General features: G+C 32.4%; 3 protein-coding genes across 3 annotated transcripts; 2 read left to right on the top strand and 1 right to left on the bottom strand.

Moving 5' to 3' along the window:
- Positions 1 to 30,026: 30,026 nt before the first annotated feature.
- On the top strand, positions 30,027 to 35,755 carry LOC139904310 (hexokinase-1-like). Its single transcript, XM_071886245.1, has 9 exons — positions 30,027 to 30,504; positions 32,329 to 32,473; positions 32,573 to 32,755; positions 33,349 to 33,423; positions 33,577 to 33,732; positions 33,845 to 33,943; positions 34,563 to 34,693; positions 35,022 to 35,103; positions 35,189 to 35,755. The coding sequence occupies exons 1-9, from the start codon at positions 30,233 to 30,235 to the stop codon at positions 35,537 to 35,539; spliced, it is 1,494 nt and encodes a 497-aa protein (XP_071742346.1). The 5' UTR covers positions 30,027 to 30,232; the 3' UTR covers positions 35,540 to 35,755.
- A 16,072-nt stretch (positions 35,756 to 51,827) lies between these two features.
- Positions 51,828 to 52,436, bottom strand: LOC139904309 (mitochondrial import inner membrane translocase subunit TIM17-2-like). The gene has a single exon (XM_071886244.1). It carries the CDS (start codon positions 52,434 to 52,436, stop codon positions 51,828 to 51,830), a length of 609 nt encoding a protein of 202 aa, XP_071742345.1.
- Positions 52,437 to 63,832: 11,396 nt separating this feature from the next.
- Positions 63,833 to 67,352, top strand: LOC139904308 (protein phosphatase 1 regulatory inhibitor subunit PPP1R7 homolog). Its single transcript, XM_071886243.1, has 6 exons — positions 63,833 to 64,156; positions 65,075 to 65,305; positions 65,755 to 65,901; positions 65,979 to 66,121; positions 66,204 to 66,318; positions 66,896 to 67,352. Exons 1-6 carry the CDS (start codon positions 63,881 to 63,883, stop codon positions 66,974 to 66,976), a joined length of 993 nt encoding a protein of 330 aa, XP_071742344.1. The 5' UTR covers positions 63,833 to 63,880; the 3' UTR covers positions 66,977 to 67,352.
- The last annotated feature ends 4,737 nt before the right edge of the window (positions 67,353 to 72,089 follow it).

Here is a 72,089-nt window from a genome sequence, read left to right as displayed (position 1 = left end):
GCATGGATTGTTGATGGTACTGGTGTCGATGTTGGTGGTACTGTTGGTGCCGGTGGTGTTGTTGAAGCTGGTAAGTTTTGCACCATATTCTCCAAATTTATTACTCGAGCGCGAATCTCATTGACTTCTTCCATTACTCCAGGATTATTGTCGGTCGGAACGAGCGGATGAATAAGGTTTTGAATTTGAGATAGTATATAATCATGACGAGATATTCGGGAAATGAGGGTAAAAATGGTATTTCGGACTGGTTCACCGATAAGTGCTTCAGGTTCTTCGCCAAGAGATGAATTTGGTTGATGAAAAGGGTCGCCTTCTTTTTGTCTCCAATGATTAAGTAGGCTATGAACCCATCAGATGAATTGGTTGATTCATTCTGGTGACACTGCTTTCGGAGCTTAGGTGAAACTCCATATCGGAATAGCTGTCAGAATCCGAGGAATTTGAACTGGTTGAAGGATTCATCTCGTACGATCAGATGAAGGATTTTCGATAAGAAATAGATTATAGGATGTAGATTAGTACCCTGCAATACAAAATTTAGATATGCATATATAATACTAAAATCCCATAAGTTACGGAGGAATCTAGGGAAGCTGTCAGGAAAAGGTAACAATAACAGATACGCTAAGATATGAATTTATCTATACACTGTCTATGCAGTAGAGGCAGTAAGACGTGTCTAGACTTTAAGGATGATAAGCAAATCATTTTTCGACACTAAATGATAAGAAAAACTTTTGACATGCAGACACGGTCGTAGTCCAGACTCACTAATGCATCCTAACGACTTATCAGTTAGACACACTAATGTAGATCTGGTTCGCTAAGATCACCACTCTGATACCACCTATAATGCCCCGTCCTAATCCATCTGGACGAATACATTACAATTGGTTTCATCGCGAGGTACTTGACCTCTATATGATACATTTTACAAACATTGCATTCGTTTTTAAAAAACAAACTTTCATTACATTGAAAGTTAATGGCATGCATACCATTTCATAATATATCCAACTATAATTGACTTAATAATAATCTTGATGAACTCAACGACTCGAATGCAACGTCTTTTGAAATATGTCATGAATGACTCCAAGTAATGTCTCTAAAGTGAGCAAATGCACAGCGTAAGATTTCTTTCATACCTGAGATTAAACATGCTTTAAAGTGTCAACCAAAAGGTTGGTGAGTTCATTAGTTTAACATAAATAATCATTTTCATCATTTTAATAGGCCACAAGATTTTTACTTTCATTTCTCATAAATATACGTCCCATGCATAGAGACAAAAATCATTCATATGGATTGAACACCTGGTCACCGACCTTAACAAGATGCATATAGAATATCCCTATCATTCCGGGACTCCCTTAGAACATGATAAATTTGAAGTACTAAAGCATCCGGTACTTTGGATGGGGCTCGTTGGGCCCAATAGATCTATCTTTAAGATTCGCATCAATTAGGGTGTCTGTTCCCTAATTCTTAGATTACCAGACTAAAAAGGGGCATATTCGGTTTAATAATCCAGCCATAGAATGTAGTTTTAAGTACTTGTGTCTATTTCGTAAAACAGTTATAAAAGCAGCGCATGTATTCTCAGTCCCTGAAATATATATTGCAAAGGCATTTAAAAAGGGATCAAATGAAACTCACTATAGAATATTTTGTAGTAAAAATATTCATACGACGATACTGAAAAATGCAGGGTTGGCCTTGGATTCACGAACCTATATCATTTGTATATATATTAAAACACATACTCGCAATCGAACAATTTCATATATTATAACTTTATTTATTATATATTTAATTTGTATATATATTCAAAAATGATTATTATTTGTATAGTTATATATATATTTAAAAAAAATAATTAATTGGTTATATATATGAATATTTATATAGAGCTTGTTAATATAATTAATTCATACTTATATGTAATATTACTTATAAGTATATTTTTATATACATAATAATATATAACATTAATAATAGTAATAAAAGTTGCATTCGCTTATGATAATAACATTATTTATAATAATAATAATTATAATAAGAATCCTAATAGTATTTATGATACTGGTATTAAAAATGATAATAATAATAATAATAATAATTATGAATTTGTAATGATATCAAAATAACGATTTTTGGTAAAAATGATAATAATTTCTAATATTAACATTACTAATAAAAATAATCATATTAATAATACTTTTGTTACTAATAACAGTAACAGTACTAAAAATGATACAATGCTAATATTTATGAGAGTAATATTAATTTGTAGTATGTTAGTAATAATAATACTTAATCTTAACAATAATAATAATATTTATTTTTGTAATTATAATCGTATTAATAGTAATAAATTATATTTACTACTTGTATTAGTAATATTAATAATAATGATAATAATTATAATACTTATGCAAATGATAATAATAATAATCTTTATAACATTAATAATAACAATAATAATAACAACACTAACAATCATAACAATAATTATAATAACAATAATAATAATAATAATAATAATAATAATAATAATAATAATAATAATAATAATAATAATAATAATAATAATAATAATAATAATTTTTGGTAATGAAAACTACCTCAAAACAAGCTTTTAAAAATAAGATGTCATAGCCTAGGCTCGAACTCACGACCTCTCGCTTAATCATTTCCCTTCCAATCCACTCCTCCACTTATACTTTCTAATTAAACCAATAACTTAAAATCCTTTAACCAGTCATCATTATCATCAATCTTACCCATATTTTTCTAATCATACTTCATGGCCCAACAAACAAATAAGATCTCGGCTCAATTGTATTGGATCCACTCGGCCCAAATGGGTAAGATGTGTACAGCTCATTATCCAAACAAGCATAATCCACGAGAGAAAAAAATAATAAAAAGGATCAAGGTTTTAAATAAATCCTGCTCGTCCCCCTAACTCTACCTTACCTTCCTCAATATTTAATCCCCAAATCAAACATCGTCACTTAACAAACAAAAAAAAAATCCGCATGGATGTAGATGACCCATTTTGGGTCGGCCAATAACCCTTTTGATCCCACATGTATTTAAATATTATGCATCTTCATAATCATGTTGTCAAACCCTCTTTATCAATTAATAACATGAAAGTCACGGTCCCTTTTCTTTATAATCGCACATCCAAATGTCGGCCATAATGTATTATGACTCTCACTAGCACTTAATAAAGAGTCTTGTAATATACTATATATATATTATTACAAGTTGGCGAACTCCAAATGAATGGTGGTTGTATTCGAGTTTAACCAGAAAACAAAACAAAATTATATTATAGCAGTGAGTTGAGATGTTCGTCAATGGTGATGGTGAGGTCGGGTTCAAAACAGAAGAAAGAAAAGGAAAAAAAAATATAATCGTAGTATGAGTTGTGATGGTCTAGTGGCGGTTCATGGTGGTTTAGTTGTACATGATGGAAGAGGGTAGCCGTTGGTGGCTCGAGGTGGTAGGAGGTTCCTAGTGATTTATATGGGTTCAACAAATGAATGGTGTTGGATAGTTGTGATGTAGTGTTCCATGGTGACGGACATGGGTGTCGTGGGAAGGTGATTTAAAGTGGTTGTATATGAATTTTATAGATGACAGGGAACAAACACAGTCTTAAGTCATCGAGTTATAGGTGTGAAGTGGTGTTTGAGTGAGTTTGTCTGATGAACAACGGTTGACCAACAATATGTGAAGAGCAGGGGTACTAACGAGTTTTCTTTAAATTTTTGGTTGATTTTTTTTATGCCTCTTTCTGATTTGTAGTCACGGTTTTATATAGAATGCGAGTACACAATGGATGCAGTAACATTAATTGATTGCTGGTTGTCTTGTATTGAGAATTGATATCGACATGTAACGGAATCAGACACAAAGGACATGAAATATTCGATTAGGAAAATAGCATATAAATTTGATAGAGATGGCTAACAAAATTTGGATACATCTGTGATTGAATTTGATTCTAAAACGGGATTAGAGACAGAAAACAAAGGATTGATCGTGATGTGCACCTAATTTGGATTCATCTGGTGACCGAATTTGTAAATTGTACTAGTTTAGTGATTTAAGGACAAATTAAACACAGTTAGATAGTTACATGTAACATATTTGATTCCAATTCTCTGTATATAATCTTTTATATATTTGTTTAATATTAATAAAATAAAAATACTGAATTTTTATCAATGAGTGTGTGTCGACAGAAAAATCTTGAGCAGGGATCAAACAAAAATAAAGTAGATATGATGAACATATTAATTCAGAAAAATATACAAAAAAGAATAAATTAGAATATAACTGATAGGGAAAAGAAATCTGCTAGTACAATTTTGTGACTTAATATCTTACAGAAAACAAAAATTTTAAATAGCTGATGTTGATCTTCCACAATTGGTATCTGTATGTATGATTTTTCATATTATTTATATTTAATAATTAATAGATATAAATATATTAATGATATTAATATACTAATTAATAATAATAATTTTAATAATAATAATAATAATAATAATAATAATATTAATAATATTAGTAATAATATTAATGATAAAAATTAATAAGTTGTATTATAATGATAATATTTAATAACCATAATAATGATATTAATAAAGATAACACTAAAAATTTGATATAACAGATTATGCTTAACAAATCTCATATCTATAAATAATACTAATTATAATAATACTAATATTATTAATGATAATAATAATATTAGTAGTAGCAATACTATAACAATTTATATATATCAAATTCACATTTATAGATTTTATATATATATTTAAAATAATATTAAAAAATACTAGTATTGACATTAATATAACAATACTATTATAACAACTAAAGTTATACTTGTATTACATATATGTATTATTACTTATGTATTATTTATTATTCATATAGTATATCATATAATAACTTTTATTGATTATTTATTATTTCTAAGATATATATATATATATATATATATATATATATATATATATATATATATATATATATATATATATATATATATATATATATATATATATATATAATACAATATATTAGAAATCACATATATTTATGTATAGATTCACTTTTAATAATTACTTAATGATTATGTTTTATTATTTTACATTTTTTTTAACTCAAATGATTACATTATATTTTATTAATTCAAAATATTATATATACACACACACACACACACACACACACATATATATATATATATATATATATATATATATATATATACATTTTTATTTATACACAACTGTTCGTGAATCGTCGAGGATGGTCAAAGGTTTAAATGTATCCATGTGAATAGTTCAGAAAATTTTGAGACTCAACATTACAGACTTTGCTTATCATGTCGGAAACATATAAAGATCAAGCTTAAATTTAGTCAGAAATTTCCGGGTCGTCACACAAGGAGTGTCTCGCAATCATCCTGACACTGCGTTATCTTAAATCATAGTGAACCACGTCTTCTCTGTCCTTAGCTGTTGCATGCTAGCTAGCTTATTTTAAATATATTGCTTTAATATTTTAAATACAATTATAAATCAAATCAACCCAACTATTACCTTTACACAAATTGATATTCCGGATAAAAGTGGTGTCTAGAATAAACCGGTTGGACTTGGTTGTTGGATTTTCTGAACAGTTGCCAATTTATTGGGACCAAAAGGATCCTGCCTCTCCACACAAGGTGTACCTGGCCACTAGTCTTGGATACTAAATTGTGTACAAGCTCAATCTTAATTACTAAATTATCTGAATTAGCTCCGCTTTAAATTCGATCGCTCAAGGAACGACCCTTGGTAACCTATAGGAAGGAATAATAGATTTAGGCCCAGCATATATAAATTAAACAATCAGCTTCTCCTGTTGATATCCTGAATTAATGTTTTGTGACCTAATGACACTGCATAAATAAATCGTCCGATTTGGGCATATCATAGGAGTAGTTAATTTTTGGCGCCGCTGCCGGGGAGCGGTAGTACGATTTGGAGTCTATTTAGATTAGTTAGTTTTTAAGAGACCCTTTTGACTAAGACTAGCTTTGTCAGAAATCAAGGCTTGATCTGTGGGTGGATAATACTTGCCTTGAAGACATATTAAAAAGGTTTTTTCCACTAGAAGTAAACAAAGATGTTCATGTTAGCGATAGGATAGCCAATCATTCCACCGGGGTTGTTTCCGAATGGAACAAGACCAGAATGCCTTCCGATCGTGCACTTGACGAATTAAACATCCTTAATAATCTCACTAGCTTGATCTCTCTAGTTTACAGGAATGATAGTTGAACGCAGAGGATGGATCATCGAGGCTTCCTCACAACAAAAAAGCTCACCGGGATCATTGGCGACTTTTTTTTATAGTGGATACCAACCCATTTCCTGAAACCACGCGCAACACTGCAGCTTCAAACAAAGTCAAAATTTTCGCTTGGAGAACCAAACTCCATCGATACCTACTCTTGTTGAATTAGATAAAAGGGGCATTGATCTTGACATAATTCTTTGTCCACTCTGCCAATCTCATATAGAATCCATCATGGACATATTCTGGTTCAATGTATGCATTCATCCAACGTTTAGAAATAGATTCTCAAATGGTGGAATCTCGAAGATCATCAAATCTCCAACATCGGGGAAGCATTGGTGATCGACCCAATCTTCATCGATTCTATAATCAGTAATCAAATATGGCTGACTCTAAGGTGGATTTGCGGATTTATCATTTGAAAACAGGGGAATCTCAATCTATTTTGTAGAAAAGTATGGTCCGTCCCATCAATCATAAACGAGATCCAAATCTAAAGCTTCTACTGGAGTCTAAAAGACTCAAAACGATGACTATAGATTGACATAAGTGGCTCATTAATCAAAATCGTATGTTACATCACATTCGAGGTCTGGAGTCGGGTAAAATTGCCCAAATCTTCAAGTAGAAGTTGAGGGGACCAACCATCACTATTCTTCGCTCCAGAGTTATCATATTAGAGCATACGGTGTCCACACCATGGGTTGAAGTCGGTCTCACCGACACCGGCATTGTGGACACCACCCCACAATGCTCTTAGTAACCATATGTAAAATGTTAATATCGTGGGTCGATATTTTTACATTCTAAATTCTTATATAGTTCAATAATACTTCTTGCTTGCTTTTTAAAAAAATATAAAAAAATCGTAAGTGTATTTATCTATTAAAGAATATTATATTATATAAACTTAAATTAAGCATTAAAATGTTATAATGAAATTCAATAGATTTTGATTTCAAACTTAATATATTTATATAAAATTCAAAAAAAAATCATAAGTATTGAAATTAGTTACTTTAAAATAATATAATATAAAATTACTCTGTATTCAAATTACTAACAAAAGACTTTAAATTAAAGACAACCATGAAAGTGAAAATTGTATCCATTTGAGTTAAAAACATTTGTGCTTTAAATCAACTTATCATGAAGAAGATATGTCTAAAAAAGTAACAACTCGCAATTTCTGCAACTCTATAAGCCTTCACTATTTCAGCATATCTCCTTTATAGATATCTGATTTAATTGATTAATTACAAATATTCATAACTAAATTGCTACAATTTGATTTCTCCAAAAATGAAGTTAGTTTTTAGGGGATAAAGCTACAAATATGCCATATATTTTCACTTTTGTCCTATTGTAAGTTATATGCCTAAATAATCTCAGTGTAGGTTATAAACTTTCAAAAAGTGTATTAATATAAATGACTAAACTTTTTAACCTAGAACAAAAACACGCGATGACGTGTCATCCTAATTGGCGATGAGTTATCATTCCAAATATGATTATGGTTGGTATTTAAAACCTCTACATTGGGACAAAGGAAAAAACTATATACATAGGCAATATAAGGTTTAGCCCGTGAGGCTACGAGACACCACTAGTTTAAAATTTTAGAAAATACTCTTTAAAATGTATAGGACACTACTAAATATAACTATAAGGCCTCATATATTTTTCGAATCGATAACTTCCTCATTAAATTGCATAAGATGCCACTAAATTTAACTAGTCGGACCCCATACATATTTTGAATTTGTTATTTTTAAAGGTAAACAACCATTAAAATAACTTTTAAATATAATTGGTATTGGTAAAAAAACTCGGACTCCATTGAGTTTCGTTTCTGGAATCACCACTGACTATATAGTCTACATTGGAATAAAAGATAAACTATATAACGTATTTACAGCTTTAACCCTTCGTATATCTATTTTATCCCCAACTTTCAATCACATTTTACCACATCACTTACCACAAATTTAACACTTAAATTTGACACTCCCCTTTATTTACCTTCACTCCATTACCTTGTCACATCACCCAAAAAGTGCACCACCTGCATATGACATCACATGCATTGTTAGAAGTGGTCTTAATGAATATTATCACATCAAATTAGTCTGCTATTTTTTTTACCTATCATAAATTAATAATTTACTTTTATAACTAAATAAAAATACTTAAAGTTCTTTAATACTCTTATTTTATGCATTTAAACAAAAAGATATATAAAAAATAAGGGATAAGAACCATAAAGTGAATATAAAGTACAATGTGGTATAATATTTCTTAAACTGTATGTTTTATTTTGAGACTATTAAATTGAGACGTAGGAAGTATATAACTAACAATGAAAGGGTTGGTATAACATGTGGTAACTTCGCATTGGCTCGGTATATATGAGATTACAATTATCTTAGGCATGCATGTAATTCTTTTTTTTTATTTGGTGTAGACTTTACTTACTTTAAATTGTCATTTTGTCTTTTCATTCTTTTTGAAATTCTTTGCATTTTTCAAAAGAAGTTTCTACTTTTTAAAAACTCATTCTTTAAAAATTGAAAAAAAACTCTTTATCTTTTTACTTTAAGTTTAAATTGAACTTATTTACATAATTTTATTGTTTCTTATGTGGACTTTTTTGCTCCGTTGTTTCTTCAATTATACACGAAATTGCAATCCGAGTCCCTCAAGTTTTTTTTTTTAATTTTCGAGTCCTTAAAATTGTAAAATTTTTCAATCTGAGTCCCTCCGTCAGTTTGCCGTCTAAATTAGCCATTAACCCTTGACATGTGCCATGCATGTGAGGGTAAAATCGTCTTTTTACTCTTTTCTTCGACTTTTTTGCTCCGTTGGTCCTTCGTTTATAGACAAATTGCAATCCGAGTCCCTGAAGTTGTTTTTTTTAAAGGTCAAGCATAATATATTATATATATGAATTAAAGGTACAAAGAGGACTCATACTTGAGAATAGTATGAGTCAAAATAAACACAAAGGTTACAAAGTACACGGGAAAACTCTGTACTTAATGTTCCCGTGTACTTTGTAACCTTTGTGTCTATTTTGACTCATACTATTCTCAAGTATGAGGCCTCATTGTACCTTTAATTCATATATATAATATATTAAGCTTGGCCTTTCAAAAAAAAATAAAAATAAAGTAAAAATAAAAAAAAAAAACTTGAGGGACTTGTATTGCAATTTTGTCTATAAACGAAGGACCAACAGAGCAAAAAAGTCGAAGAAAAGAGTAAAAAAGATGATTTTACCCTCACATGCATGGCACATGTCAAGGGTTAACGGCTAATTTAGACGGCAAACTGACGGAGGGACTCGGATTGCAAAATTTTACAATTTTAAGGACTCGAAAATCCAAAAAAAAAACTTGAGGGACTCGGATTGCAATTTCGTGTATAATTGAAGGACCAACGGAGCAAAAAAGTCTCTTATGTGCATTTAATAGAAATTTTGTCCCGATCCACAAATAAATATTTTTGAAAAAACATACCCGTAAGCATAACACGCTTCTTTATGTTGCATGTTAGAAGCTCTTTCTAATTCACGAAATCCTATGTTGGGATATGTTGAGTCAAAATAGGTTCTTAACCCGTAGCGTAAAATTGCATTTGGGTTCCCCGCATTTAATGCTTTAAAGAAAACACGGCATAACTTACGGTCTCCCCAGTGTGATATACCCCACCTATCAAAAGAAAGCCTTTTATAAACTAAGGCATTTCTGGAAAGTCTTTCAAATGTTTGACAAGTTAATTTCGCCATAACTAAATGTGCTGATGAATTCTGACCGACTCTAGACAAGATTTCCTCAATCATATCCTCTGGTAGGTCTTCTAAAATATTCGGTTGTCTACCCTTAACGTCCATTTTGTTTTTATACTGTAAAATAGACAAGGATTAGATTTGTAAAAGATAATTAACAAACAATACAAGCAATTTTTACATAGAACATAAAAGTACAAGCACACTACAATACATATAATACACAACATGATTACAACCCTCTAATCTGAATCACTGGTTTCTTCTTCTTCGGACTTGGTTCGTTTTCCGAATTTTCTAGGAATATATGGTGTTCCTCTAATACGAGCCGTCGTTTTTCATAATGGTTTAGAAAAACCTGGTGGTTTAGAGGTTCCCGGGTCATTGTTACATTTTAGGAAATACGGATGTTGTCGATACATATAAAGTTCATCGGGGTTGGAATCGGGTTTCTCTATTTTTATACCTTTTCCCTTATTATTTTCTTTCGCTTTATTAAATTGGGTCGAGGTAATTTCTATAACATCATCGGAATCCTCATCGGGATCCGATTCATCGGAAAATTGGTAATCTTCCCAATATTTTACTTCCTCGGCGGAAACACCATTGACCATTACTAACTTTAATCCGTTGGTTGAGGATTTTCTTTTATTTAATCGATTTACTATAGGTATCAATATTTCTTCCTCCGAAACCTCTTCTTCTTCTGGTTCCTCCTCTTCCGATTCATCCTCTTCTGGTTCCACTTCTTCCGGTTCCTCCTCTTCCGGTTCCTCCTCTTCCGGTTCCTCTTCGAGAATTTGTGAATCTTTCCAAAATATATTCGACTCTTCATTATTATTAGGTGAATCAATGGGATTTGTACTAGAGGTAGACATCTATCACACAATATCAAACACATTAAGAGATTAATATATCACATAATTTTTACATGTTAATAATATATAGTTTCCAACAACAACAAAAATGTTAAGCAATCGTTTTTGAAGAAAAACACGGTCGAAGTCCAGACTCACTAATGCATCCTAACAAACTCGGTAAGACACACTAATGCAATTTTCTGGTTCTCTAAGACCAACGCTCGGATACCAAATGAAATTTCCCGTTCATATTGATTATAAACGTTCCATATTAATTGATTTCGTCGCGAGGTTTTGACCTCTATATGAGACGTTTTTCAAAGACTGCATTCATTTTTAAAACAACCATAACCTTTATTTTATCTATAAAGGTTTAAAAAGCATTACGTAGATTATCAAATAATGATAATCTAAAATATACCGTTTACACACGACCATTACATAATGGTTTACAATAAGAATATATTACATCAAAAATAAGTTTCTTAAATGCAGTTTTTACATAATATCATACAAGCATGGACTCCAAATCTTGTCCTTATTTTAGTATGCAACAACGAAAGCTCTTAATAATCACCTGAGAATAAACATGCTTAAAACGTTAACAAAAATGTTGGTGAGTTATAGGTTTAACCTATATATTATCAAATCATAATAATAGACCACAAGATTTCATATTTCAATATACATCCCATACATAGAGATAAAAATCATTCATATGGTGAACACCTGGTAACCGACATTAACAAGATGCATATAAGAATATCTCCTATCATTCCGTGAAATCCTTCGGACATGATAAAAACGAATTCGAAGTACTAAAGCATCCGGTACTTTGGATGGGGTTCGTTAGGCCCAATAGATCTATCTTTAGGATTCACGTCAATTAGTAGATTGGTTTACTAATTCTTAAGTTACCAAGCAAAAGGGGCATATTCGGCTTCGATCATTCACCCATATAATGTAGTTTCATTTACTTGTGTCTATTTCGTAAAACATTTATAAAACTGCATGTATTCTCATCCCAAAATATGAGATTTTAAAAGTGGGATTATAACTCACTTTCACAGATTATTACTTCGTCGGGAAGTAAGACTTGGCCACTGGTCGATTCACGAACCTATAACAAATATGTACATATATATCAAAGTATGTTCAAAATATATTTACAATATTTTTAATACGTTTTACTATTTTAAGTTTATTAAGTCAGCTGTCCTTGTTAGTAACGTACAACTAGTTGTCCATAATTAGATGTACAGAAATAAATCGATATATATTATCTTGAATCAATCCACGACCCAGTGTATACACGTCTCAGGCTAGATCACAACTCAAACTATATATATTTTTGGAATCAACCTCAACCCTGTGTAGCTAACTCCAACATTACTGCATATAGAGTGTCTATGGTTGTTCCAAATAATATATATAGATGGGTCAATATGATATGTCAAAACATTTGCATACGTGTCTATGGTATCCCAAGATTACATAATATATTAGAATACATGTATAATACAATATAAGTTAGCTAGGATATGATTAATATAGATTTGTTACCAATTTTCACGTAGCTACAACAAGCAAAAATAACCAATCTTGTTTTACCCATAACTTCTTCGTTTTAAATCCGTTTTGAGTGAATCCAATTGCTATGGTTTCATATTGAACTTAAGTTTATGAATCTATACAGAAAAAGTATAAGTTTATAGTCGGAATTACAGGTTACAAGTCGTTTTTGTAAAAGTAGTCATTTTAGTCGAAAGAACGACGTCTAGATGACCATTTTGGAAAACATACTTCCACTTTGAGTTTAACCATGTTTTTTGGATATAGTTTTATGTTCATAAGAAAAATCATTTTCCCAGAATAACAACTTTTAAATCAAAGTTTATCATAGTTTTTAATTAACTAACCCAAAACAGCCCGCGGTGTTACTACAACGCCGTATATCCGGTTTTACGGTGTTTTTCGTGTTTTCCGGTTTTAAATCATTAAGTTAGAATATCATATAGATATAGAACATGTGTTTAGTTGATTTTAAAATTCAAGTTAGAAGGATTAACTTTTGTTTGCGAACAAGTTTAGAATTAACTAAACTATGTTCTAGTGATTTCAAGTTTAAACCTTCGAATAAGGTAGTTTTATATAAATGAATCGAATGATGTTATGAACATCATTACTACCTCAGGTTTTGCGAATAAACCTAATGGAAATGAGAAAGATAGATCTAGCTTCAAAGGATCCTTGGATGGCTTGAAAGTTCTTGAAGCAGAATCATGACACGAAAACAAGTTCAAGTAAGATTTCCACTCAAAATAAGATTGTTATAGTTATAGAAATTGAATCAAAGTTTGAATATGAGTATTACCTTGTATTATAAAGATATCTTACTGTAAATAAGAAATATTTATTGAAGTTGGATGATCACTTTATAAGATTGGAAGTAAGCTAGCAAACTTGGAAGTATTCTTGATTTTATGAAACAAGAACTTATAGAATTTATGAAGAACACTTAGAACTTGAAGATAGAACTTGAGAGAGATCACTTAGATGAAGAAAATTGAAGAATGAAAGTGTTTGTAGGTGTTTTTGGTCGTTGGTATATGGATTAGATATAAAGGATGTGTAATTTTGTTTTCATGTAAATAAGTCATGAATGATTACTCATATTTTTGTAATTTTATGAGATATTTCATGCTAGTTGCCAAATGATGGTTCCCACATGTGTTAGGTGACTCACATGGGCTGCTAAGATCTGATTATTGGAGTGTATATACCAATAGTACATACATCTAAAAGCTGTGTATTGTACAAGTACGAATACGGGTGCATACGAGTAGAATTGTTGATGAAACTGAACGAGGATGTAATTGTAAGCATTTTTGTTAAGTAGAAGTATTTTGATAAGTGTCTTGAAGTCTTTAAAAAGTGTATGAATACATATTAAAACACTACATGTATATACATTTTAACTGAGTCGTTAAGTCATCGTTAGTCCTTACATGTAAATGTTGATTTGAAACCTTTAAGTTAACGATCTTGTTAAATGTTGTTAACCCAATGTTTATTATATCTAATGAGATGTTAAATTATTATATTATCATGATATTATGATATATTACTATATCTTAATATGATATATATATATACATTTAAATGTCGTTACAACGATAATCGTTACATATATGTCTCGTTTCGAAATCCTTAAGTTAGTAGTCTTGTTTTTACATATGTAGTTCATTGTTAATATACATAATGATATGTTTACTTATTATTTATCATGATTAAACATAGTGTAACAATATCTTAATATGATTCATATGTATTTAGTAAGACGTTGTTATAACGATAATCGTTATATATATCGTTTCGAGTTTCTTAATTCAATAAACTCAATTTTATGTATATAACTCATTTTTAAATACCTAATGAGATACTTACTTATCATAATATCATGTTAACTATATATATAATCATATATATGTCATCATATAGTTTTTACAAGTTTTAACGTTCGTGAATCACCGGTCAACTTGGGTGGTCAATTGTCTATATGAACCTATTTCAATTAATCAAGTCTTAACAAGTTTGATTGGTTAACATGTTGGAAACACTTAATCATGTAAATATCAATTTCATTTAATATATATAAACATGGAAAATTTCGGGTCACTACAGTACCTACCCGTTAAATAAATTTCATCTCGAAATTTTAAGCAGTTGGAGGTGTTGACGTATCTTCTGGAAATAAGTGAGGGTATTTCTTCTTCATCTGATCTTCTCATTCCCAGGTGAACTCGGGTCCTCTACGAGCATTCCATTGAACCTTAACAATTGGTATCTTGTTTTGTTTAAGTCTTTTAACCTCACGATCCATTATTTCGACGGGTTCTTCGATGAATTGAAGTTTTTCGTTGATTTGGATTTCGTCTAATGGAATAGTGAGATCATCTTTAGCAAAACATTTCTTCAAATTCGAGATGTGGAAAATGTTATGTACAGCCGCGAGTTGTTGAGGTAACTCAAGTCGGTAAGCTACTGGTCCTACACGATCAATAATCTTGAATGGTCCAATATACCTTGGATTTAATTTCCCTCGTTTACCAAATCGAACAACGCCTTTCCAAGGTGCAACCTTAAGCATGACCATCTCTCCAATTTCAAATTCTATATCTTTTTTTTAATGTCAGCGTAGCTCTTTTGTCGACTTTGGGCGGTTTTCAACCGTTGTTGAATTTGGATGATCTTCTCGGTAATTTCTTGTATTATCTCCGAACCCGTAATCTGTCTATCCCCCACTTCACTCTAACAAATCAGAGACCTGCACTTTCTACCATAAAGTGCTTCAAATGGCGCCATCTCAATGCTTGAATGGTAGCTGTTGTTGTAGGAAAATTCTGCTAACGGTAGATGTCGATCCCAACTGTTTCCGAAATCAATAACACATGTTAGTAGCATGTCTTCAAGCGTTTGTATCGTCCTTTTGCTCTGTCCACCAGTTTGTGGATGATAGGCAGTACTCATGTCTAGACGAGTTCCTAATGCTTGATGTAATGTCTGCCAGAATCTTAAAATAAATCTGCCATCCCTATCAGAGATAATAGAGATTGGTATTCCATGTCTGGAGACGACTTCCTTCAAATACAGTCGTGCTAACTTCTCCATCTTGTCATATTCTCTTATTGGCAGGAAGTGTGCGGATTTGGTGAGACGATCAACTATTACCCAAATAGTATCAAAACCACTTGCAGTCCGTGGCAATTTAGTGATGAAATCCATGGTAATGTTTTCCCATTTCCATTCCGGGATTTCGGGTTGTTGAAGTAGACCTGATGGTTTCTGATGCTCCGCTTTAACCTTAGAACACATCAAACATTCCCCTACGTATTTTGCAACATCGGCTTTCATACCTGGCCACCAAAAATGTTTCTTGAGATCCTTGTACATCTTCCCCGTTCCAGGATGTATTGAGTATCTGGTTTCATGAGCTTCTCTAAGTACCATTTCTCTCATATCTCCCAATTTTGGTACCCAAATTCTTTCAGCCCTATACCGGATTCCATCTTCCCGAATATTAAGATGCTTCTCCAATCCTTTGGGTATTTCATCCTTTAAATTTCCCTCTTTTAAAACTCCTTGTTGCTCCTCCTTTATTTGAGTAGTAAGGTTAGTGTGAATCATTATATTCATAGCTTTTACTGGAATGGGTTCTCTGTCCTTTCTGCTCAAGGCGTCGGCTACCACATTTGCCTTCCCCGGGTGGTAACGAATCTCAAAGTCGTAATCATTCAACAATTCAATCCACCTACGCTGCCTCATATTCAGTTGTTTCTGATTAAATATGTGTTGAAGACTTTTGTGGTCGGTATATATAATACTTTTGACCCCATATAAGTAGTGCCTCCAAGTCTTTAATGCAAAAACAACCGCGCCTAATTCCAAATCATGCGTCGTATAATTCTGTTCGTGAATCTTCAATTATCTAGACGCATAAGCAATTACTTTCATTCGTTGCATTAATACACAACCGAGACCTTGCTTTGAGGCGTCACAATATATCACAAAATCATCATTCCCTTCAGGTAATGACAATATAGGTGCCGTAGTTAACTTTTTCTTTAACAATTAAAACGCTTTCTCTTGTTCATCTTTTCATTCAAATTTCTTCCCTTTATGCGTTAATGCAGTCAAGGGTTTTGGTATTCTGGAAAAGTCTTGGATGAACCTTCTGTAGTAACCAGCTAGTCCTAAAAATTGGCGTATGTGTTTCGGAGTTTTCGAGGTTTCCCACTTTTCAACGGTTTCAATCTTTGCTGGATCCACCTGAATACCTTCTTTGTTCACTATGTGACCGAGGAATTGAACTTCTTCCAACCAAAATGCACACTTTGAAAACTTAGCGTACAGTTTTTCTTTTCTCAGCAACTCTAGCACTTTTCTCAAATGTTCTTCGTGCTCTTGATCAATCTTCGAGTAAATAAGTATGTCATCGATGAAAACAATGACAAACTTGTCAAGATATGGCCCACACACTCGGTTCATGAGGTCCATGAACACAGCTGGTGCGTTAGTTAATCCAAATGGCATAACCATAAACTCGTAATGACCGTAACGCGTCCTAAAAGCAGTCTTTGGAATATCATCCTACTTCACCCTCATTTGATGATATCCAGAACGTAAATCGATCTTCGAATAAACAGACGAGCCTTGTAGTTGATCAAATAAGTCGTCGATTCTCGGTAGTGGGTAGCGGTTCTTGATGGTAAGTTTGTTCAACTCTCGGTAGTCGATACACAACCTGAATGTACCATCTTTTTCTTGACAAACAAAACAGGAGCTCCCCATGGTGATGTGCTTGGTCGAATGAAACCACGCCCTAAAAGTTCCTATAACTGACTTTGTAATTCTTTCATTTCGCTGGGTGCGAGTCTGTATGGAGCACGAGCTATTGGTGCAGCTCCTGGTACAAGGTCTATTTGAAATTCAACGGATCGATGTGGGGGTAATCCCGGTAATTCTTTCGGAAATACATCGGGAAATTCTTTTGCGACGGGAACATCACTGATGTTCTTTTCTTCAGGTTTAACTTCCTCGATGTGTGCTAGAATGACGTAACAACCTTTTCTTATTAGTTTTTGTGCCTTCAAACTACTAATAAGATTTAATTTCGCGTTGTTCTTTTCTCCGTACACCATTAAAGGTTTTCCTTTTTCACGCATAATGCGAATCACATTTTTGTAACAAACGACCTCTGCTCTCACCTTTTTCAACCAGTCCATGCCAATTATAACATCAAAACTCCCTAACTCTACTGGTATCAAGTCAATGTTAAATGTTTCGCTAACCAGTTTAATTTCTCGATTCCGACATATATTATCTGCTGAAATTAATTTACCATTTGCTAATTCGAGTAAAAATTTACTATCCAAAGGCATCAATGGGCAACTTAATTTAGCACAAAATTCTCTACTCATATAGCTTCTATCCGCACCTGAATCAAATAAAACATAAGCAGATTTATCGTCAATAAGAAACGTACCCGTAACAAGCTCCGGGTCTTCCTGTGCTTCTGCCGCATTAATATTGAAAACTCTTCCACGGCCCTGCCCATTAGTATTCCCCTGATTCGGGCAATTTCTAATAATGTGGCCCGGTTTTCCACATTTATAACAAACAGCGTTGGTATTACTTGCTCTGACACTATTTGTTTCGGCATTACTTGTTCCGACATTATTTGTTCCTTTAGTTCTGTTAAACTTTGGTCCGTAGACCTCACACTTGGTCGCGTTATGACCATTTATTTTACACCTGTTGCAAAATGTCGTGCAAAACCCCTGATGATTTTCTTCACACCTATGACATGGCTGTTTTTGGTTTTTGTTGCCGTTGTTGTTATTGAGGTTGTTGTTGGGATTGTTATTGTTGTTGAAACAATTGTTGTAGTTGTTGTTGTTGGGATGTTTGTTGTAGTTATTGTTAGGATTGCGGTTATTGTTGCGATTGTTGTTGCGGTTGTTGGGATAGTTGTTGCGATTGTGGTTGTAATTGTTGTTGTTGTTGTTGTACTGGTGACTCTTGTCACCGTTTTCCTCCCACTTCCTCTTGAGTTGTTTCGTGTTGGCTTCTTCGGCCGCCTGCTCTTTAATTCTTCCCTCAATCTGATTTATGAGTTTATGAGCCATTCGACTTGCCTTCTGTATAGAAGCGGGCTCGTGTGAACTTACATCTTCTTGAATCCTTACTGGTAACCCTTTTATAAACGCGTTGATCTTCTCTTCTTCATCTTCGAATGCTCCCGGACACAATAGGCACAACTCTGTGAATCGTCGTTCATATGTGGTAACGTCGAACCCTTGTGTTCGTAACTCTCTAAGTTCTGCCTTGAGTTTATTGACTTCGTTTCTAGGACGGTACTGCTCGTTCATCAATTGCTTGAATACCGACCACGGTAGTGCGTAAGCAGCATTTTGTCTTACCTGTTCAAGATAGGTGTTCCACCACGTTAACGCAGTACCTGTGAAGGTATGCGTAGCGTACTTAACTTTGTCCTCTTCAGTACACTTACTTATGGCAAACACCGATTTGACTTTCTCGGTCTACCGTTTGAATCCAATTGGTCCTTCGGTTCCATCAAATTCCAAAGGTTTGCAGGCAGTGAATTCTTTGTAGGTGCATCTTACACGATTTCTTGCGCCGTTAGCTGCATTGCTAGATTCAGAGTTATTGTTGGTATGTAGCGCAGCCTGTACTGCAGCTATGTTTGCAGCAAGAAAAGTACGAAATTCCTCTTCGCTCATATTCATGGTGTGTCGAGTAGTCGGTGCCATTTCCTTCAAAATAGCCAACTAAATTGAGTTAATCATACAGAATATTAAGAGTAGTCAATAGTATTTCATAGCATAATATGAACTCATTTAAAAAAGCTTTTTCTTCATATTAGCGTTTTATAAGTTTAAATTCAGGTACTACCTACCCGTTAAGTTCATACTTAGTAGCTAATATACAATTCAACTACTAAAATTTCATATGAAAAACTGATTATAATAATATATCACATACAAATATTCTTCAAACTTACAACTTCGCTATATTACATATAACATGAAATATAGTACACTTTGATACAGGACAGTTTTGAAGATAAATCTAGTTAATAAGCAAGTTGTTCAGCAAAGGAAATAAAGACACGTAATTCATAAGTCCAGAAACAAGTCATGCATTCCGGTTTTACTAAGACGACTTCCCATCCTTGGTCTTGTGGAAAATAACCGTTATGACCATTGGCTAGGCAGCATGTTGTAATGTCGTCAAAAGGACGAGGGTTTCGTAATGTCCAATAGCCCCGTAATAATCTAAAAACCTTGTTTCTCACCCCAACTACTGAATCCGTCACTTGTGGGAAGGTCTTATTTAAAAGTTGCAATCCGATGTTCTTTTTCTCACTTTGGTAAGAAACGAACATCACTAACCCGTAAGCATAACATGCTTCTTTATGTTGCATGTTTGAAGCTCTTTCTAATTCACGAAATCCTATGTTGGGATATGTTGAGTCAAAATAAGTTCTTAACCCGTAGCGTAAAATTGCATTTGGGTTCCCCGCATTTAATGCTTTAAAGAAAACACGGCGTAACTTACGGTCTTCCCAGTGTGATATACCCCACCTATCAAAGGAAAGCCTTTTATAAACTAAGGCATTTCTGGAAAGTCTTTCAAATGTTTGACAAGTTAATTTCGCCATAACTAAATGTGTTCGATGAATTCTGACTGACTCTAGACAAGATTTCCTCAATCATATCCTCTGGTGGGTCTTCTAAAATATTCGGATGTCTACCCTTAACGTCCATTTTGTTTTTATATTGTAAAATAGACAAGGATTAGATTCGTAAAAGATAATTAACAAACAATACAAGCAATTTTTACATAGAATATAAAAGTACAAGCACACTACAATACATATAATACACAACATGATTACAACCCTCTAATCTGAATCACTGGTTTCTTCTTCTTCGGAATTGGTTCGTTTTCCTAATTTTCTAGGAATATATGGTGTTCCTCTAATACGAGCCGTCATTTTCCATAATGGTTTAGAAAAACCTGGTGGTTTAGAGGTTCCCGGGTCATTGTTACATTTTAGGAAATACGGATGTTGTCGATACATATAAAGTTCATCGGGGTTGGAATCGGGTTTCTCTATTTTTATACTTTTTCCCTTATTATTTTCTTTCGCTTTATTAAATTAGGTCGAGGTAATTTCTATAACATCATCAGAATCCTCATCGGGATCCAATTCATCGAAAAATTGGTAATCTTCCCAATATTTACTTCCTCGGCGGAAACACCATTGACCATTATTAACTTTAGTCCGTTGGTTGAGGATTTTCTTTTATTTAATCGATTTACTATAGGTATCAATATTTCTTCCTCCGGAACCTCTTCTTCTTCTGGTTCCTCCTCTTCCGATTCATCCTCTTCTGGTTCCTCTTCTTCCGGTTCCTTCTCTTCCGGTTCCTCCTCTTCCGGTTCCTCTTCGGGAATTTGTGAATCTTCCCAAAATATATTCGACTCTTCATTATTATTAGGTGAATCAATGTGATTTGTACTAGAGGTAGACATCTATCACACAATATCAAATACGTTAAGAGATTAATATATGATAATGCTAAAAACGAACATATATTTCATAGCATTATCCCTCAAGAAAGACAAGCTTTTAGTTGCAATTGTTCTATTTACAAGTGATATTCGTTTAAATAATAAAAGGTGAAGACAAAAGACAGATTCGACGAATTGAAGACGCAAACGACCAAAAAGCTCAAAAGTACAAAGTACAATCAAAATGGTTCAAATTATTGATGAGAAACGTCTCAAAATTACAAAAGTACAAGACGCGAAACGCAAAGTACAAGATATTAAATTGTACGCAAGGACGTTCGAAAATCCGGAACCGGGACCAAAGTCAACTCTCAACGCTCGACGCAACGGACTAAAAATTCCAAGTCAACTATGCACATAAATATAATATAATATTTAAATAATTCTTATAATTATTTATATATTATATTTATTTATAAAAACCGTCGGCAGAATGCAAACAACAACATGTGGGCTGAAAAAAGTGGCCATGCGATCGCATGGCCTGGAAGGCAAAAAGCCATGCGATCGCATGGCAGTAGGTGTGAGGCCACATCTATAAATTTCGCAGTTTTTGAGCAAATCAAACACATCTTTTTCTCTTCTCATTCATCAACGTATATATATATATATATATATATATATATATTTTTTAATTTTAATTTTAATTTTAAATTCTAATAATAAGGGTATGTTAGCGAATGTTGTAAGGGTGTAAGTCGAAATTATGTCCATGTAACGCTACGCTATTTTTAATCACTGTAAGTTATGGTTAATGTTATTTTTAATTTAATGTCTCGTAGCTAAGTTATTATTATGCTTATTTAAGACGAAGTAATCATGATGTTGGGCTAAAATATTAAAATTGGATAATTGGGCTTTGTACCATAATTGGGGTTTGGACAAAAGAACGACACTTGTGGAAATTAGACTATGGGCTATTAATGGGCTTTATATTAACTAAACGATATCTCGTTAATTTAATATATAGACTTATAATTTGACGTATTTATATATAACCACATACGCTTGACTGGGTACGGTGAGCGGGATATCTATAAATACCAATAATTGTTCATTTTACCGGACACGGAACTGGATTAATAGTTAATAGACTTGTTGAAACAGGGGTGGATTACATTCAAGGGTAATTGGTGTAATTGTTAACAAAGTAGTAAAACCTTGGTTTACACGCAGTCGATAACCTGGTGTATTCATTAAACAATGTATTAAGACCTTGTTACAATTCGAATCCCCAATTAGTTGGAATATTTGACTTCGAGAATAAGAATAATTTGACGAAGACTTTCGCACTTTATATTTATGACTGATGGACTATTATGGACAAATCCGTATGGACATATCGAATAATCCAGGACAAAGGACAATTAACCCATGGGAATAAACTAAAAACAACACGTCAAACATCATGATTACGGATGTTTAAATAAGCATAATTTCTTTATTTCATATTTAATTTCCTTTATTTTATATTTAATTGCACTTTTAATTATCGCACTTTTATTTATTGTCATTGTATTTAATTGCACTTTTAATTATCGTACTCTTTAATTGTCATACTTTTTATTTATCGCACTTTTATTTATCACAATTTCATTATCATTATTTACCTTACGCTTTAAAGTTAAGTAATATTTATTTTTAATATTTTACATTAGGTTTTTAATTGCAACTAAAGTTTTAAAATCGACAAACCGGTCATTAAACGGTAAAAACCCCCTTTTATAATAATAATACTACTTATATTTATTTTTGTATTTTTACAAATATAGTTTTAAAAATATAGCGTTAAGCTTGTTTAATTTTCCCTGTGGAACGAACCGGACTTACTAAAAACTACACTACTGTACGATTAGGTACACTGCCTATAAGCGTTGTAGCAAGGTTTAGGTATATCCATTCTATAAATAAATAAATATCTTGTGTAAAATTGTATCGTATTTAATAGTATTTTGTTATAAAAATTAATACTATTTCCTAGTACACCTCGCATACATCAATATATCACATAATATTTACATGTTAATAATATATAGTTTCCAACAAAAAAAAATGTTAAGCAATCGTTTTTGAAGAAAAATACGGTTGAAGTCCAGACTCACTAATGCATCCTAACAAACTCGGTAAGACACACTAATGCAATTTTCTGGTTCTCTAAGACCAACGCTCGGATACCAACTGAAATGTCCCGTTCATATTGATTATAAACGTTCCATATTAATTGATTTCGTCGTGAGGTTTTGACCTCTATATGAGACGTTTTTCAAAGACTGCATTCATTTTTAAAATAACCATAACCTTTATTTTATCTATAAAGGTTTAAAAAGCATTACGTAGATTATCAAAATAATGATAATCTAAAATATACCGTTTAAACACGACCATTACATAATGGTTTACAATAAGAGTATATTACATCAAAAATAAGTTTCTTGAATGCAGTTTTTACATAATATCATACAAGCATGGACTCCAAATCTTGTCCTTATTTTAGTATGCAACAGCGGAAGCTCTTAATAATCACCTGAGAATAAACATGCTTAAAACGTCAACAAAAATGTTGGTGAGTTATAGGTTTAACCTATATATTATCAAATCATAATAATAGACCACAAGATTTCATATTTCAATATATATCCCATACATAGAGATAAAAATCATTCATATGGTGAACACCTGGTAACCGACATTAACAAGATGCATATAAGAATATCCCCTATCATTTCGGGAAATCCTTCGGACATGATAAAAACGAATTCGAAGTACTAAAGCATCCGGTACTTTGGATGGGGTTCGTTAGGCCCAATAGATCTATCTTTAGGATTCACGTCAATTAGTAGATCGGTTTACTAATTCTTAGGTTACCAAGCAAAAGGGGCATATTCGGCTTCGATCATTCACCCATATAATGTAGTTTCATTTACTTGTGTCTATTTCGTAAAACATTTATAAAACTGCATGTATTCTCATCCCAAAATATTAGATTTTAAAAGTGGGACTATAACTCACTTTCACAGATTTTTACTTCGTCGGGAAGTAAGACTTGGCCACTGATCGATTCACGAACCTATAACAAATATGTACATATATATCAAAGTATGTTCAAAATATATTTACAACATTTTTAATACGTTTTACTGTTTTAAGTTTATTAAGTCAGATGTCCTTGTTACTAACCTACAACTAGTTGTCCATAATTATATGTACAGAAATAAATCGATATATATTATCTTGAATCAATCCACGACCCAGTGTATACACGTCTCAGGCTAGATCATAACTCAAACTATATATATTTTTGGAATCAACCTCAACCCTGTATAGCTAACTCCAACATTACTGCATATAGAGTGTCTATGGTTGTTCCAAATAATATATATAGATGGGTCGATATGATATGTCAAAACATTTGCATACGTGTCTATGGTATCCAAAGATTACATAATATATTAGAATACATGTATAATACAATATAAGTTAGCTAGGATATGATTAATATAGATTTGTTACCAATTTTCACGTAGCTACAACAAGCAAAAATAACCAATCTTGTTTTACCTATAACTTCTTCGTTTTAAATCCGTTTTGAGTGAATCCAATTGCTATGGTTTCATATTGAACTTAAGTTTATGAATCTATACAGAAAAAGTATAAGTTTATAGTCATAATTACAGGTTACAAGTTGTTTTTGTAAAAGTAGTCATTTCAGTCGAAAGAACGACGTCTAGATGACCATTTTGGAAAACATACTTCCACTTTGAGTTTAACCATGATTTTTGGATATAGTTTCATGTTCATAAGAAAAATCATTTTCCCAGAAGAACAACTTTTAAATCAAATTTTATCATAGTTTTTAATTAACTAACCCAAAACAGCCCGCAGTGTTACTACAACGGCGTATATCCGATTTTACGGTGTTTTTCGTGTTTTCCGGTTTTAAATCAGTAAGTTAGCATATCATATAGATATAGAACATGTGTTTAGTTGATTTTAAAAGTCAAGTTAGAAGGATTAACTTTTGTTTGCGAACAAGTTTAGAATTAACTAAACTATGTTCTAGTTATTTCAAGTTTAAACCTTCGAATAAGGTTGTTTTATATATATGAATCGAATGATGTTATGAACATCATTACTACCTCAGGTTTTGCGAATAAACCTACTGGAAATGAGAAAAATAGATCTAGCTTCAAAGGATCCTTGGATGGCTTGAAAGTTCTTGAAGCAGAATCATGACACGAAAACAAGTTCAAGTAAGATTTTCACTCAAAATAAGATTGTTATAGTTATAGAAATTGAATCAAAGTTTGAATATGAGTATTACCTTGTATTATAAAGATATCTTACTATAAATAAGAAAGATTTCTTGAAGTTGGATGATCACTTTACAAGATTGGAAGTAAGCTAGCAAACTTGGAAGTATTCTTGATTTTATGAAACTAGAACTTATAGAATTTATGAAGAACACTTAGAACTTGAAGATAGAACTTGAGAGAGATCACTTAGATGAAGAAAATTGAAGAATGAAAGTGTTTGTAGGTGTTTTTGGTCGTTGGTATATGGATTAGATATAAAGGATGTGTAATTTTTTTTCATGTAAATAATTCATGAATGATTACTCATATTTTTGTAATTTTCTGAGATATTTCATGCTAGTTGCCAAATGATGGTTCCCACATGTGTTAGGTGACTTACATGGGCTGCTAAGAGCTGATCATTGGAGTGTATATACTAATAGTACATACATCTAAAAGCTGTGTATTGTACGAGTACGAATACGGGTGCATACGAGTAGAATTGTTGATGAAACTGAATGAGGATGTAATTGTAAGCATTTTTGTTAAGTAGAAGTATTTTGATATGTGTCTTGAAGTCTTTAAAAAGTATAAGAATACATATCAAAACACAACGTGTATATACATTCTAATGGAGTCGTTAAGTCTTCGTTAGTCGTTACATGTAAGTGTTGTTTTGAAACCTTTAAGTTAACGATCTCAATTAATGTTGTTAACCCAATGTTTATTATATCAAATGAGATGTTAAATTATTATATTATCATGATATTATGATATATTACTATATCTTAATATGATATATATACATTTAAATATCGTTACAACGATAATCGTTACATATATGTCTCGTTTCGAAATCCTTAAGTTAGTAGTCTTGTTTTTACATATGTAGTTCATTGTTAATATACATAATGACTTGTTTACTTATCATTTATCATGATTAAACATAGTGTAACAATATCTTAATATGATTCATATGTATTTAGTAAGACGTTGTTATAACGATAATCGATATATATATCGTTTCGAGTTTCTTAATTCAATAAACTCAATTTTATGTATATAACTCATCGTTAAAATACCTAATGAGATACTTACTTATCATAATATCATGTTAACTATATATATAATCATATATATGTCATCATATAGTTTTTACAAGTTTTAACGTTCGTGAATCACCGGTCAACTTGGGTGGTCAATTGTCTATATGAAACCTATTTCAATTAATCAAGTCTTAACAAGTTTGATTGCTTAACATGTTGGAAACACTTAATCATGTAAATATCAATTTCATTTAATATATATAAACATGAAAAAGTTCGGGTCACTACAAATTAACCTCAATTTGACTATCTTTTAGAGAAAATTTTATACAACAACTAATTTTATCAGTCCGTTCGTTAGACGGAAATTGTAGATATTAACGACAATTACAATTGTTATCGATCAAATGTTGACAGGACATGAAAACATAAATAAAATAGAATCCTTACATGATAAACCTCTATGGAAGAGCTCATGTTTCGCATAGTATTTTTAAATTATATAAAAAATAATTATTAAATCATATATTTTATTTGTGATAGTTAGCAGCAACCAGAAAAGGGTTTGGTTTTATCTTCGTTAATTTTTTTCGTAAGTAAACCCAAGCAAAAAGACTATATATATATATATATATATATATATATATATATATATATATATATATATATATATATATATATATATATATATATAATTGGAGATAATTATTTATTCTAAATTTAAGACGTCTTTATGGATAGTGATAAATCTACTTCCATTTTTTGATAAATCCACTACGTATATGCATTAAGTAGTTATATTATATAACTAGTTAACGTATAAAAGTAGTGGATTTATAAAAAAACTAAAGTGAAAATATCACCACCCCTTATATTATTATTATTCATTATTTATATAGAAAAGGAAATCAAATAACATCCTAAAAAATAGCATAATGGGTTGTACTTTTGTCGAAACATTATTTTATTATTATCTTAAACTAATTAAAGATTTAAAATTACATACATTAATGATTATTTAATTCAATTAGATTAAGAAAATGACATGTAGACCGTAGTATTATTTAATTCAATTTTATTAAGAAAATGACATTTATGATTATTTAATTCAGTTTAATAGAAAAAAAATGATACTTATAATTATTCCACGTGTTTTATAATAATATATAGATATATAGATATATAGATATATAGATATATATATCATTCTATCAATGTATGACACATTAGCCCCCTCGCATTTAACAATTAGTCTAGATTTGACTATCTTTTAAAGAAAACTTTATACAACAATATTGATCCATGTCTAACCACGGTTGAAAAGATGCGAGACGAGGTCGAGACGATCAGGACCTTAAAACGTCTAGACGTACGAGACGGGGGTCGAGACGAACGTTGACTAACATTGACTTTTTAATATATAAATATATATACACACATAATTTAAAGCCAAAAAACTTTCGTTTCGACTTTTCCCGCATTTAATCCGACTTTTGACCGTTGACCGACTTATTAGAAGACGGAACGAGGTCGAGATGGGCTAGCCACCAAAACGCCGAACGGGCGTCGAAACGGACACAACGGACGTCGTTTACAACACCGTGTATAACACATAAATAAACTAATTTTAACATGCCCTTTATTGGGTTCGTAGAGGAAACCTCCATAGCGACAATCACACTGGGTCCCCATTAGCGAGTAAAACCTCTGGGTGATGAGCCCCCCGAGTAACGAGACCCTTAACTGGGTAAATTGCGTACATTGACACCCCTCTAATCAAGAGCTCAATAAGTTTAATTTTGAGCGTTGCCAGAAATTTAATCTAGTCTCCTGCTTTATTAAAACTCGGTAACCATTGGACTATGTCCAAATAGTTTTTTTAACATGCCTTTTAAGCACATGTGTATAGTAAGAACCACAAATAAAACTAGTTTTTAACAGTTATAAGATCTAAAATCGTTAAACTTAATTTAGTCACGACTTCAAATCTTTAAGGCTTAATCTGCAACCTACAATCTTATTTAAAAAAAAAAAAAAAAAAAAATGTGTAATGATGAAATGTCAACTACATTATCATATATCTTCTACATAAATACCCACTTACATGATAGATATCAATAATTCATAGGAATTCGGGAGTAACACCATTAGCTCTCACGTGGTTGTTTGTGGGGGGGGGGGGGGGGGGGGGGGGGGGGGGGGGTTTGAGATTTTTCTCTTGATTGGCCGTAGAAATTGTCCGTCTCAAAAAATGATCGGGTGAGTGAGTTCGACATCGCGTTTAGACTCGTAAGTGACTCTATGTCACTGGAGCATGTCAGTTTTTATTTTTATTATTTTTTAATGATTTTAAATGTAACATAAATTAATAAAAATAAAATAACTTTCATTAAAAATAAAAAAAGTTACATTTCCTAAGAAAATAAAAAAAACATACGATTCCTAAAAAGTAAAAAAAAAACATTACGATTCCTAAAAAAAAAGAAAAACATTACCAACCTAAAATTAAAAATATAAACATTATAAGTCCTAAAAATAAAAAAACAAACCGAAATTTTCAAAAAATTAACTCGTCCGATCGAGCCTTCACGGGGTTTTAGGACTATTGTATCCCTCATCACTCTCGTTGTGCGGGTAGTGAGGATGTGAGCGGCGGATGAATTTTTGGGACCATATGTGGATACAATACAAGTCGATAGGCTCGTCGTTGAGATTTGCTTTCCCGACAAGTTCTTCCCATTCTTGTTCAGTCGTGAGAAACTCAAAGGTTTGAGTTTCTGGAACGATGTACATATAATCCGAGGCCTCGAAGTCGACATGCTCTCGTATGTAGTCGAACAAACGCCCTGTGTTCCACCCATTAACGTCGAAGGACTTGAACGGAGTACATTGCGAGTTGGAATACGATTTCCAATCCTCGCTGAACTCTCCACCATGGTAAACATTCAATGAAACAATGGAAGAATTCATATTTTTTCCAGTAAAAATCTATGTTTAAATTGAGAAATGAGAAGAATGTGTGTTTTTTATATTGAGAAAGGGTTGTATATATATAGATAAAAGTGGGGATAAAATAAAATAAAAGCATTTCGAGCCGTTGATTCCCGTCTCCCATGTGACTGACCTACCTGCGACGGGTAAAGGTGACGGGGTAAGAGAGTGGGCCGACTAGCGACGCAAAGCCCGACGAGGTAAGTGACCTCGCCCACTCCTGGTGCTCTAAGCAAAACAAAATTCATTTTCCTGAAAAAATAAAATTCTAACTGATCTTTTATACTACGGGATCATAGTCATCGATTGTCGAAATGGAAATAAGAGATCGTTGAAAAAAATAAGATAAGAATATATAATATAATTTCTTGTCATATACTGTATATATAAATATAAATATAAATATAAATACATATACGTATCGTCTCTGTATATAGACTATTTATTATAAATATATAAATACTCCAAACACACACACACACACACACACATTCATTCTTGTCCCCATATACTCCTATGTTTTTATAAGATTTCCAATTTCCCATTTCGCATTTTCTTGATTTGACTATGTAATTATACTCACAAATCAAATTCAGTCAAGTTCAAATCTTATTTCATCTAATCTAAACATCAAAAAAATCAAAACGGTATCTTAAATCTTGTAATTTACATATTTTCTTCGATCTGTGTGTGTAAGCTGTTAAATTTGATAATATGGGTAAAGTAACGGTGGCGGCGGCGGTGGTGTGCGCCACTGCTGTTTCTACGGCGGCTGTATTGGTGGTCCGTCACCGGATGAAGAATTCCGGGAAGTGGGGAAAGGCTATGGAGATATTAAAAGAGTTGGAAGATAAATGTGGAACTCCGGTTGCAAAACTCCGGCAGGTGGCTGACGCCATGGTGGTTGAGATGCACGCCGGACTTGCTTCCGACGGCGGCAGCAAGCTCAAGATGTTAATCAGCTATGTTGACAATCTTCCAACTGGGTTTGTACATCTTATTAACTATATCAATGCATCTGCATATTAATTAACGATGGGGAATATTCATCACAAACTGAATTTTTAAGATTTGGGTTGAAACGGTAGTAGTGGGCTAAGTTGACTTTTTTATATAGTGTATTATTTTGACTAGTTGGAATTTATCATCTCTTTAAAAAAGTTTTAAAATTTGTTGTGTGATTGAAGTTATATGAGTTGGGTAGTGCATTAACTTGCAGATGCAAATATTTGATTACATAAAGTTCGTAACTTTTAAGCTGTCCCTTAAGTTTAGGTTAACTTTGAGTAAAGTTCACACTTTTGGTGTAAGTTATCTATGCTAAGGTTCTGTGATGCATTATTAGTTTGTGTATGTGGAAAATTACTAATCTTTATTGATATAATTAGTCTGTTATAAAAACAGATTATTATGATCCGAAGCCATAGTTATAGTTATCAGTTATGATTTGGTGTCAAAATAGTCAGATTTAGACAATTATTAGATGAGGAGTAGCTGTAAGAAAACTGACTATTGATTTTAAATTTGAAAGTACCAAGTTCCTTGCTTTAAGCAACTATCATCTGATCTTGATGTTTCATTGCTTAATAGTTAATACGGAGTAATCATTTTATTCTATGACCTGTTCTGGTTTTGGTTTATCAAATCAACAACCTTGCGGTTACACTGGTTATTTTAAAGAAGTTCTATATTGGTATAGATGTATTTGAATCTTGAACTCTTTCAGCGTTTAAGAAGTTTTCCCTTTTTTGATCAACTAGAACTGTAGTTTTAAATAGGGCAAGTTGTGGAAATTTGATGATTCTCATTTGTTCAGTTGTTCGAAAAGTTGCAAATATATGCTTTAGCTGGTTCTAACCAAGTGTTATGTGAGCTTTGACATTTATTGAACGTTTCATCATAGTTTACATTTTTTGGTTTGAACTTTATCATGATATGATTTATTGAGACATTTTGTTTTAAAGAATTCCTGTGCGTCACTAATGTTGTTACAAATATGCCCTTTGTCTGCTGTAGGAATAGCATAAGAAATATTACTTTTAAGGTATAGCTAAAAAGAATTTGTGTTAATTATGAACGAATCATTTTTACCAGTTGAACCCATACCTTAATTGTTTTAAATCAAATCATGATTAGAATCTTTCAAGTTTAGAACCTTGGGGTGTGTTAAATAGCTTTTGGGCGTTTTGTGCGCCTTCAAAGTGTTAATTGTGGTTTGAAGAGGTAGATTCAGAAAGTCAGGTAGTTAGATAATTAGTTGCTGAAAGTTAATAAAAGGTAGGTAATGTCACGTTTATCTAACTAATGAGTTCTCTGTAATATGAAATTTTGACTACCACTAATACAACAGCTACAGCAACAAAACCCAATGCCATATAAGTGGTGTATGGGGGAGGTGAGATGTAGACAATCCTTCCCCTATCCGAGAATAAAGACAAGTCATTTCTCCACCCAGAGTGAAAACGCTCTCCAAGGTAGAGAAAGTCATCCCTCTCTCTATTCGATGGAAAGAGAGATTGCTTCCGAGTGGACCTCCGGCCAATAAGTAGGATAAAAATTTTTTTTGAAAAATTAAGTTAAATTAAAAATAAAATTGAGACGCCATGAGAGTGGTAAAATCAAATTTCCATGGGTTTTAAATCCTGTGAAATTTACTTTAGGCTCTAAGAGTCAGTCAAGTCGCCAATAAATCGACGCTTGCTGTCGACTCAATAACTAGAGCCGTACGACTACCACTAATAAAACAATAAATATTATTTATATATAAGAATATAAGATATATGTCATAACTCCATTTGTTCTTTTTCTAGGGATGAAACGGGAATATTTTATGCTCTTGACCTTGGTGGTACAAACTTCCGTGTGCTTCGTGTGAAGTTGGGTGGAGTAGAAAATGTAAAGAAAGAATTTGTAGAAGTTCAAATTCCTCCAAATCTCATGATCGGGAAATGTGAAGTGAGTATTTTTAAACTCCTTTTTTCTTAATAAAACGTATTACTAATAATATTGGCATCAAAGGCTTCGTGTAGTGAAATAGTATTTATCGTGCTTTAGGATTTGTTTGATTTTATTGCTGGAGAACTTGCGAAATTTGTGGCAACGGAGGGGGACAATATGCAGATTCCACCTGGCACACAACGGGAACTTGGGTTTACTTTTTCATTTCCCGTCAAACAATCGTCAATTGCAGGAGGAACTCTTGTTAGATGGACAAAAGGCTTCAATATCGAAGATGCAGTAAGTATTAGAACTTATGTTCTTTTTCTCTTTTTTCTTTTTAATATATTTCTAGTACGTATCAATAGACGAAAGAGATACAAAGAGAACAAAATATGAGGAGATTCATATTTTATTTAATTTTATAAAGCTGAAGTTACATTTCTAATCGTTGTAATTGTTAAACTTGTCATGGAATTTGTTTGTTTGTAAGGGTATATATTAGACATATTTTTTTTTAAAGGCAATAGTTGGCATCGAATACTCTCATTTACTACGCACACACGCGCTTTCAGGCAGAAACCCGAACCATATTACATTACAGGGATCCGAACCTTAAACCATCTCGAGGGACAGGCGGGTCGGACCAGGATCTTAAATATGGTCGTTAAAACCTCCCATAGGGCAACCCGGTTTTCGAAATAAATTCCATGGGTATTTTTAAGGGAAGGGGACTTGAACTTGAGACCTTTCCCCCCTCCAACACCTAAGTATTGGGGTGAACCACTTAAACCATCCCGAGGGGCAGGACTTGGATCCTGAATATTAGACATTTTTACTATAGTAAATTATTGTTTATGTTTATCTGTATTTATTTGTTTGCTTTTTAACAGGTTGGGCAGGACATCGTAGAAGAGTTGACAAAAGCCATGGAAAGGGTTGGACTCGATATGCGTGTTTCCGCATTGGTAATGTGTTTTTAAGCTTATCCTTTATTCTGTGGCTCTCGTACTTTATATTGCTCGCATCTTGCACTATCTCGGCAAGTTTTATTTAATGAATAATGTTACAGGATAAAATTTTACGGACTCGAGGTTTACGATTTCATGTTGAAAATGCAGGTCAATGATACAGTTGGGACGTTAGCAGGAGGGAGATATAGTAGCAATGATGTAATTGCTTCAGTGATATTAGGTACCGGAACTAATGCAGCCTATGTGGAACGTGCAAACGCAATCCCCAAATGGCAAGGTCTACTTCCTAGATCCGGAGAGATGGTTAGTAACTTATGATTATGATTATTGGGTAAATTTGTAGCTTCATAAAGCATTTCAAATGGGTGAAAGTTGTTTATAACGTAGATTTGTAACAATTGTTAACTTTGTGAAGGTTATAAACATGGAATGGGGCAACTTCCGATCATCACATCTTCCTTTGACAGAGTTTGATGAAAGTCTTGACACTGATAGCTTAAACCCTGGGGAGCAGGTATACATTTTGGGTCTACTCCTTTCGGTTGTTTAACATTTCTCATATGTCAGGACACACTCATCGTGATTCAATGGAAACACACAATGATTAAGGTCCCGTATCCTTATTTTTATTTACAAAAGTTGAAGAAAATAATCTAAATGTTTGTTTTCCCTAGTATTGGCGATGGACTCCTTTTTAGTCGCAAGTAATATACACGTACAACCACCGAGCCAAAAGCCTTTGGCTGAGTGGTATGGGAGGCTGACCACTTTGGGACTCTGTCCCGGGTTTGAATCTTAGGGAAGGCGAACTTTTGAGGATATTATTTCCCGGGTTCAAATCTCCTCGGGGGTTTTCACCGATTTCGGTTGCCTAACGGGACGAATTGGTTTCCTTGGAGCGTGAGTGTGTCGAATATGATCAGGTGGGTGGTTTCTATCCCCGTCATTGATTCAAAAGTCGTCATTTTAAAAAAATAGATGCCAAATACAGACACATACAGATAGACATTGCATATGTATATGGGGAATAGAACATCAGGGCTGCTTGCATATAATTAAGGACTACGAACCAGTATGTATTTTCTAAAGTGGTTTGATATCCGACTTTATATATTTTAATTATTCTCAAACAGATTTTTGAGAAGATAATTTCTGGAATGTATTTGGGAGAAATCGTGAGGCTAGTCTTGTTGAAGATGGCGGTAGAAGCAGAGTTTTTCGGTGATACCGTGCCGTCTAAACTTGAAAAGCCCTTCATATTGAGGTAACTCTATTTAATGGGACAAAAAAGTTGTATTTTCTTTTCACCAGTCAAAAACTACCCAAAAAGCTTTTTAATGCGCACTTACTTTTATATTGTTTTATATTATATATTGTTTTTGTACTCATGTTAATTACAAAAAGTTGGGTCAGCTCAACCCCACCTTTTTTGATCTATAGTAAGATAGTTACTCATTTTACCTTTTACCTAACCCACTTGATCAGCCCTAAAACTGATATCGCTTTCAAATGTACTTGATATGGTCAGATTGGTCACAAATATGATATGTTAAATTTTTTTTATTTATGTGGAATGTTTGGTATGAATGCAGGACCCCGGTTATGTCTGCGATGCATCATGACTCGAGTGCTGACCTCAGCGTTGTGGCAACCAAGTTGAAAGACATACTTGAGGTGCTTATTTGTGCCTATCACTTACTGATTATAGGCCGCCCGAAACATATTTCATATTTGATCATTTATATGGTTTTAAGTGCAGATATCAAACACTTCTCTAAAGTTGAGAAAAGTAATTGTGAGAGTATGTGATATTGTGGCAACTCGCGGTGCTCGTCTCTCAGCTGCCGGAATTTTGGGAATTCTCAAAAAAATCGGAAGAGATACTGTTAATGAAGGTGATGAAAACCAGAAATCCATCATAGCGATGGATGGTGGTTTGTTTGAACATTACATTGAATTCAGAGACGCAATGCAATGTGCTATGAACGAGTTGTTAGGTGACACTTCTAAAAACATCATTATCGAGCTATCTAATGATGGTTCGGGCCTTGGGGCTGCTCTTCTTGCTGCCTCTCATTCCCAGTATCGAGAATACTCCGAGTCCACATAGACTTGTATCGTTTTTGTACAATTGGTTTTGGGATTATGGTTTTCAGGAACTTTTTGGTGTCTTATATTTGTTTACAAGAGTCCTCATAAGTTATGAGGTATGTAACATACAATTATATGTTGTTTTAATATGTATTAGCGAATAAAGTGAAAGAATGGTCTGTGTACTGCAATCGCCTTCACAATGAGCCTTAATTGAAACATAAAGTTGTTGAGTGAGTAGTGAATCGGGTTTTGTTGTGAGCTTTCGTTAGTTTTTTGTTTGGTTGAGCTCTTATGTTCTTGATTGTAAACTTTTCTTGGTATTCATTTTTTTGATGAATATTCCAATAGGTTATAATATTTATAGTTTTTCGGAAATAAAAAGTACTCAACCGGGTAATACAATTCCCATATTTTCACTCTTTTAAACAAATACTTGAATCTTTACCATAATGACCTTTCCGTGACCCACCCATATAGTCGCCTTTCACTAATACAGTACGAATTGCAATAAAAAATTGACAAGTTGGCGTTATGGGCATCAAGGTCGACACTGGATACCGGGACATTAAGGGGAAATATGATTTTTGGTGGCAGAATTCATGATGTGAAGTTGTCATATCAATTAAAACTCCTGCAGGAGAACGAAAAGTTAACTTATACGATGGTCCAATTCGCAGTAGCCCAAAGAGAAAATATCAAGCCCAAGAATTAGCAAGTCTAAAAGACCCAAAAGCCCTTGTCAAATTATCAGGATATAGTCCAGTAGAAGAAGTCAATATAGCAGTTTTTTAATAAGACCATTCACTATGCAGCGTGATAGGCTCAAAATCTCCACCATCAAGCCCCTATCACGCCACTATAGGGCGTAATGGGATGAAAAAATGGTGGGCGTGATGAGAGCATCACATGACAGAAAAATGGCGTGAAGAAAGGATCAACCAATCAGGATTTAGATAAATGCATTTACATTTTAATTAAATCAATAAAAATAATAAAATAACTCCATCACACAACCATCACCCCATACCACTACAAACTCCATCACGCTATCACCTTTACCAAATCAGCACTATACCCTACAAAAACAATCCATCACGCCCCATCACCCCGTCACCACTAAAAATGGTCTAATGGAGTGTGCCTATGATCAATGTCTAACAATGCAACTGCCATGCATGCATACATTAGTCCATGATGTCCCATGTTTTATTGTTTATGCATACTCTTAATATTAGTTATCTACATGTCTAGTAACAGATTAGCAGTTTGTAGTTAGGGCTGTGCATGGTCCATACCCGGACCAGACCAGACAACACCCGGACCGGACCGAAACCCAATTTTTTATGAAAATAGGAACCGAGGTGTAACGACCCGGATTTTTCCGATCGTTTTATACTTATGAGATTAATATTTACATAAAATAAACCTTACCAACATGATAAGCAACCCAAACTGTTGAGACTTATGTTTTTGAAAAAAAAGTTTCACACAACGTTTGACCGTCCAATTTGACCGATGATATCACGAACTATATAACACACGATAATTATACGATTATGTATATGTACATATCTATACATATTTAACATGATTTAAGGATGGTTTAACATTTCATTGTGAACTAACAACAATGAGTTATAAGTATACTTTGAGACCACTAACTTAAGTTTTCAAAACGATAACTATATGTAACATTCTTTGACATATATACTTACAATATATAATGTGTTAGTGATCTATGTCACCAATATGATTTAAGTGTAATGGGATTAATTTGTAACCAAAATAATCTTGATAAATATCGAATAAGTTTGGGGAAGTGTGGAGTGCACACTTGTTTGAACTTATCTTGATTTTTACAGTTATAAACCCGTCCATATTTGAATTCTCGTTCCGATTCCTCAAAATTTCTACAAGTATATCTAGGGTATATGTAACCGTATCATACCCAGCTTCTATACGTATTTACTATTGGTATATACCAATAATAAACTTCAATGATCAGCCACTAGACATGATGTTACATGTGGGAACCAGCCATTTAACCTCATGTGTGACTTTTGTGCAAGAAAACAAACTAAATCTCCTATATATCCATCCCATAATCATGCTATTTTGCACACACACATACAATTTCATTTCCAATTTTCTTTCAAGTTAATTCACTCCCTAATCTCTTCATTTACCTACTCACGAACGTATCAATATAGTCATCCGATTTCAAGGAGATTACTTCCAATCTTTCAATCCCACTCCACCACTCTTTTGATTCCAAGATTTTTCTTACCTTTTCCAGTAGCTTTGTTCAAGTAACTTGAGGTAGTAACCTTATTCATAACCTTATTCAATTCATATTTATATAGCTATCTTATTTTGTGTTATAAAATTTTAACAACAAGAACATAGTTTGAGTGATTTCAAACTTGTTCGCAAACTAAATAGATCCTTCTAATTTGATTTTTAAAAACACTTCAAGACCTGTAATATATCATATTATGACAAAATCAGATTAATCATATCTTGGCTAATTAACATAATATTTAATATATATTTACTTATGATTTGATTTTATATATTTCAGGACCACCCGTAAACAACACGAGAAGATTAATCATAAGACCTCATGATTGTACGCAACACGTCATTTGACAACACGGTACTTTATGTACGCAACACGTTATTTGACAACATGGTACCATGGGTCAAGATTAATTCTGATCAATACGAATACGATGGGGTCTTTATTTATTTTATTTAAGCAACTAATTGTGGATCACTAATATCGGACTGCTAACTACGGACTAAGAAAATATTAAAAGTATTAAAAGTATATATATATATATATATATATATATATATATATATATATATATATATATATATATATATATATATATATATATATACATGTAATGATTACTTGAAAAGAAAATATGTTGATATATTATATATATGGTTAGGTTCGTGATATCTATCGGAGACCAAGTCGAGTTAAATACCTTCATGACAAAAGTGAGTATATAGTCCCACTTTTAAACTCTAAATATTTCGGGATGAGAATACATGCATTTTATGATTTACGTTATGGACACAAGTGATTAAAAATATATATTCTACGTTGAGTTGTACCACTGGCATACTTCCCTGTAACTTGGTAACTACTATTTACATGAGGTATTGTAAACGCGAATCCTGTTGATAGATCTATCGGGCCTGACAACCCCAACTGGACTGGACGACCAGTATTCAACGGTTGTACAGTACTTCGTTTCGGTGACTACACTTGGTACGGTGTAGTAAGATTTCATAATAAAGGGAATATGCGACGTTGATTAAATGTTAAGTATGGTTATCAAGTGCTCAACAACTTAGAATATTTTTATTAAAACGTTTATATATGAAATCTTGTGGTCTATATTCATAACGCTGCCGGCATTAAACCTATATCTCACCAACTTTATGTTGACGTTTTAAGCATGTTTATTTTTAGGTGATAACTAAAAGCTTCCGCCGCAACATGTTGAATTTAAGCAAGATCTTGAGTATGCATATTTGTGTCAAAAATAAAACTGCATATCGGAGGATTTGTAATGTAAAATATGTTGGAGGTCGTATTGTTATTATCACATGTAAAGTTTGTAAGTCTAAGATTATCGCTAAACGATAATCATTATTAAGTTGTTTAAACCTTGTATTTGTAATAAAAGCTATGGTTTGTATTGTAAAAACGAATGCAGTTTTTGAAAAATGTCGCATATAGAGGTCAATACCTCGCGATGAAATCATATGTTATTGTATTCGTCCTTATGGTTAAGGTCGGGTTATGACACGAGGACCGGACCATTAATATACGGTTCGGTTCGGTCCGGTTCTAACTTCGGTCCAATCGGTTCGGGTAAATACCCGACCCGTACATATACTTTAGAAAAAATTATATATATATATATATATATATATATATATATATATATATATATATATATATATATGTTATTTCATTCCATTATTGTCATAACCCGTCCTTAACCATAAGAACGAGTTAGATAACGTATGATTTCATTGCGAGGTATTAACCTCTATATGCGACATTTTTAAAAGAACAACTGCATTTATTTTACATTACAAACCATAACTCTTATGTTAATACAAGCTTTAGACAATATAAAGATGATTATCGTTTAGCGATAATCTTAGACTTACAAACTTTACATGTGATGATAACAATACGATTTCTAGCATATTTTACATTACAATTCCTCGGATATGCAGTTTTATTTTTGACACAAATATGCATACTCAAGATCTTGCTTAAATTCAACATGTTGCAGCGGAAGCTTTTAGTTATCACCTGAGAATAGACATGTTTAAAACGTCAACATAAAGTTGGTGAGATATAGGTTTAATGCCGGCAGCTGTATAAATATAGACCACAAGATTTCATATGTAAACATTTTAATAAAAATATTCTAAGTGGTTGAGCACTTGGTAACCATACTTAACATTTAATCACGTCGCATATTCCCTTTATTATGAAATCTTACTACACCGTACCAAGTGTAGTCACGAAACGAAGTACTGTGCAACCGTTGAATACTGGTCGTCCAGTCCGGTTGGGGTTGTCAGGTCCGATAGATCTATCAACAGGATTCGCATTTACAATACCGCTGTAAATAATAGTTACCAAGCTACAGGGAAATATGCCAGTGGTACAACTCAACGTAGAATATATTTTTCAGTTACTTGTGTCCATAACGTAAAACATAAAATACATGTATTCTCATCCCGAAATACTTAGAGTTTAAAAGTGGGACTATATACTCACTTTTGCCTTGAAGATATATATATTTTGACTTGGTCTCCGGTTGATATCACGAACCTATCCATATATAATATATCAATATATTTTCATTTTAAACAATCGTCACATATATATACTTATAATACTTTTAATGTCTTCTTAGTCCGTAGTTAGCAATTCAATTTTAATGGTTCATTTTTAGGTGTTTAATAAATAAATAAAACCCCCATCGAAATAAATAAAACCCCATCGTATTCGTATTGGTCGGGATTAATCTTGACCCACGGTACCGGTGTTGTCAAATGACGTGTTGCGTACATAAAGTACCGGTGTTGTCAAATGACGTGTTGCGTACAATCATGGGATCTTACGATTAATCTTCTCGTATTGTTTACGGGTGATCCTGAAATATATAAAATTAAATTATGAGTACATATATATAAAATATCATGTTATTTTAAAAAGATGTGATTTATTTAATTTTTCTCCAATTATTTTCGTGGCTAAACTAGTTTTGGATATCCGATTTTGTTTTGGTCATAGTTTCTTCGTTACAACTCCGTTTTCGTTGGTTCAACTTGCCACTTCCTTGGATCGAGTCCCTCTTTAAGAATATGAACTGCAAATACCTTAGTTTGTATTCGAAATCACAGGTCATAGGTCAAACTTTGGTGAAACTTATGAAGTTGATCATTTTCCATCATGTAAACAACCTTAAATGATTATTTTTCTAAAAATACTTATACTTTGAGTTAAATCATGAAATTTTTATGTGTTATCATATTCATAGTAAATATCAATTTTCCAGAGAATAAACCTCCAATTCAAAGTTCAAGATGGTTTTTAATTATCCAACCCAAAACAGCCCCCGGTTGCACTCCGACGTCGTAAATTCAGTTTTTAAGGTGTTCTTTGAAAAACCAAGTTATACCTTGTTAAATTAGCATATATTTTGATATATTACAGGTCTTGAAGTATTTTAAAAGTTAAGTTAGAAGGATCTATTTAGTTTGCAAACAAGTTTGAAATCATTCAAACTATGTTCTTGTTGTTAAAATTGTATACCATAAAATAAGATAGCTATATATATATGAATCGAATAAGGTTATGAACAAAGTTACTACCTCAAGTTACTTGGACAAGGTTGCTGTAAAAGAGGAGTAAAAACCTAGAACCAAAAGAGTGGTGGAGTTGGATGAAAGATTGGAAGTAAACTTGTGTTCTTGGAAGGATTCTTGAAGTGTTTTTGTAAGGGTTTTCTTATGGTGATTAAGTGATGTTTTTGAAGCTAGATCTTCATGGTAACTTTGCTGAATTGATTAAGGGTTTAAGGATTATAAGTGTGTGGGTGTTTAACTAAGAAATGAAGATAGAATTTGAATCAAATGATGATCCCCCCATGGTCTTAAAAACGTGAATCAAAGGAGACAAAGACAAGTTTTCATGTTGTATTTTTATGTAATTAGTCAAGCAATCATACAAAAGTAATTACCTTATACATAAGTCATGAACAAGGGCTGGTTGGTGGTGATTTGATGTGTATATACCAATAGTAAATACGTATAGAAGTTAGGTATGATACGAGTACATATACTCTAGATATACGTATAGAAATCTTGTGAAAACGGAACGAGGATTCAAATATAGCTATCTTTTGTGAATATACTTATATTGTTTTATGTATTTAAATCCTTAAAAAGTAATTAAATACATTACTTATACGATATATGTATAAACATTATAGGTCATAAGTATTTATGTCAAATAACGTTACGTATGGTTATCGTTTTGAAAACTTAAGTTAGTAGTTTCAAAATATACTTATAACTTATTGTTATTAATACAAAATGAGATATTACAACATTCTTAGATCATGTTAAATATGTATATATACATATATATACACAAACGTATAATTATCATATGTTATATAGTTCGTGATATCATCGGTCAACTAGACGGTCAAACGTTGTGTAAAACTCTTTTCAAAACATAATTCTCAACAATTTGGATTGCTTATCATGTTGGTAAGTTTAATTTATGTAAATATTAATCTTATAAGTATAGAATGATCTGAAAAATTGCGGGTCATTACAGTACCTACCCGTTAAATAAATTTCGTCCCGAAATTTTAAAATTGTACCTATTTTGCGTCATCGGGAAACAAATGTGGATATTTTTGTTTCATCTGATCCTCCCGTTCCCATGTAAACTCGGGACCCCTTCGAGCATTCCAACGAACCTTAACGATCGGTATATTGCTCTGCTTGAGCCGTTTAACTTAACGATCCATGATTTCGATTGGTTCTTCGATGAATTGTAGTTTCTCGTCGACATGGATTTCTTCAAGAGGAATGGCGAGGTCTTCCTTTGCAAGACACTTTTTAAGGTTTGAGACGTGAAAGGTATTATGTACTCCGGCGAGTTGTTGCGGTAACTCGAGTCGATAAGCTACCGGTCTAATGCGTTCGATGATCTTGAACGGGCCTACATATCTTGGGTTCAGTTTACCCCTTTTTCCGAAGCGTATTACACCTTTCCACGGTGACACCTTTAACATAACCATGTCCCCGATCTGAAACTCTAATGGTTTCCTTCGGACATCGGCGTAGCTCTTTTGGCGACTACGGGCTGTTTTCAATCTCTCCTTGATTTGTACTATCTTCTCAGTCATTTCGTGTATGATCTCGGGACCAGTTAATTGTCGATCTCCTACTTCATTCCAACAAATAGGAGATCTACACTTCCTTCCGTACAATGCTTCGAATGGCGCAGCTTTAATGCTCGCATGATAACTATTATTATACGAGAATTTTGCTAATGGTAGATATTTATCCCATCCGTTTCCAAAATCGATCACACATGCCCTGAGCATGTCTTCAAGAGTCTGAATTGTTCTTTCACTCTGCCCGTCGGTTTGCGGATGATATGCGGTACTCATATCCAAACGAGTTCCTAGTGCCTCCTGTAGTGATTGCCAGAACTTTGAGGTAAATCTACTATCACGATCAGATATAATAGAAATAGGTATTCCATGCCTTGAAACTATTTCCTTTATATATAATCGTAATAATTTCTCCATTCTATCCGTTTCCTTTATAGGCAAGAAATGTGCAGATTTGGTAAGACGATCAACAATTACCCAAATGGTGTCGTATCCCCAGGCAGTCTTTGGTAACTTCGTGATGAAATCCATGGTAATACCATCCCATTTCCATTCTGGAATTTCTGGTTGTTGAAGTAACCCTGACGGCTTTTGGTGTTCTGCTTTGACTTTGGAACAAGTTAAACACTCCCCAACATATGTTGCAACGTCTGTCTTTAAATTAGGCCACCAATAATGTGTCTTAAGATCTTGGTACATCTTTCCAACTCCAGGATGTATCGAGTATCTTGTCTTATGTGCCTCATTCAATATCAACTTCCTTAATCCACCCAACTTTGGTACCCAAATACGATTTGCAAAATATCGAATTCCGTCTTCCCGTATAACGAGTTGCTTCTCATACTTCTTCATTGTTTCATTTCCTATGTTTTCTTTAGTAAGTGCTTCTCGTTGAACCTCTTTGATTTGTGAGTTGAGATTCATGCGAATTTTTATGTTCATCGCTCGTACTCGAATTGGTTCTCGTTCTTTTCTGCTTAGAGCATCGGCCACCACGTTCGCTTTCCCGGGATGATAGCGAATTTCACAATCATAGTCGTTTATCAGTTCGACCCACCTACGTTGCCTCATGTTCAATTGTTTCTGATCAAAAATGTGTTGAAGGCTTTTATGATCAGTAAACACAGTGCATTTAACCCCATATAAGTAGTGTCTCCATATCTTCAATGCAAACACGACTGCTCCCAGTTCTAGATCATGCGTCGTATAATTCCGCTCGTGAATCTTCAATTGTCGGGATGCGTATGCAATAACTTTCTTCCGTTGCATAAGAACACAACCAAAACCTTGTCGCGAAGCGTCACAATATATTTCAAAATCATCGTTCCCTTCAGGTAACGATAAAATAGGCGCCGTAGTTAACTTCTTCTTCAGTAATTGAAATGCGTTCTCCTGCTCCGAGGTCCATTCGTATTTCTTCCCTTTTTGCGTTAATGATGTCAACGGCTTAGCTATTCGGGAAAAATCTTGAATAAACCTTCTATAATAACCGGCTAAACCCAAAAATTGGCGTATCTGCATTGGTGTTTTAGGAGTCTCCCATTTTTCAATGGCCTCAATTTTAGCCGGATCAACCTGAATTCCTTTGCTACTAACAACGTGACCAAGAAATTGCACTTCTTTCAACCAGAAAGCACACTTAGAAAATTTAGCGTATAGCTGTTCTTTTCTCAACAACTCTAATATTAACCTTAAATGCTGCTCATGCTCTTGCTCACTCTTGGAATAGATAAGAATGTCATCAATGAAAATAATAACAAACTTATCTAAATATGGACTACAAACTCGATTCATGAGGTCCATGAATACAGTTGGCGCATTCGTTAATCCAAACGGCATGACCAAAAATTCGTAATGACCGTAACGTGTCCGAAAAGCAGTTTTCGGTATATCTTCTTCTTTGACGCGTAATTGATGATAGCCCGATCTTAGGTCAATTTTCGAGTACACACATGATCCTTGGAGTTGATCAAATAAGTCGTCAATTCTCGGTAGTGGATACCGATTTTTGATAGTTAACTTATTTAATTCACGATAATCTATACACATCCTAAAAGATCCATCTTTCTTTTTAACAAATAGAATCGGAGCTCCCCACGGTGAAGTACTTGGTCGTATGAATCCACGATCCAGTAATTATTTTAACTGACTCTGAAGTTCTTTTAACTCGGACGGTGCAAGTCTATATGGAGCACGGGCAACTGGTGCAGCTCCTGGTACTAAATCTATTTGAAATTCTACAGATCTAAATGGAGGTAATCCCGGCAACTCTTCCGGAAAAACTTCAGGAAAATCTCTTGCCACAGGCACGTCATTGATGCACTTCTCTTTTTCTTTCTTTTCAACTTTATTAACATGTGCTAGAATAGCATAACATCCCTTTTCTAAACACTTCTTGGCTTTCAAACAGCTAATGAGTTTTAGCTTTGAGTTACCCTTCTCTCCATAAATCATCACCGGCATTTTATCCTTACAAGGAATGCGAATTGCCTTCTTGGCACACACAACTTCAGCTCCTACTTTGGACATCCAGTCCATGCCGACTATTACATCAAAACTTCCTAATTCTACGGGTATCAAGTCAATTTTAAACGTTTCACCAGCTAAATTCATTTCACAATCACGACAAATTTTATCGACTTTAATTAGTTTACCATTAGCTAACTCAATCATGTACTTAGCATCTAGAGGTAATGATGAACAATTCAATTTAGCGTAAAAGCCTCTACTCACGTAACTTCTATCGGCACCAGTATCAAATATAATAGATGCGGATAAATTATTAATGGTAAACGTACCCGTAACAAGCTCCGGGTCTTCACACGCCTCTCTAGCATTAATAACAAATGCTCTTCCACGTGCAGATCCATTATTCTTCTCTGGATTTGGACACTGGCTCTTATAGTGACCTTGTTTTCCACACCCATAACAAGTAATGGTAGCCAAAGCAGTTCTATTTGCATTGGTGGCAGGAGTCTTGGTACCATTTGTATTTGTAACGAGAGCCCTACAATCTTCAGCAAGATGACCCTTTCGATTACATTTGTTGCATACCACATTACAGTAGCCAGAGTGATGTTTGTGGCATCGGTTACATAAAGGATTTTGTCCTTTGTAACCAAAGCTTGAACCACTACCCGCACCTTGCGTGGTTTCTTGTTTCTTAAAAGATTGTTGTTGGTTACCTCGATCATAATTTCCATTCCACTTTCTTTTGTTACCTGATACCTTCACATCAGTATTGGATGCTTTCTTATCCAAAATGACCTGATCCATTAGCTCGTTTGCCATGGTTATAGCTTCATGAATTGTCTTAGGTTTCGATGCTGTAACGTTTGCCTTGACCTTTTTGGGCAAACCATCTTTGTACATTTCAATCTTCCGTTCTTCGGTTGGAACCAATTCAGGACATAGCAAAACTAATTCCATGAATCGCTGATTGTAGTTGGTGATTTCAGTACCAACAACCTTCAGGCTTCGTAATTCATCTTCCAACTTCCTAACCTCGTTCCTTGGACAATACTCGTTGATTAACATTGTTTTGAATTCTTCCCATGGAGTATCATAAGCTACATCTCCTCCTACAGCCTTCACATAATTTTTCCACCACGTGAGTCCACTATCTTGAAAGTGCACGATGCATACTTGGTCATGTCCTTTTCAACACAACCACTGATTTTAAACACAGTCTCCATCTTTTTTTTAATCCACCGGGTTAAACCGATCGGTCCTTCTGTTCCACTGAATGATGAGGGCTTGCAAGCTTGAAAAGTTTTGTAGGTGCATCCTACACGAGGATTTGGGTTAACTGCAGCAGCTCTTGCAGCCTCGACCCATAACATTCTGTCGTTCACTCGCTGGTTGATGAATTCCTCGACTTCTTGTTCCGTCATTCGATTCAATCGCGCCATATTCTTCTATAAGAATGAAAAGAAAATAATTATTCACATGGAATATTATAGATGTAGTGTATATTTACAGTACATTATAGCTTGTTAATAATATGAACCAGGTATTATTACAAAAGCCTTTTCTTCTTATTAGCATTTTATAATTATATCTAGGGTAGTACCTACCCGTTAATGTTCATACTTAATAGCTTAGTACAGAACCAATTACTACAATCTAAATAATACTTAACCATGGAAAATTATTGCATTTCATACTTCACTATTTTACATATGCTTATCTTACATTGAACATTAAGCAAACCACACTAATAATATTATACAAAACATTATATGATCCCATGGTTTAATACGGCAGCGAATCGTTTGTTCTATTTTCTAGGACGTTTAGGTTCAAAGAATCGCTTAACGCTTATCCTGGCTGTCTGCCTATATTTTGGCGGTGAGGCTGAAGAACTGGATGCCGGGATAGAACGAATAGGAATAGCGGGAATAGGGGTGGTAGTGTCTAGTGGAGTTGATGCCACATCATCCTTACTAAACTCGGGATTTGAATTTTCTAATTCATTAGCCTTTCGTTTCTTTCCTAGTTCGAACTTGTCTTTCGTAATTTCCTGTATTTCTTCCTCGGGTTCACTTTCCTCCTCGGGTTCACTTTCCTCCTCGGGTTCACTTTCCGGGTTCTCTATAGTTGGTTCATCCGGAATTTGTGAGTCTTCCCCAAAGATATTATTTTCGTCATCGGATAGGTTAATGACTGAAACACCATCTGAAGATTCTGGTTCGGAGTCGCTGAATGTGATAACAAGTTTTGAGCCCGACATCTATCACACAACAACTAACCCATTAGTACTACATAATATTTACATATAAATTTTAACCAACAATGATAAGCAATGGTTTTTAAATCAGACCCGGTCAAAGTCCAGACTTACTAATGTATCCTAACGACTTATCAGTTAGACACACTAATGCAAACCTGGTTCGCTAAGACCACCGCTCTGATACCACATGTCATAACCCGTCCTTAACCATAAGAACGAGTTAGATAACGTATGATTTCATTGCGAGGTATTGACCTCTATATGCGACATTTTTAAAAGAACAACTGCATTTATTTTACATTACAAACCATAACTCTTATGTTAATACAAGCTTTAGACAATATAAAGATGATTATCGTTTAGCGATAATCTTAGACTTACAAACTTTACATGTGATGATAACAATACGATTTCTAGCATATTTTACATTACAATTCCTCGGATATGCAGTTTTATTTTTGACACAAATATGCATACTCAAGATCTTGCTTAAATTCAACATGTTGCAGCGGAAGCTTTTAGTTATCACCTGAGAATAGACATGTTTAAAACGTCAACATAAAGTTGGTGAGATATAGGTTTAATGCCGGCAGCTGTATAAATATAGACCACAAGATTTCATATGTAAACATTTTAATAAAAATATTCTAAGTGGTTGAGCACTTGGTAACCATACTTAACATTTAATCACGTCGCATATTCCCTTTATTATGAAATCTTACTACACCGTACCAAGTGTAGTCACGAAACGAAGTACTGTGCAACCGTTGAATACTGGTCGTCCAGTCCGGTTGGGGTTGTCAGGCCCGATAGATCTATCAACAGGATTCGCGTTTACAATACCGCTGTAAATAATAGTTACCAAGCTACAGGGAAATATGCCAGTGGTACAACTCAACGTAGAATATATTTTTCAGTTACTTGTGTCCATAACGTAAAACATAAAATACATGTATTCTCATCCCGAAATACTTAGAGTTTAAAAGTGGGACTATATACTCACTTTTGCCTTGAAGATATATATATTTTGACTTGGTCTCCGGTTGATATCACGAACCTATCCATATATAATATATCAATATATTTTCATTTTAAACAATCGTCACATATATATACTTATAATACTTTTAATGTCTTCTTAGTCCGTAGTTAGCAATTCAATTTTAATGGTTCATTTTTAGGTGTTTAATAAATAAATAAAACCCCCATCGAAATAAATAAAACCCCATCATATTCGTATTGGTCGGGATTAATCTTGACCCACGGTACCGGTGTTGTCAAATGACGTGTTGCGTACATAAAGTACCGGTGTTGTCAAATGACGTGTTGCGTACAATCATGGGATCTTACGATTAATCTTCTCGTATTGTTTACGGGTGATCCTGAAATATATAAAATTAAATTATGAGTACATATATATAAAATATCATGTTATTTTAAAAAGATGTGATTTATTTAATTTTTCTCCAATTATTTTCGTGGCTAAACTAGTTTTGGATATCCGATTTTGTTTTGGTCATAGTTTCTTCGTTACAACTCCGTTTTCGTTGGTTCAACTTGCCACTTCCTTGGATCGAGTCCCTCTTTAAGAATATGAACTGCAAATACCTTAGTTTGTATTCGAAATCACAGGTCATAGGTCAAACTTTGGTGAAACTTATGAAGTTGATCATTTTCCATCATGTAAACAACTTTAAATGATTATTTTTCTAAAAATACTTATACTTTGAGTTAAATCATGAAATTTTTATGTGTTATCATATTCATAGTAAATATCAATTTTCCAGAGAATAAACCTCCAATTCAAAGTTCAAGATGGTTTTTAATTATCCAACCCAAAACAGCCCCCGGTTGCACTCCGACGTCGTAAATTCAGTTTTTAAGGTGTTCTTTGAAAAACCAAGTTATACCTTGTTAAATTAGCATATATTTTGATATATTACAGGTCTTGAAGTATTTTAAAAGTTAAGTTAGAAGGATCTATTTAGTTTGCAAACAAGTTTGAAATCATTCAAACTATGTTCTTGTTGTTAAAATTGTATACCATAAAATAAGATAGCTATATATATATGAATCGAATAAGGTTATGAACAAAGTTACTACCTCAAGTTACTTGGACAAGGTTGCTGTAAAAGAGGAGTAAAAACCTAGAACCAAAAGAGTGGTGGAGTTGGATGAAAGATTGGAAGTAAACTTGTGTTCTTGGAAGGATTCTTGAAGTGTTTTTGTAAGGGTTTTCTTATGGTGATTAAGTGATGTTTTTGAAGCTAGATCTTCATGGTAACTTTGCTGAATTGATTAAGGGTTTAAGGATTATAAGTGTGTGGGTGTTTAACTAAGAAATGAAGATAGAATTTGAATCAAATGATGATCCCCCCCATGGTCTTAAAAACGTGAATCAAAGGAGACAAAGACAAGTTTTCATGTTGTATTTTTATGTAATTAGTCAAGCAATCATACAAAAGTAATTACCTTATACATAAGGCATGAACAAGGGCTGGTTGGTGGTGATTTGATGTATATATACCAATAGTAAATACGTATAGAAGTTAGGTATGATACGAGTACATATACTCTAGATATACGTATAGAAATCTTGTGAAAACGGAACGAGGATTCAAATATAGCTATCTTTTGTGAATATACTTATATTGTTTTATGTATTTAAATCCTTAAAAAGTGATTAAATACATTACTTATACGATATATGTATAAACATTATAGGTCATAAGTATTTATGTCAAATAACGTTACGTATGGTTATCGTTTTGAAAACTTAAGTTAGTAGTTTCAAAATATACTTATAACTTATTGTTATTAATATAAAATGAGATATTACAACATTCTTAGATCATGTTAAATATGTATATATACATATATATACACAAACGTATAATTATCATATGTTATATAGTTCGTGATATCATCGGTCAACTAGACGGTCAAACGTTGTGTAAAACTCTTTTCAAAACATAATTCTCAACAATTTGGATTGCTTATCATGTTGGTAAGTTTAATTTATGTAAATATTAATCTTATAAGTATAGAATGATCTGAAAAATTGCGGGTCATTACAATTATTTATAACGCACTTCATATAATTATCAATATATGTCATACACAAATGAAAAAAACTTAAATCATATAAATAAACCAATCCAAGTTCAAAATCAAAGTAGAACTATGATAGCGTATATTTATGCATATGTATATACATAGAAATGACCTTATAGAGTTCATCATATATCAATTGTAATTTGTAATCCATTATTTGCTCTGACTCCAAGATATGGTACGATAACTAAAATTCCTATTGTTATTAAGATATTGTTTACATAGTTATGGTGTATTGTATGTTAGTATATATGTAACGTAATATCTATAGGATCATTGTCATAATAAATAAATATGTATATTAATATCAAGGATATATTAGTAACCTAATATATGTGGGTCACAAATATATATGTTTTCTCGGTTTGGTCCAGACCAATGGTCTTTTCGGGTTTGGCCCGGACCGGACCGAAACCCGAAATAATGAAGATATATGGACCAAGGACCGGACCAAATATTCTCGGTTATTTCGGTTTCGGTTTCTATTCCTCCTCGGTCCTCGGTTTTTTTCGCTCCCACCCGGACCATGCACACCCCTAGTTCAATACATAAATAAAATCATCAGGCATGGTTGAAGCATTTGCTACGTACAGGCGCATCAGCCAATCCCAATCCGATGATGTCATTTTAATTCGAGATAGACTAAATCACACGACTACAATAATTGAACCAAACTGATGATTTTGAAGATTATTTATAAACGGTCTAGAATCCAACCAAATGAGTATATATGCATGTATTGAAACCACAATAATAAAGTCATAAAACAAACCATATAAGTATATGATATAACATACCAATTTCCCAAACCTAAACAGGCATCTTAAATCAGATCAGCAGATAAATAAATATGTAAATTCATATCAAATACGACCTAAATAATTATCTGATATAAACTTTAGTACCTACATTTCTAGATCATATCATATAACTATGTCTCAAACTCAACTTTTTCATTAATTGTTAACGTCTTCCCCACTGCATCAAATTCATCTCTAAAAATCAAACGTTGGCGCAGGTGGTGGTGTATCAAAACTCTCCAAAACTTCAGTTTTCACAGAAGGTTTCACCTCCTCTTCCTTACCACCAAACATATCCTGAAACCACCCACTGAAATTAGACTTTTCCGGCATCTGAGATCCCGAACTCTCCGGCTCACCCTCAATCATAATCGGCATCTGTTGTTGTGCACTCATAATCCTATTCATCGTAATTCCAGCACCTTCAATCAAAGCCAACAACACTCCCCCAAAAAACGCAGATCTAGTTGCGGACATAAACCCTTGTCTCATCGCTAACACACCTCCGGTAGCCGCACCGGCGAAAATCGAATTCCACGGATCTTCTTTCTGACGAGCGTACACCATCGTGCAATCAAACGCTGAGAATAAACCGCCCCATACGGCGAATGATCCGCCGATACGTGGTGCGTTTATACGAACGGCGTCAACACCTCCAAGAATACGTTGACCAGCCGGTGAATTGTATGTGCCTTTAATAAAGTGGAAAGCGGAGCCGCCGACGGCGCCCATAGCGAACGCGCCGCCAACGTCGTCGAGGATTCTGTCAGGGCATGGTTCGCGTGAGCTTTCTGGGGTACCCATGATAATGGTGTTCGAATAAGGGTTTAGTGGTTTACTGTTTTAGGGTTTATGATCTTGGGACAGAAAGTAACGATTTAATATGGGCAGGGCATTGGTGTTTCTTGGGGAAGAATTTATTAAATTGTATTGTAGTAATGTAATATTATAAAAATTTACTACGTATAATTTATTATATATATTTATATAAATAGTTTTTTTTCTTTTCTTTTTAAGAAAAATGATTACCGTTACCATTAAAATAAAATAAACTTTCACCGAATAGTGAAGGATCATAAACCATAAACCAATACAAATGAAACCAAACGTGAAAGGCTTGAAAGAGTAAACAAACTAGATATACCTACACCAAGTTTTTTTTTTTTTTTTTTTTTTTTTTTTTGCTTTCAAGATTTCACTATTCAAATCATGTGCGTTTGATTGATTTAGTTATAGAAAATTAAATTTTGTTGTTTTTTTTTTTTTGAAAAGCAAAATAATTTTATTATATAATTTTAAAATTACAACAAGGATATATCCACAAGGATCGAATATAACTAGGGATCGGATATGGATCGGGTGATGCCGTATCCATATCCATATCCATATCCGTTTATTTTTTTTACTTTTCATCCATCCATATTCATATCCGTCGGGTGAAGCGGGTTAATGAATAATTATCCATATCCGTTTAAATTTATTTTATTTTTAACAATTATAAGCGGTGGTTCACTGTATACGATCAAAAGTAATATTTTTAATAGTTTATGCGACCGAAAGTCACATTTTACTAATCTATATAACAAATATTCAATAGATAACCTATTAAACGTGTAAAGATATCGACATGTAAGTTGCTTACTTTTAGTTACATGTAATCACATTTAAACCACCAAAGTACGATAAATACATTTGATTATTTAAACAAAACAAAATATAAGAAGAAAGTTATATTTTTAGAGAAAATATAAAGAAAGATGAATATGAATATAATTAATGAAATATCACTACATAAATGATACTAATTTGAGTGATAAATTTATATATTTAGTTATTTCGGGTGAAAGCGGGTTCATCCATGGATGAATTTTTTTCATCCACATCCATATCCATATCCATTTAGATCGTCCATATCCACGAATAATCGGGTGGATCGGATGGATATCCACTGGATCGGGTATCCATTGCCATCCCTAAATATAACCCAATCAATCAAACGAGGTATTTACAATTTGGGAGCAAAGATTGCACCCACACGACTAAACATACATCCAAGGACTAATTAACCAACTATGCCAATTGATAGGTCAGATCATGTTGAGATTGAGAGAAATGATAAGATAGAATGAGATTCGGTATGTAAGAAGGAGACTCGGTACTAGAGAGAATCGGTACAAATTAAATTCCACAGCTTCTAGAACTCGGTTACAATACAATGGCTATCTAATTAGGACTACATAGGTTCCTTATATAGCCCTCTTCTAAGGAACCTTCATTTAAGCTTGATTCACATTAACACTATACAACTTCGAGGTCCTAACAATCTCCCCCTTAGTGTTAAATGTGAACTTTACAATATAATCCTATTGTGAAATCTTGAGAGGTCCAAACGTTAGTTTTCATCGTGAGCCATCTGGTTTTGAAACTTCTACTTGATTTTCTGAAATTTGCTTAGAAATTTTCCAGACTCCCCACGTTTTTCTTGGATCTCCCGTATGATATTAAGTGTATTAAGTGTATTAAGTGTTGTTGCATGCCCACTGTTTATGTTTTTCCATCACCAAACACCACTCGCCACTATTGTGATGCTGTAAACACCCAAAATAAAACCACCATCGAATCACCTTCTTCTTCGTTTTATTCTTTGAGAATCCGAAACCACCACCTTATTCTTTTGTTTCTTTTCTTGATCGAACCCACTACTACTCGTTATGTTTATATTTTTATTCGAAAACCACTTCACCTCCACATCCACTTTTGATCACCATCAAACACCTGATGTTTTGCTTCAGTTACGTTCGAAGAAGACCATCACCAACCTCTGCCTTTCGAATGCCACTGTCAACCTTGAACACCCTACTTTTTGTTACTGTTTTGTCGATCCAAACATGAACCCACTTGTTATTATCGTTGCAGTGCTTAACCAAGAAGGGTCACCATTTCTTCTACCATCGTATAACCCAAAACCCGTCACTTTGATGATCATCGAATACCACCATTCATTGCAGCTGCTCATGTCACCTCTGTTGTTGTTATCCAACGACCCAAAACACACCAAAACCACCATCCTCCTAACACCACTAACCGCCACCACCTATCAAGTATAGTTGCTGTTATCCGTTATTACTGTTGCTAGTTTCTATCAATCGAACAAGACCCAAAAAGATCATCAATAACCTGCCGTTAATGCGTGTTTTATTTGCCCTTTGTGGCCGAAAAACATAACCCCCACTTGTTTAAAAAAAAAAAAAAACAGAAGTTTGTTGCTCAGCGTTTTATTTCTTCCATCCGAATCATTTACAAGCCCGAATATTCATTTCTGGCCCAACTTATTCCTTGTAACATTAAGCCCAACAAGATTAGCAGGCCCAATCGAATAATGATGTTAATGGCAATTAAGCCGTTGATGATGATGAGTTAAAAACATGATGATGAATGATGTTTAATGGTGTAATGATGATGGCGTTAAAGTTAATGAGGATGATTCTGATTATGATAATAAGATGATAAAGATGGTATGATTATGATATTGGTTTCATTGTGATGAATGTATGAAGAAGATGAAAACAGAATAATTGGGTTTATTATAAATGGGTTTCGAATTTTAACAGAATAATAGAAACAGACTAGTGGTTAAGGGTGTTTGTGGATGAGTGGGAGGTTACGGGTTCAAGTCCGGGCAGGGGCATTTATTTTTTTTAAAGCTTGTTTCATTAAGGTAGCACTTTTATTATTTTTGTTATTATTATTATTATCTTTATTATTATTATTATTATTATTATTATTATTATTATTATTATTATTATTATTATTATTATTATTATTATTATTATTATTATTATTATTATTATTATTATTATTATTATTATTATTATTATAACTATGATTATTATTATTATTATTATTATCATTATTATAAACATAATACAATTTATCATTTTAAATATTATTATTAGTGTCATTTTATAAATTGTTAGTATTATTATTGTTATTAGCAACAAAAGTATTAGTAATAAAATCATTATCATTATTATTGATAATATGATTATAGTAGGGTTATAATTAAACTTATTATCAATATTAACAAAATAGATATTTTTGTAATTATTATTATTAAGAACTAAGTATTATTACCAAAAATTAATATTTTCATGACCATTATTATTAAGTTATTTATTCTATTAAAAACTACTAATATTATCATTATTATGAGATTTATTATAAAAACTATCATTTATATTATCATTTATAGAATTATTAATACTATTATCATATTTATTAATATTAGTACTATCATTATTATTATTATTATTATCACTTAAAATATTATCTTAAAATACTACTTTAACAAACAAATGATATTTGTATATAAATATATTTAATACATATAACATAACAAAATTTAATATTTTTATATACAAAATAAATATATGAAACATATATATTATTAATATAAAAAGGATATAACTAATAAATTTATATATATATATATATATATATATATATATATATATATATATATATATTTGTTCGATTACAACCATGTATATTAATAAATATACAAATGATATAGGTTCGTGAATCTGAGGCCAACCCTACACTTGTTTAATGCAGTCATATGTATTTTTACTACAAAATACAGTATATTGAGTTTCATTTGCTCCCTTTTTAAATGCTTTTGCAATATATATTTTTGGGACTGAGAATACATGCGCTATTTTTATAACTGTTTTACGACATAGACACAAGTAATCGAAACTACATTCTATGGTTGGATTATCGAATCGAATATCACCCCTTTTAGCTTGGTAACCTAAGAATTAGGGAACAGACACCCTAATTAACGTGAATCCTAAAGGTAGATCTACGGGCACTAACTCCCCCCATACTGGAAAATGGTATGCTTTAGTACTTCGAGTTTATATTATACAGATGGATTTCTGTTTTGGGTATATTCTATATGCATGATGTTAATGTCGGGTTACCAGGTGTTCAATCCATATGAATGATTTTTAAACACTTGTGAGTGTATGATTATTGAATAAAGAAAATCTTGTGGTCTATTAAAATTATGAAAATGACTGATTACGATAAACTAATGAACTCACCAACCTTTTGGTTGACACTTTAAAGCATGTTTATTCTCAGGTATGAAAGAAATCTTCCGCTGTGCATTTGCTCATTTTAGAGATACTACTTGGAGTCATTCATGACATATTTCAAAAGACGTTGCATTCGAGTCGTTGAGTTCATCAAGATTATTATTAAGTCAATTATAATTGGATATATTATGAAATGGTATGCATGCTGTCAACTTTTGATGTAATGAAAGTTTGTCTTTTAAAAACGAATGCAATGTTTGTAAAATGTATCATATAGAGGTCAAGTACCTCGTGATGTAACCAAATGTAATGTATTCGTCCAGATGGATTAGGACGGGTCATTAGATATGCGGTAATGTTCGAGTTAGCTATACAGGGTTGAGGTTGATTTCAAAATAATATATATACCTTGAGTTGTGATCGAGTCTGAGACTTGTATACACTGGGTCGTAGATTGATTCGAGATAATATATATCGATTTATTTCTGTACTATTAACTGTGAACTACTAATTGTGGACTACTAACGTTGGACTGCTAATTTAACAACTTAAAACGTCAACACGTAATAAAAATGTTGTGAATATATTTCGATCATATTTTGATATATATATATATATATATATATATATATATATATATATATATATATATATATATATATATATATATATATATATATATAATGTTGTGAATATATTTCGATCATATTTTGATATATATATATATATATATATATATATATTTGTTATAGGTTTGTGAATCAACCCGTGGCCAAGTTTAAATCTCGACGAATTGAAAATATGTGAAAGTTAGTTATAGTCTCATTTTTACTATCTAATATTTTTGGGATGAGAACATATGCAGCTTTTTAAATGTTTTACAAAATAGACACAAGTACTCGAAACTACATTCTATAGTTGGATTATTAAACCGAATATCACCCCTTTTAGCTTGGTAACCTAAGAATTAGGTAGACGAGAGGTTCTGTTCCTAATTGACGCGAATCCTAAAGATAGATCTATTAGGCCTAACAACCCCCATTCAGGTTATGGATGGCTTTAGTACTTCGAGATTATTATTATACAGATAAGAGGTTCTGTTTGGGGATATTCTATGCATTAAAGTTAATGTCGGTTACCAGGTGTTCAATTCATATGAATGATTTTATCTTTATGTAGACGAGAGGTTCTGCTTATAAATATGAAAATCTTGTGGTCTATTATTACAATTTGATATATATATATATATATATATATATATATATATATATATATATATATATATATATATATATATATATATATATATATATATATATATATATATATATATATATATATATATATATATATATATAGGCTAAACCTATAACTCACTAACATTTTTGTTGATATTTTAAGCATGTTTATTCTCAGGTGATTATTGAGAGCTTCCGCTGTTGCATGCTAGTTAAAGACAAGATTTGGAGTCAGCATGCTTGTATAATATTGTTTAAAAACTGCATTCGGAAAATAAATTGTTGTATAATATTATTGTAATCCATTATGTAACGGACGAGTGAAAAAATGTATTTTAGATTATCATCACTTGATAATCTTTGTTATGTCTAATAAACCTTTATCGATAAAATAAAGGTTATGGTTTGTTTTAAAAACGAATGCAGTCTTTGAAAAACGTCTCATATAGAGGACAAAACCTCGCAACGAAACCAATTAATATGAAATGTTTATAATTGATATGAACGAGACATTTCATAAAGAAACCAAAGTAATAACAGTTGCAATCACAAACCAAATTTTGTAAACACAAAAAGTTGTGAACATTGTATACTATCCTGTTTACTCGTTCAAATTAAATAAGAACAAAGCATTACCAAACCAATCCCAGTTCATAAAGTGATTCATATCTGTAGCCAATTTATTGAAGACACGAAACGAAAAAAAGATATATTACCATCGAAATTAGAAATGGGGTTTTAATACTGCTCCAACTTGATTTATGGTAAATTACTGCTCCAACTTGATTTGAGGGTTTTGAAACACACCTAGTGAAGCTACTAAGAACTTTTGTGAATCAACCTTTGATTAAAACAACAACAAATGTGGAAATCAAGGATGAACTTGAAAAACCGCCATTGATGAACTTCAAATCCAATTTCGGAAATCAGACACTTTAAGGTCATGATTACATCATGAAATGTGTTCGTAATCATCACCTTAACTGAAAGGACCCGTTCATATACATTATAAATGATTCACAATAGTTGATTACATCGCGAGGTACTTGACCTCAATATGATACATTTTACAAACATTGCATTCATTTTTAAAAGATAAACTTTCATTACATCGAAAGTTGACGGCATGTATACCATTTCATAATATATCCAACTATAATTGACCTAATAATAATCTTGATAAACTCAACGACTCGAATGCAACGTCTTTTGAAATATGTCATGAATGACTCCAAGTAATATCTCTAAAATGAGCAAATGCACATCAGAAGATTTCTTTCATACCTGAGAATAAACATGCTTTAAAGTGTCAACCAAAAGGTTGTTGAGTTCATTAGTTTATCATAATCAATCATTTTCATAATTTTTATAGACCACAAGATTTCATTTATTCAATAATCATACACTCGTAAGTGTTTAAAATTCATTCATATGGATTGAACACCTGGTAACCGACATTAACAAAATGCATCTAGAATATCCCCAAACATATAAACATCGAAGTACTAAAGCAGTTCAAATTCTCTGACTGGGGCTTGTCAAGGCCCATAGATCTATCTTTAGGATTCGCGTCAATTGGTGGCAATTATAATAAACACCAATTCTTAGGCTACCAAACAAGGGCGATATCCGATATAACAATTCAACCATAGAATGTAGTTTCGATTACTTGTGTCTATTTCGTAAAACATTTATAAAAGCAGCGCATGTATTCTCAGTCCCAAAAATATATATTACAAAAACATTTAAAAAGGGAGCAAATGAAGCTCACTCTACTGTATTTTGTAGTAAAAATACATATGACGACATTGAACAATGCAGGGTTGGCCTTGGATTCACGAACCTATATCATTTGTATATATATTAATACACGTAATCGTAATCGAATAAGTTTATATTTATAATTTTTTAATTATATCATTTTTATATTAATAATATATATATGTCTCATATATTCTTCTTGTATATAAAAATATTAAATTTGGTTATGTTATATGTATTACATATAGTTTTATATAACTAAAAAATATTTTTAATAATAATAATAATGATACTTAGTAATAATAAAAATGATGATAACAATAGTACTAATTATGATATTACTAATAATTATGACATTACTAATATTAGAAATAATAGTGATACTATATATATATATATATATAATGATAAAAGTGATATATTAATAATGTTATTAGAAGTAATAACGATTTTTAAACAATGATTTTTATACTATATTGTATTATATTAACAAATATATCAATGATTATAATAATTTTAATAATTTCTTTAAATCATAATCTAATTAAGTTTTAACTTAATCCTTTTCATAAAAATAATTATAGTAAAGATTTCTATAATTATAACCTTAACAATATCATTAAAACTTTTATATTCATAATAATAATCATAATCTTCGCATTTAATTTCTAAACTAGTGACTAAAGTTTCTATAACATCAATTTATAATCCTAACCATAATAATAATAGTAATACTTTTATTAATAGTAGTCTTATAAAATTAATAATATCCATAATAACAATAATATTTAGTGATAATACTAATAATGATAATGATTGTAATATTAGTAATAATAACAATAATTAATATTAATAATAATAATAACTCTAGGATTCATCATACTTAATAATAATACTAACAATAATGATATTACTAACAATAATAAGTATAATACCAATAATAATAATGATAAAAATAATATTAACAATCATAATAATAATAGTAATAATAATAATAATTTTTAAAATTTGAAAACTACCTCAAAATCTCTTCTAAAAATAAAACACCCCGAACCGGGCTCGAACCCAAGACCTCTCGCTCACCCGCACCAATATTCTGCCACTTCTCCGCTCCTCTTTTTCTGATTTATATCAGGAACAAAAAAATATATATATAACCCGTATTACATGTGTGTTCATCTTCTTCTTCACAAACAATTATTTGATCCAGTCACCATTTTAAGCTTAGTAACCATTATACGCTCGTCTTTAAGGTTTAATATTCAACATAGAGGCTAGTGTTTATGAGTAATTGGATTGAAAGAAAGGAAAAAAAATAAAAAAAATAAAATAATAAAAAAAAACTTACACAGCTCGTCGTTGTATAAAAAAAAAAACTGATTTCATTTTCTCGAACGTATTAGACAAAATTCATAACACGAAATATGTTGCAAATGATTCATGGAAGCTTTATGAATCATTAATTTCAATTGAAACGACTCCTATAACTCCAATTTAATCCTAGAACACTCGGTTGACTTTTTATCTCAAAACTTTGACTCTGAAATTGGTAATCAATCGAAAGAATTGAAACGTGAAAACTTACAGAGAGTTTAGTTAGATCAATCCTAACAACTTTGCATTATTAGTTTTTAACAAATGCTTTGATTTCGAATTTTGATAAAAAAGAAAGTGAAACAGAGGTAACGAGTAGGGAAGAAGAAAAGAAAAAAAAATATATGTTTTTAATTTCGCAGTTATCTGAAGTGAAAATATATGGTGAGGTCTGAATGATTGATTCCAAAAAAAAAATGATCGCTCAAAGTCAGTTTGTAGGGTTGCTGGTATCACGAGCCTAACAGGAAGCCATAAACAAATAAATAAAAGAAAAAAAAAACTGATATGGTTAAATAAATTACACGTAATTATCTATCTTTATATTTTATTTCATTTTAATATTAATAATTAATAATTATACATGTAATAATAATAATATTGTTATTAATAATAATAATGATAATATCAATAATAATAATAATATTGATGGTAGAAATAATAATACTAATTTTTAAGAATAATGATAATAATTCTAATATGATAATATTAATAATAATAATAATAATAATAATAATAATAATAATGATGATGATGATAATAAAGTTAATAATAATAATAAATACTAATATTATTAATGATAATAATAATATTAGTAATAATAATACTATAACAACTTATATATCAAATTTCCATATCTATATGTTATGTATTGAAAATAATACTATTAATATTACTGATTTTAACATTAATATTAATATTGATAATACTAATGAAAGTAATAATAATATTAACATGACAACTATATTTTTAACTTGTAATTTCATTTAATATATTAACCCTATATATTATTAATTATGTAATATTTACCAATTATATAATATATATTGTATGACAACACATATTGAATATTTAATATTTATACATTTTAATATATTACAATCTACATACAATCAATAATTATGTATGAAAATCAGATATACATATATATTTCAACTAATATATATATATATATATATATATATATATATATATATATATATATATATATAATTGTGTTTTAATTATCAAGTAGATAAATATATAATTATTAATTATATATATTGAATCAAATAATCTCAGAGTATAACATTTATTACTTTGTTAACATTGATTAATTATGTATATTTAATCTACTTTCTATATTTAAATAAACAGTTTTAAATAACAAGTTTAAGTTTTATGTCATAATTACATAATAGTTCTTTAATATATTTAATTTATAATATATAATTATTTACATGTATAATTATTTATATATACATTTCTATTTACGATTACAGGTTCGTGAATCGTCGGAAATAGTCGAAGGCCAATTGAATATATGAAACAGTTCAAACTTTTTGAGACTTCTACATTACAGACTCTGCTCATCGTGTTGAAATCATATAAAGATTAAGTTTAAATTTGGTCAGAAATTTTCGGGTCGTCACATTAACACTCGTCAATCATCAATCGATTCAGAAACATACTATAATTCTCGAATTAAAACGTTGACCGTGAAGAACAATAGTTTGACTTCGAAATCTTGAGTTCAGAAGTGATTCTCCATTCGATTTTAGGCTTCACGTAGCATTATTAGGCTGTGATGTGTTCAAAACTGTTCTCAGATCATATCTTGATGCAGTAAATCTTCCACAACTCATCGATCTTTGTATTTTTCGAACAAACAATGAACACGATCGAGTTCACTATGATTTTGTTGATGATAATCAATAAAAGTTGATCACGAAGCTTTAGTTTATGTTCTAGATCACGTTTCTAGACTCAAATTTGGTTAAGAATCACGAATTAATGAGGCTGAATTTTGAGTTCATGAGTGAATGGTGAATAAGAACACCGTACGAGTTATGAACTTGGTGATTTATGGTTTGGTGAAGATTTAGATGAAAAAGAAGGTAAAAAGTCGAATTTATCCTCACATGCAGTGCACATGTCATGACTTAACGGACATTTCTTACGAATGGTTGACGGAGGGACACTGAAACACAAAGTTGTAAAATAGAGGATGATGTAAGTAGAAAAAAAATGAAAAGGATGCTGTTCATTATTTGGTGTATAATGGTAGGACCAACGACACAAAAATGTCTTTTTTGAGAAAAGAAGAAAGTGGTAAACACGAGTTGCTAAGATGAGTGTTGCAAAAAACCCGATTACTCACCGATTAATCATTTTTAAAACCAATCCGTTCCGATTTTCCAAAATCCGTTTAATTAATCAGTGAACGTCAATATGGGTCAAAATCGAATTTGATAATCAAAGTCGGTCAAAGTCAAAATTGGTCAGCATTTTAACATGTATTTAAACTAGAAATTTATAGTTTTTGAACAAAATTAGCAAAATTTAGACCATTATGTTAAAGTTTATGTTTATAATTTTATTCTATATTTACACATATAATTTTTGAAATTTAATATTAAAATGCATAAAGTACAATCCGATTAATACCCGATTAATGTTATTAATCCTTGCAAAGTCTTCAACTATTAATTAGGAATAGCCAATTTTGCAACCTTGGCTGAGATCATCGCCCGTTTCGTACATCATTTTCTAGGGTTTCATAAATGCAGTTTCAATGGAACAAACAACAGCTAACAATCCAATGAACAACGAAGAAGAATCAACACAGCTAACTGTCCTCGACGCCACCAGTTATCAGCTTCATGATCTCGACTCAATCGACTTCCCACCGAGCCTGATCGAAATCGATTTGACCGCAAATCGATTAAAGAAGTTAGATTCACGTATATCTAATTTATCAAATCTCAAAAAATTGTCTCTTCGTCAAAATCTCTTCGATGATGCAGGTGTCGACCCGATTTCTCAGTGGAACGCCATTTCTGGACTCGAGGTATACATTTTAGTTGCTCTATATATATATGTAATATATGTAATATATGTATCTATGTATATTTATTTGTTTATATTAGATTCTTATGTATTGTGATGAAAGTTCATTTAGCTTAATTGAGAATAATGCATACTATACATAGGCTGATAGGCAGTAATTTATTTTAGGTTAAAACTCGAGTTCACTTTTGTAATTTTGATGTGTCTGTACATTTTAGTTTGGAATTAGGACATGAAAAAGTAGTAAAGCACATTCTGAAATTTGGTTTGTTAGTTTAGATGGTAATGATATATGCATGTTCTAGAGTTAGATATACTTTTGACCTTACCGTATAAATTTTCGATATATATCAATAATTAACATTGATAGGGGCTATGTTACGTTAAATATGGCACACATGCACCCACAAATAATGTTAACAAAATTACAAGCTCTTTATAGAGTAAGATGATGAAAGATGCGTGCATCATCCAATATCAGTAAGATTGAATTTTGAGTTAGGTCCTTGTCAATCATGATCTAGATTTATATCGTTTAAGTGGTTATGAGTATGCTTAAGATACACGGGTCAGGTAATTCATTGAACTCATATGAGATGGAACGTCGTATTAGCGGTTTTTATATGCAGAGGGGATCTCTAGACCTTTAGTGACCACTTTGTCAAGGAAAAAGTTCTTATTAAGCACATTGAGTGAAAATACTTTTTTTTATTATTATTAGATTAACAAGAAGATAACAACTAATGAATTGTAAATTTGTTATGGATGGTGTTTAAACGATTTATCTCTATAGAAGAAATTATGAATCAACAACACTAACAGATAATGTATCTCTTCTTTGTAGGTTTATGAGTTCATCTTTTATTTTGGTTGATTTAAATTTATGCGGGTTATTAAATTACCTTTTTTGTTTGTTCAGGAATTAGTTCTCAGGGATAACCAGCTGAAGAATATTCCCGATGTTAGCTTATTTAAAACCCTTTTGGTATTTGATGTTTCGTTCAATGAAATTTCGTCAATGAGTGGACTGTCAAAGGCATCAAGCACACTCAAGGAACTCTATGTCTCAAAAAATGAAGTTTCAAAAATTGAGGAGATTGAGCACCTCAATGAACTCGAAATTCTTGAACTTGGTTCCAACCGATTACGGGTGAGTCTGTGCTTCTCTAGTTTGATTATTTCAGGTTCACTACATGGCTGAAATTAATTCATGTACTCAATAAAGATAAATAGTTTCATGCAAGTATGCAACTTTAGGGTAGATGCATATCCCTTTTTTTTACCATATACATCTTCTCAATACTATGAAACAGAAGCATGAAAGCCTTATCTAATACAGTATAAAACTCAATTCTTGGTTTAATTTACTGCAAAAAACTTGTTTGCAACTGTTTTCTGCATTGCTCAATATACAGACCATGGACATGTGGAATTTTTTACTCGGATGGTTTTTAAATACTTACTTAAGAAATAATTTTGATTCTCTAAAAGTATCTGCAAGAAAAAAAAACCCATATATGATTGCCAAACCACCTAGGAACCTACATACTTTAGTTATTGAATATAGTTTGAACTATGCACTAAGCTTTGCTCTTGTAGGTGATCGAGAATATACACAACATGACAAAATTACAAGAGCTGTGGTTAGGTCGCAATCGTATAAAATCCATCAACTTATGCGGGTTAAAATGCATTAAGAAGCTCAGTTTGCAAAGCAATCGACTAACTTCTATGAAAGGGTTAGAGGTAACTTTTTTATTCTTATTCTTGAGCCATAATGGTATTGCATTGAAACTTCGTTTATGGATCTTTACAATATCCAGGAATGTACTTCTTTAGAAGAACTATACTTGAGCCATAATGGTATTACAAAAATGGAAGGCTTATCAACCCTGGCCAACCTGCGTGTGTTGGATGTTTCTTCAAATAAACTCGCAGCAATTGAAGACATTGAGAAACTTACATGGTCTGTATACATGAATATATGGAATAATTCTTATCATATCCCTTTTTTAGCTACTTTTCATTGGTTTGTAATCTCATTACAGTTTAGAAGATCTATGGTTTAATGACAATCAGCTGGCATCATTAGATTGCATTGCTGAGGCTGTTTCTGGATCGAGAGAGAAGCTCACCACTATCTATCTTGAGCACAATCCATGTGTAAGTATTATTTATGTACTTTTAAGTTCAAAATTAGGGCTTCTGCATACGATTTAGCTTATATAGCTTAATCAAGAGTATTGAGAGATCCAAAATAAGTGTGAAACTATTAAAATGGTTCTTTATTCATTTTAAGAGTACTAGTACTCTTTTTGGTAGAGTACAACCCATTCTATGACAAGTGACTTTTTTAAAATTAGCATCTGACTTGTGTATATCTTAGAATATTCTTGCTTGATATTATAAAAAGTAATACAACGCATGCTGTAGTGGCTAATAACTGAAGTATATATTGGTCAAATGGCCAAATGCTTGTTAATACTTAATTTTCAGGCTTAAAATTTTGATAGTATATGTAATACAATGTGATCAGCCATGTATTTTACATAAATACCGACTATTAAATAAATATTACATATACAATATCGATTATTACATATGCTATCAAATTTCATAAATATGTGATCCAGAAGGAGAAAACAAATTCAAGTAGCTAAGCAAAGTCTTGATTTTTGGTATAAAAAGCACGTCTTATCTTATGGTATATGTCATTTGACCATTATTTTACATCACGCAGGCAAAATCTTCAGACTATTTGACTATTCTGAGACAAATCTTCCCAAATATTGAGCAAATCGATTCAGAAGTGTTTGCTTAGATCAGAAGCATTTGGTATCAGAGTTTAGGAACACAAGCTTGGACTCATGATTAGTTTATAAAATCTCCGTGAAATCATACATAGAAGTACAATGATGTTACCCTCGTTACAAACTGAAAGAATCTCAAGATTGATATAAAGAATGATGGACCCTTTGAACGATTGTTAATTGCCCGCTGTTTGAAGATTAAACAAAGATTGTGGTCTTCATTGATATCTGAAAAACTTTCTAAATGTAATGTAAAGAAAACCATTCACTTATATTATACTTCTTTTAAGATCATTTGAATGTACTAAGCAGTGAGGTGGAATGTTTTATTTGCATATGTATTAAAATGACTCGCTTTCTTAGAAAGCGCATGAAAGACATTTTAAAAAGACAATTAAACTGTTGCATGTTGTATAAGCATCAACTTGAAAACAAAAGATCCTTAGCATCAATCAAATGAGGCAATCTCGACTTATTTACGACTACTTGTGAGTTATTGATGGTGATTTTGTTTAATCCTAACAGGAAAAATTATATAGGTCAGATAATAAAAAAAACTGTTGGAAATCATTATTATGATTTGTGGTTATAGATGCACAAACCGGATTCGGACAAAAAAAAACCGGATTTTTTTGTCCGGATTTTTCGGAACCGGTTCCGGTTCTCGGCGTCGGATTTTTTTCGGAATTTTTTCCGGAACCGGTCTTTTTCGGATCTCGATCGGATTTTTTCGGATTTTTCTTGGACTAGGATTCGATTTTGCGAATTATATTTTTACCGGTTCTATTTTTTTTAACGTTTGACAACAATAATATAATCGGTATAAAGAAAAGTTATAACGCTCAAGTGCTCAACACAATAGATAATATAAATAACAATATTCGAACAATACAATTATATAAATAACACTTTTATTCGAACGATACAATAGTAAAAATAAAAACACTTTTATTCGAACAATACAATTATAATTAATACATTTCGAGCTTCGGCATGGCCATCACCCAATAATGTATTAAGACTAAAGTATATCGAGCTTCGGCATGGCCATCACCCGTTATACTTTAGTCGTCAAATGACTCAAATGTGTTATCTTGTTGAGCGCGTTGAGGATTGTGCCTTCGATCGTAGTCTTCAAAAGCGGGGTCATCAACTAGAGAAAGGTAAGCTTGTTGGTAACCCGATACATTCATTTCGGTTTGGTCCATATCAAACGGTTCATAGTCACCTTCATCCACTTCGTTTAGTTCATTGTCGGAATTCTCTTCGGTTGTTGTAGGCGATAATCCCGCTAAATTTTCTTCAAACTCTATACATTCTTCAATGTCGTTATATAACGGACCTTCTAATGAAGTTTGATCTTGTATCCTATCTACCCCATCCAAATAATCTTTCAAACATACACATACTTTCACAGCTTGGGGGTAAGTCTTGACCTTCTTTCCGATATAATTCGACCACTCAAAGAAAAGGCCGATTCGGAAGCTACGGTTGAAGCTTGAACGGTAAATAAGTCACGAGCCATAATGCTTAATATTGGATATGTGTCTTGTTTTGTTTCCCACCATTTTAAAATGTCAAGGTTGTTAAATTGTTCTTCACTCATGTTTAGTGCAAAGTTTGCCATCTTATAATTTCCCAACTCGCTTGTGGGTGCCGATGTTCGTGCGCGTTTGGAAGCGTCTTCACGTACCAAGTTAAAAAGACTTATTTTGAGGTCTCGGCTCCTTCGAGAAGATGATCCGGGTTGGTCAACAATTGGGTTTGATTGTCGACCATATTTTGTTGCATAAATACCAAACATATTCTCAAAAACATCATTAAAAGCGTGTACTTGGTTCAAAAGATAGTTGGGTTCGTCATCAAAAACACCATGCACACAATCAAAGTTGGTATATATTGTTGTCATCAATCGTTCAACCCCATTAAAATTTAATCGTGGGTCAAGTGCGGCCGCACATAAAAATACCTTCGGTATCTCTCCAAAATATTTTTTTAGTTTTTTTCTTATATGAAAAATCGCTTGTCTAAAAATAACATTATTTGAGTTCGCAAATTCGCATATTTTTTCCGTCATTATATAAAATTGTTCTAAAACTAGTACGCTAGTTGGGTAATAAACACCCGATAACATTGTTGATGCCTCTTTAAAAACTTGTAAAAAACTTGTTAATGATTCCAAGTCATCCCATTCGTCGTCACTAATTGGTTCGAAAAATCCCTTTCTAAGTAGTTTTCTATTAAAAGCGATTAACGTTTCTTTTTGACATAAAATATTTTTCGAACATTAAACAAGTAGAATTCCATCTTGTATTATTATCAAAATAAGGACCTAACCAAGTGCCATGACAATCTTTAACAAAAGCCTTATAGTTATGATGTCGTGCGTTGCTCGTACGATAAATCGTTACTAATAATCTTCTAAATTTTCTTTTAATGAAGAACAAAAAGTTAAACAATCTTGATCTCCCAAGTTTATAATATGAGCAACACAACGTGTATGAATAAATGCACCATTTAAAATCGGTCTAAGTGCAATTTTTAACTCACTCATGGCCGCATCATTATTAGATGCATTATCTAGCGAAATTGTAAAAACTTTATCGATTAAATTATATTCTTCTAAAGTGTCTTGTAACGCTTTTTTTATATTATTACCGTTATGTGGATAACCAAATATTTTAAAATCGATAACACGTTTCATTAAAAGTCACGAATCGGGATTAAACCAATGAGCGGTAACGGCTAAATAAGAATTTGCCGTTCCATGTGGTGCGCTCCAAACATCACAAGTTATAGAAACCCTATGTTTATATGTTCGAAAACCTTCAATTATTTCAGTTTTAGCTTTTTTCCATAATTTAAAGGCGTCACGTCTTAAGGTAGAACGACTTACATTGCTATATCGCGGTTGTAGTCGATTCCGAATTAGCTCCGTAAGCCTTGGATTGTCGAAGTGGTTGAAAGGAAGCGCTTGTTGAATGACAAACCTTGACAAATCTTGCCGAAGAGCTTCGGCATCGTATTCAAAAATTGAACCATCGGCCCGCATTGTTTGTTGTCTCGGGTCTTGCCTTGCACTACAACTTTTGTCAAGATGTTTTCTTAACGTTGTATTACCCGAAACACCCATGAACTTCATACATTGTGTACAACGAGCTTTTTCAGCACCATCCTTCATTACACACAACTTGAATTTGGACCAAACGTCCCCTTTTCGCTTTGTTTATTTTTTGTAATCAATATCGGCCGTAGTGTAGCCTTGTGAAGATGTTCCAACGGAAGCGGAACCGGAAACGGAAGCTTGTGAATTATCCATTATGGGATAATTAGACTAGAGATTAGAGAATATTTAGTGATTTAGAAATAAATATGAGAATGTTTGTTGGTGCATTTTCAACCAAGGCATTACCATGTATTTATAATGGACTTTGTGGGGTTAAAATGGTCAAAAAAAACTCACAAAACTGCAAAAAAAGGCTGAAAATGCAAAAAAAAAAAAAAAAAACGGCTAGTTTTTTGAAAAACCGGATCGGATCCGGGTCCGGATCGGATCCGGATCCGGATCCAAACCGGATCGGATAAAATCCGGTTTATATCCCGAAAAAATCCGGTTTTCTTGAAAAACTGGATCCGGGTGGAACCGGATCGGATCTCGGATCCGGATCCGGTTTTTGCTGTGTCCGGTTTTGCTTGGATCCGGTTCCGGATCGGGTCACCGGATCGGATCTGGATCCGGTTTTTTTGCCCATCTATATTTGTGGTACACCCACAAACTCATTTGTGTTTGTTCCACCATCTATTGAGTGGTAAATCCATTACCTTTATTTTGTGTTTGTTCCACCATCTATTGAGTGGTAAATCCATTACCTTTATTTTGTGTTTGATCCAATTTAAGTGGTAAAGTCACTTATTTGTGATAGTACACAAGGTAATAAGTACACTCATATCTCTATAAATAGAGTAAAATCTCTTGTATGACACACAAGTAATAAGAGAATATACACACATAAAAGAAACTAAGTAGTTGGTATTTGGCAAACCATTGAAGGAATTAGGTTGTGAAACTTGAAACCCTTCCGTTCGTGATCGCTTTCCCGACCGGTGATCTAAACGTCGATCCTACTCATTTCCGCTGCTTGTATTCGGTATGTCTCGAATTCTATTATGTATACAACATTGGTATCCGAGCTATAATGTTTATATTCCGGTTGATTGCTAATTTTTTTTAAGTTGATGTTGCATGAGTTTAAAACTTAATTATTATGATTATGTCAAGATTTTCTACTCAACTAACAAACTGTAAATATTGATTAGCAAAATAGCATATCGATACTTCCTTTTTTTTTTTTTTTTTTATAAGATGGGTGCTTGATTATTAATAAGACATGCACCATAAAGCATATAATCTATCTATAATAATTTAATCTTGCTAATATAAAATGCTTTCGGCTTGTTGATATGTATTATTCAACTGTACACATCAAGTAAAATTGACGGAGTACTACGTATAAGAAAATTGATAAATGAAAAGGCTTGTTAATATGGTCTCGATCGTCTTTTTCTTTATTGGTTATATTGTATTGTAAGTATTTTGAAGAAAGCATGTTTAATTTCTTTCTGTATGTTATAATTTTTATAATTTTTTGTATATCTTCATGTGTTAATAGTTCACAAATGCTCCGTATGCTATATGTGTAAATAAATAGAGAATGTGATATTTAATAAAGGAGTATTACATATGAAATTGATTGGAACTATACATGTTCGATACTACTGTAAATTATTAATGTACGAATTAAATGTAATCTCATCATGTAAAATTGAAATGAAACTGATTATTCAAACGTTTTTTAAACTATTTCGGTAATCGGTAATAGTTAGTTAACAACTTTTTTTTTTTTTTAATAAACTCATCTTTACCATTTATATAAACCAACACATATTCCACCTAGAATCACATCATTGCTTATTATTTTTGTTATTGATTTAATGATTACTGCGATTCCGTTTTCTACTTGGTAGGAATACATGTTAACTAATATTTGCATGACTATTAGTTCTTAGTATTGTTGGTTGCTTGACAATGTATATGGAAATGCATTAATGTAATCTTCTATATTT

Source organism: Rutidosis leptorrhynchoides, chromosome 4 (assembly GCF_046630445.1).
Source record: "Rutidosis leptorrhynchoides isolate AG116_Rl617_1_P2 chromosome 4, CSIRO_AGI_Rlap_v1, whole genome shotgun sequence".
NCBI classification, from domain to species: Eukaryota; Viridiplantae; Streptophyta; class Magnoliopsida; order Asterales; family Asteraceae; genus Rutidosis; species Rutidosis leptorrhynchoides.
The sequence above is the reverse complement of the archived record's forward strand: the minus strand, read 5'-3'. Positions and strand labels throughout refer to the sequence as shown.

Excerpts from the sequence above, each read along its gene's own strand:
- LOC139904310 (XM_071886245.1), top strand. The coding sequence starts at position 30,233 with ATGGGTAAAGTAACGGTGGCGGCGGCGGTGGTGTGCGCCACTGCTGTT. Across the intron at positions 32,474-32,572 it reads TCATGATCGGGAAATGTGAA|GATTTGTTTGATTTTATTGC; the intron begins GTGAGTATTTTT and ends ATCGTGCTTTAG. Across the intron at positions 33,733-33,844 it reads TTCCTAGATCCGGAGAGATG|GTTATAAACATGGAATGGGG; the intron begins GTTAGTAACTTA and ends AACTTTGTGAAG.
- LOC139904309 (XM_071886244.1), bottom strand. The coding sequence starts at position 52,436 with ATGGGTACCCCAGAAAGCTCACGCGAACCATGCCCTGACAGAATCCTC.
- LOC139904308 (XM_071886243.1), top strand. The coding sequence starts at position 63,881 with ATGGAACAAACAACAGCTAACAATCCAATGAACAACGAAGAAGAATCA. Across the intron at positions 65,306-65,754 it reads TTGGTTCCAACCGATTACGG|GTGATCGAGAATATACACAA; the intron begins GTGAGTCTGTGC and ends TTGCTCTTGTAG. Across the intron at positions 66,319-66,895 it reads ATCTTGAGCACAATCCATGT|GCAAAATCTTCAGACTATTT; the intron begins GTAAGTATTATT and ends TACATCACGCAG.